Source organism: Myotis daubentonii, chromosome 16 (genome assembly GCF_963259705.1).
Source record: "Myotis daubentonii chromosome 16, mMyoDau2.1, whole genome shotgun sequence".
NCBI classification, from domain to species: Eukaryota; Metazoa; Chordata; class Mammalia; order Chiroptera; family Vespertilionidae; genus Myotis; species Myotis daubentonii.
Window position 1 is genome coordinate 16,237,918 of NC_081855.1, and position 70,508 is coordinate 16,308,425.

General features: G+C 51.6%; 2 protein-coding genes across 2 annotated transcripts; both read left to right on the plus strand.

The window, feature by feature from the left end:
• The first annotated feature begins 3,480 nt into the window (after positions 1–3,480).
• Positions 3,481–53,123, plus strand: PIK3R6 (phosphoinositide-3-kinase regulatory subunit 6). Its single transcript, XM_059668647.1, has 20 exons — positions 3,481–3,659; positions 24,023–24,123; positions 28,622–28,705; positions 29,330–29,421; positions 30,149–30,217; positions 30,887–31,019; positions 32,993–33,062; positions 34,644–34,827; positions 36,141–36,306; positions 37,648–37,734; positions 39,128–39,542; positions 39,651–39,729; positions 40,708–40,830; positions 44,388–44,498; positions 46,008–46,098; positions 46,305–46,375; positions 46,795–46,885; positions 49,361–49,431; positions 51,852–51,964; positions 52,479–53,123. Exons 2-20 carry the CDS (start codon positions 24,111–24,113, stop codon positions 52,633–52,635), a joined length of 2,220 nt encoding a protein of 739 aa, XP_059524630.1. The 5' UTR covers positions 3,481–3,659; positions 24,023–24,110; the 3' UTR covers positions 52,636–53,123.
• A 1,362-nt stretch (positions 53,124–54,485) lies between these two features.
• On the plus strand, positions 54,486–57,359 carry MFSD6L (major facilitator superfamily domain containing 6 like). The gene has a single exon (XM_059668648.1). It carries the CDS (start codon positions 54,640–54,642, stop codon positions 56,401–56,403), a length of 1,764 nt encoding a protein of 587 aa, XP_059524631.1. The 5' UTR covers positions 54,486–54,639; the 3' UTR covers positions 56,404–57,359.
• Positions 57,360–70,508: the final 13,149 nt, after the last annotated feature.

Genomic DNA, 70,508 nt, shown 5'->3' on the forward strand with positions numbered 1-70,508 from the left:
AATAGCCAAGCTATGGAAGCAATCCCGGTGCCCATCAATAGATGAGTGGGTATAAAAGTTGTGATACATATATGCAATGGAACAGTTCTTGCCTATTAAAAAAAAAAAAGAAATCTTACCATTTGCAACAGCATGGATGGACCTAGAGGGCATTATGTTAAGTGAAATCAATCAGTCAGAGAAAGACAAATACCCTATGATGTCACTTATATGTGGAATCTAAAGAACAAAATAAATGACAAACAAAACAGAAACAGACTCATAGATACAAAGAACAGACTGATGGCTGCCAGAGAGGAGGGGATTTGGGGACTGGGTGAAAAAGGTGAAGGAATTAAGTACAAATTGGTAGTTACAGAATAGTCAAGTGAATGTAAAGTACAGCACAGGGAATATAGTCCACAACCCTATCTAATAAAAGAGTAATATGCAAATTGACCGTCACTCCAACACACAAGATGGTCACCCCATGTGGTCAAAGATGGTCGCCACAAGATGGCTGGCAGGGGAGGGCAATTGGGAGGGAACAGGCCTGCAGGGGAGGGAAGTTAGGAGCTGAGGGACACACACACCTCCATGCACAAATTTTGTGCACCGGGCCTCTAGTATTATAATAACTATGCCTGAGGCCAGGTGGGTACTTGAAATATTGGGGGGAGGAGGGGACCACATTGTGAAGTGTATGATTGTCTAACCACAATACTGTACTCCTGACACTCATGCAGAATAATATTGAATGTAAACTGTAACTGGAAAAAAAAAAGAAGTCCAGAAAACAGATGAGACTCATTTGCCTGAATAGGTGGGACCGGACAGGGCTCTCTAGGAAAGAGGGTTGAGGATGGGCCAGGAAAGATCAGTAACTTCACAGCCCCAGGCCAAGTTGCAGGAGCAGCTCCCAGTGCCCAGGAGAGACAGCTCTGGAGTGTGGACAGGCACCAAGCCCCCCTCTGTGGCTGCCACACCCAGTGCAGTTACAGACCCAGCCGCTGATAAGAGGAGCAGGGTGGCCACAGAGGCATCATCAGCTTGTGACTTCCGATTCAGTTAGGCCGGCGCTGATAAGAATGGCTGCACTGCCTGGCCTCTGCTCAGTCCTGAACCTGCAGGGGCTGAGTTCTCAGTCCGTATTCACTTCACCCTTCCCTCCTCCCTCCACCCCTCTCTCTCCTTCCCTCTCTTCCTCCATTCACCCATTTATCCACTTACTTTATCTAAAGAGCCAAGCATTCTCTTAACATTCTCTTACCCTACGATGGGTAGAGTAATGAAGACTTCCTCTCTGCTTTCCCAGAAGTTACAGTGACGGCCAGAGAGGCGAGGCAGACATGTGACCTAAGAACCCCAATACAAAGATGCAAAATAGAATGTGATTCCAGTCACACAAAAAGGGGATAGAACAGTACATGTGGGAGGGAAGCAGAGCCATAGAGCAAATTATTTAAATTTCAGGCCTCTTTTTGTTGTTGTTAATCCTCATCCAAGGATATTTTCCCATTGACTTTTAGAGAGAGTGTGGCATGGAGGGAGGAGAGACACCGAGAGAGAAATATCAATGTGAAAGAGACACAGCGACTGGTTGCAGGCAACCGAGGTACATGCCCTTGATCATAACCAAACCTGGGACCCTTCAGTCCTCGGGCTGAGGCTCTATGCATAGAATCAAACTGGCTGGGGCTGGACTCTCTCTCTCTCTCTCTTTTCAAATGTCCTCTTCTAGGAAATGAGGGGATGCAACAAAATGCATGCAAGCCTTTGCAGAAAAAGTGACTTCTCCTTTGGTTGCAAGTGACAGAAACCTAGCTCAAAGAGGCCTAATAAAAAAAAAGGGGGGGTATGTCTTGGATCACACAGTTGAACAATTGAAGAATGGATCTAGGCTTCAGGGTCAGGCAGAGCTGCATCTAGCCATTCAGACAACGCCGCCAGCAATCCGTCACTCTCCATGTACCCATTAGGCCAAACCGATGAGAGCATAGAAATCTGCGAGCTTTACCAACGTCTGGAAATGTGTTGGCGATTCCCCGAAAGGCTGCTTGGCTTCAAAATGTGAGAGAAAGAACGAACGTGACCAGCTAGCAGACGTGTCACCGTGGAGGCCAGCTGCTCCCCAGCCCGGGCCTCCCCTCATCGCCAAGGCCGGCAGGTACCTGTCACCCTCATCCGTGTCCTCTTTGCCGTCCTTGACAGTGTTGACCGTCATCTCCTTGACGCTCTCTCCCCAGCTTCCTGGCCCCCCACTCTTCCTCCTGCCACTCCGACGTCTTCCTTTTGGCTCTGCTCTGCTGAACGGAGGATGACTTAAAGGGAGCCGGGAGGAGGGCTGGGAAGTGAATGCGCACACAAGCGAAGCACAGGTCACTGAGGAGCTGCAGTCGGTCACGACTTCTGGGAGGAGACAGGGTGATGGGGTAGAGCCCGAGGTTGGGGATGGAAGAAGGACCAGATCGAGAAGGTCTTTACAAGTCGCGCCAGGAGCTTGGCTGGTCTCTTGAAGGCAACAGGGGGCCACTGGAGGGGTCAGATGATCAGCATGTGTTTTGCTGTCAGAAGGAGACCTCCTGCTGTGAGGTGGAGGGAGCATTCCAGGGGGGCATCAGGCTGTTGCCAGAACAGAGGAGAAAGCATGGGACTGGGTTGGAAGGTCTGTGAGGAGGATTCTCCGAAAGGTCGGGGCCTCTGAGGGGACTTTGCTGAAGGCCGCAGCCCCTACCTTGACTTTTCCAAACAAGTCCGATCTTCCCGGGTGTTTTGCTAGAATCTCTCTGTTTAGTCTTTAAAGACCTGACCTTGTAGAAGCATGTGCTTTCTCAAGGATACTTGCCCCGCTGATTGTATCTAGAGGTTAATTTGAGGTCAAGCCGTTGTGACGATAAAAGCCAAAGGAGGCAGGCGAACAGGGCGACTGGGCGGCGATAGCCAAGTAGTGCCTCAGCCCCGTCCCTCACAGAAACGTGTGTTAAAGTCATCATTCATCCGTCATTCCGGGTCTGCCCGTCAGTCCCGGCAAAAGATGCTGGTGCCTGATGAAGCAGTGATGGTGGGAAAAAGCGGTGGGTTCGTGAGGCATTGACAGGACTTGGTGCTGCTTAGATGTTCGAGATGAGGGAGCCAGAGGTGTTAGGAACGAGTCTCGGGTTTCTGCTTCTAAGGTGAGGAGCAGAGCAGTGGGTTTGGAGGGGAAGTGATGAGCTAGGTTCGTTCACACTTTGGAGGTGCCTGAGGTCTCTGGCTGAGTGTCCGGAGGCAGGTGCTCGGTGGGTCTGGAGCTGGGGAGCGAGGTCAGCGTCCCCGGGTCACTGCCCAGTCAGCAGCAGGACTTCTGGGAGGAGACAGAGGTGCCGACCTCCTGCCTGATGAGAATAAAGAACCTCCGTGACCATGGCTGACCACAGAGCAACCTCGCAGCAGGATGCGCCCTGGGAGGAGCTCTGAGGCCTGAGGGGAAGGGGAAGGGGAAGGAAGAGGAGGGGACAGAGCTGGCCTGTTCAGCCCTCGGCTTTTCTCTGCAGACCTGGAGGCTGCGGCTGAGGCTGAAAGCACCAGCCTGGCTCCTCTAGGGCATCGGCTTCTCTGGGGCTGGCAGCCTCCCGGGCAGGACTGTGGGGAGCTCATCGGCTGAAGGACTTGGGGGGCTGAGCTGCAGCACCTGAGCCGAGGTAGGTGCTGGCCGGGGCGGGGTCTGCAACGGGGGAGCGGAAGAGGCAGATCGGAGCAGAGCAGATGGGGTGTCTGGGGGAGGGATGCTGGAGGGGGGGTCCAGGGAAGGGGTGAGGCAGCCCTGTCTCTGAGGAATACCGGCCCAGCCTCTCTGCGAAGGGTTACCCAGATCTGGCGGCTACTAGGACCACGCAGCCAAATTAAGATTGTTCGGTCCATTTTCACAAGAAGAAAGGACACAGGCCTGTGTGAGCAGACCTCTTCTTTCTTCTCCAGATCTTGCAAATGCCAATAATCATAAGATTCATGTACAATAATCATCAGACTACAGCCCCATCCGTGCTGTAGAGTCCAGTCCCCATCCCGCGGGATTCTCAGAGGCAGTAGGCTGGATTCTCAGAGGCAGTAGGCTGGATACATGTTCTAACGCCCATTTTATAGGCCGGGAGACTAAAGCTTAGAGAGATGGAGCAACTTACCAAAGATTACAGGGTGATAAGCAACTCAGAACGAGCCTTCTGGGTTCCCTCTGCACCCCTTCTGGGGCGGCTCCTGCCCACCCCTCTCCCGGGGAACCTGGAGCCAGTGAGGCCAGTCTGGCCTCTCTCTCCACACACGTGGATCGAGCATCTTCTACACGTGCAGCCAGCGCGGGTCCAACCAGGGCCGGTCTCCATCCTTGAGAAGCTGGCCGGCTGGTGTGGGGGTTGAGGCCTGGCTAAAACGACTAACAGAGAAGGTCAAACGCGCCAGAGCCGTGGGCGGGAGGGGTGTGAAGGCGGAGGTTGGTGCTGGGTGTGGGATCAGGAAGGGCTCGGCGGGAGGTGCACCTGAGCCTTGAAGGAGGCAGACGGTTTGTGTGCAAACACGAGGCACGTGTGCAAACCCATGGAGCAGGAGAGTGGCTGTGAGAGGTGGCGTTAAAGGAAAGAACGGCTGGAGGTTCAATTTGGACACCAAAGTGTAGAGTTTAGAGGACTTACAGGTCTGGCCTGTCCTGTTTCTTTATTTGGGTTTAAGTGGATTTTAAATATGCCTTCACAGTAATCCTGCGAGTAGGTGCTATTATTAAGTCTCTTTTTTAAATATATATTTTTATTGATTTCAGAGAGGAAGGGCGAGGGAGAGACAGAAACATCAATGATGAGAGAGAATCATTGATCGGCTGCCTCCTGCACGCCCAACACTCGGGACTGAGCCCACAACCTGGGCATGTGCCCTGACCAGGAATCAAACTGTGACCTCCTGGTTCATAGGTCGGTGCTCAACCACTGAGCAACACTGGCCAGGCCATTAGGTCTCCTTTAAAGTTAGGGAAACTGAGGGGCAAAGGTTTTAAGCTACTAGTCCAAGTTGCCATAGCAATAGAGAGGGCTGCTCAGCACCCACGCTACCTGCACAGCCACTCGCCAGGGCCTGCGCACCCCTGTTACCTCGGGGAGGTCGTCTCCCGGACTGGCAGTGAGTGGGAAGGCCACGCTGCAGTCAGCGCCACCTCGTCCCGGCCCCAAAGCTTCCCGGCCTGCGTGCAGCTCCCGGCCCCGGGAACAATGCTCTCCCCTCACCCTCAGAACGGCCTTCTAACAGCCAGGTGTTTCCTTCCGGGCTATTGGCAGACATAGAGGAGGAAATGGGCCGCCCCATCCACAGGGAGCAGCCACAGGGGAGCAGGCAGTCCCCTCCCCGACCCCGCAGGATCTGGAAAGCCTCACGGGGTGAGGGATGAGGGGTGAGGGGTGAGGGGTAAGGGAACCCCCATTCCTACTCCCTCCCGCTGCTGTGAGTCTGCCGCCACATGCTCTAAACCAGAGAACCAGGTGTGTTGTCTGGCCAGCGTGACTGTCTCAATGGAGAAAGGGCCAGAGCACCGGAAAGAGCACCTGCCCCTGACGCCCTGAGCGTGAGGCAGCGGTGGTGGGAGGAGGGAAAGTGGATTCCTGGGGAGCAGGGCGGTCCAGGGCGGGGGCGGGGGGTGGTTCTTCTGTCTGAACAGCCTGCCCTAGGAGCCAGCAGTAAGAGCATGGGGTGCTGGGGTGGGCGGGGATGGTCAGAACCTGGGGTCTTTACTGTGAAACCCTGACCCAGGCCTCTTCACATCCTCCCCTAAGTCCTGCTTACTCCAGTCCGTCCTCTCCGGAAACCTTCCCACGGTACTTGCATCAACTACGGACAGCGGCCACTGTGAACGCACTCCCGTCGGCCTTTTTCTGCTGCATCCCAATGAGCATCTCTATGGTTCTGTGGACAGCCCTGTGGCCTACTTTTCCCTAAGGCAGTGACCAGTGTGGTCTGCACCTGCCCCAGGACTGCTCATTGTGAATGTGCTGTATTTAAGGAGATAGGCCTCTAAATCCCAATTCCTTCATTCACTTATTCATTCACTCATTCTCTTTGTCTCTGGTCTGGTCCCTCTGTCAAGAACAATGAGAGGTCTAAGATTTTACTCTACTTATAACTAACTGCCGGGGCTGACCGGCAGACCCTGAGCTACAGATGAATGATTACTCTGACACTAGTTTCTGTGAAAGAGAAGGCTAAGGGACTGCTTGGTTTGAGAAACCAAAGAGCCCTGTTCGCCTGCCTCCTCAGGCTTTTATTGTAACAGCAGCTTGAACTAAAATTAACTATTAGATACTATCAGGAGGGTAAGCAGCCTGGAGAAGACACATGCATCTGCAATGTCCTTTAAGCAAGGACGTCTAGAGACTAAACATAAAGATTCCAGTAAAACACCCGGGAGCTCAGACTTGTTTGGAAAAGTCAAGGCAGGGGCTGCTACCTTCGGCAAGGTCCCCCTAGAGGCCCCTGACCTTTCAGAGATTCCTCCTTACAAACTTTCCAACCAAGTCCCATGCTTTCCCACATCTCCCCCTTTTTGTTTTGCTGGCTGCAGAAGACAGAGGGGCACAGTGAACTTTCTGCTTTGGAATGTCAGGGTCCGCAAAGCACGTTTACTGCTTGATTTCTGATTTTGTAGACTATAAGAAAAACAAAGAGAATTACAATGACAGCAATGATTAGTCCAATCAGGTACTAATTGATTCAAGGAAACCATGTGGTGGGGTCTAGCCACTCCAAATGCTCCCTTACCGTATTCCAAGGAGTAGCCTGGTTTTCATGTTCATTGATAGCAAGAAAGGACTCTTTAATTTGCCTTTGCAACATGTTTACTTCTTCAGTAAGGTTATCATGAAAGACTCTCTATAGATGCTTTTTAATATCAATCTACTGCTGGTGACCACTGTTCCGTTTTAAGGGGTGACACATATGTGCTTATGCTCCTAATTGCAATTGAGCACTTGCCTGTATGCTACGGTGTCCTGTCTTTCCCCCAGATATTCAATGGCTGCCTCGATTGCCTGTAGTCTAGCTAATATTCTTTTTTATCTATGTGCTATTATATAGTGAATTCCCTAGTTACATTATAAGCCATATTGTCTACAAATGTGGCAATCTGCACAGACTCAGAAAGGGCCTCCACGGCGATGCTGGCAGTAGTAAGAATAACAACAGCGGAGATGATGGCTGCAAGGAGCATCCCCAAAAATCTTTTGGGCAGTGATTGGCTCAATGCTCTTTCTAAGACTTCAATAGCTGATGAGCTTTGCCATTTCCTGGTGAGATTAACAGGTATTAGGATTTCTGCTTGTCTCCTAAGTACCATAATAGTGCTGATGTTCAATGAGGTAATATTCTGGGTGGTAATACAGGATGCAAAATAAGTTTCTTCTCCAACCTGTACTAGAAAAGATGAGCTACGGTTTATTAGTAGATTGGGGCCCATAACAAAGACATAGGGGTGAGTGGTGTAAGTCAGGCTATTGTCAGTAATATTATCAGTGAAAGTCGTACTATTATGGCTGGAGGAGTTCTGGCAGTCACCGTGCCATGCCATGATAGGGTTTAATCCGATGAGCTGGAATCCACAGCAGCCCTGTGGGGGTGAAACACACCCATATCCTCTCCCCCATGTTAGTAATTAATTGGGTCCTTGAGTCCTATATTCCCCCTTTTTTGTTTTACTAGTATGCTCTTTAATGTCAAATGGGTGTGCTCGACAATGGCCTGCCCCTGTGGATTGTAAGGGATTCCCGTGGAATGCTGGATGGACCAAGTCCTATAAAAGATAGCAAAGGCATGGCTGCTATAAGCAGACCTATTGTCAGTTTTTATCTTGGTTACTGTGGCTATAATTGGAAACAGTTCTTATTGAATCTATGTAAAGAAATGTATTGCTACTTATTAAGAATTCTGGAGGGACAAGTAGAAAGAGAAATATATAATTTACCAAATTGCTTTAAAAATGCTTCCTTATATCTGAAAAACAAAAAGTGTAAGAATTAGTAATACTTTTAACAAAAGTTATAAAAGCGATATAATTATTTTCTATGCATTTAGCCCCATAATAAAATGTTTGTTTCTCCTGATTTTTCCTGCTAGTACTTCTATGAATCCAGATACTTTATGGAGTAGTGGAATGACATGGAATCTTGTTCTTTCTGTGAAACACAATATTCCACAATAACAATTAGAGCTATAAATGAAAGCATAACATAGTTATTATTATTTGACAAAGCTTCCCATGCACTTTGGGCAGGAAACTTTCCTTTGTGAGAGAGAAAACAAACATTTGAGGCATTCCAGAGCCTATTGGAATTACCTACAGCTAATTCTAGGTCAAGGAAAAGTTTCCTAAAATTTAAACCCTGAAAGGATTGTCAAATACATTAGACTAAAATATTGTATATTATTATTATTATTACTAGAGGTCTGGTGCACAAATTCATACACGGGTGGGGTCCCTCCCAGCTGATCGGGGCCAGGGGGGCAGGGGGGCTGAGACTACAGGAGGTTGGCTGTGGGAGCGCACTGACCACCAGGGGGCAGCTCCTGCATTGAGCGTATGCCCCCTGGTGGTCAGTGTGTGTCATAGCTACTGGCCGGTCTTCCAGTCATCTGGTCGTCCAGTTGTAACAGTCACTTAGGTTTTTATATATATAGATTATTAAATAGTACCAAGTAATTTATTCATTTAAAATAATCAAGTTCCTGATTAACATAAGCATTTTAATAATCCTATATAGTAAAAGCCTAATATGCTAAGTGTCCGATCGTTCATTCGGTCATTTGACCGGTCGCTATGATGTGGACCGACCACCAGGGGACAGATGCTCCGACTGGTAGGTTAGCTTGTTGCTGAGGTCTGGCCCATCAGGACTGGGCAAGATGGGCCAGACACACCCTGGAGCCCTCCCGCAGTCCCTCTTAGGCCCTGATCATGCACTGGAGGGGTCCCTTGGCCTGGCCTGTGCTCTCTCACAATCCAGGACCCCTCAGGGGATGTTGGAGAGCCAGTTTCAGCCCAATCCCCACAGGCCAGGACAGGGGACTCCACCAGTGCACAAATCTGTGCACTGGGCCTCCAGTCCTATATAATAAAAGCCTAATATGCTAAGTGTTCAGTTGTCCAGTCATCTGTTCAACTAATCAAAGCATAATCCTATCTAATAAAGAAGGAATATGCTAATTGATCCTCATGCCATTGCAAAGATGGCAGTGCCCACAGCCAATAAGGAGGGAGTATGCTAATTGACTGCCCTGCCCTCAAAGATGGCAGCGCCTAGTCCCCTCAGCCCCACCGGGGTGGCAGGCACACACAACAAGGCTGGGCCAGCCCCCAGGCAGGCTTAGGCTTGCCTTGCACCTGCCTCCGGAGTCCCCCAGTCCCCTGAGCCCCCCAGCCGCCCAGGGCCCGCCCGAGGTGCAGGCAAGCCTCAGATGGTGGCTGCCCAGTTGCCCAGGGTCGGCCCAAAGGCGGGTAAACAGGGCTGGCTGAGGTTTGCACTGCCGGCAGTGGCAGCAGCAGAGGTGTGATGGGGGCACCGCCTTCCCCTGATCGCCAGGTCACCTCCTGCCCCTGAGGGCTCCGGACTGTGAGAGGGTGCAGGCCAGGCTGAGGGGCCTCCAGTGCATGAATTTTCATGCACTAGGCCTCTAGTATGCTAATGATATGCTAAGGCAGTTCAACTGCTCGCTATGATGTGCACTGACCACCGGGGGCAGACGCTCTAACTGGTAGGTTAGCTTGCTGCTGCGGTCCTGCCCATTGGGACTGAGTGAGATGGACCGGACATGCCCTGGAGCCCTCCTGTGGCCCCTCCCCAGCTGGCCAACCTCCCGTGTCCCTTCCTGGCCCCTATCATGCACCGGTGGGGTCTCTCGGCCTGGCCTGTGCCCTCTCTCAATCCTGGCTGAAGGACCCCCGCCCCCAAGGGCACAAATTTCGTGCACTGGGCTTCTAGTATACATATAAAACCTTTGCTTCCTAGGCAAATACAGGAAAAACCTTTTTTTCCCTGTACTTTTAGAAATAGGTTTATTTTTCCAATGGAAAATATACTTACATTCTTAAGAAGCATAACAGAGATAACATGACCACATAGTTACTGATGATAAGGGCACTTGTTTTCCCTGGGCCTGATTTCTCTTTAAATTCCTGCCCACTTGTTCCCAGAGATTAAGGTCTAGCATTCCAGCATCAGGGAGCCAAGGATTATAAATTATAACAGTTTTTAAGAGGCATTTTAGTTGTTCTTCTGTAACAGAGGCACCACCTGCTTTTACTAACTGCTTCAGCACTGCGATATATTGCTGCTGTTCTGTGGATAAGTGTTGTCCCATTATGAAAGCTTAGCTGAGAAACAATCCCCTCGAACTTGGAAATCCCCAGTGGGCTCCAATGACTTACTGTGCAGTTACTTTCCTTTTCTTCCTCTTTGTTTTTGAGGTTTCCCTTGAGTCTTGTTCAGTTCCTCAGTCCTCACATGGGAAACCATCTGCCGGGGTTGACCAGCAGACCCTGAGCTACAGATGAATGATTACTCTGACACTAGTTTCTGTGAAAGAGAAAGCTAAGGGACTGCTTGGTTTGAGGAACCAAACAGCCCCATTCGCCTGCCTCCTCCGGCTTTTATTGTAACAGCAGCTTGAATTAAAATTAACTATTAGACATTATCAGTAGGGTAAGCATCCTTGAGAAGACACATGCGTCGGCAGTGTCCTTTAAGCAAGGACGTGTCTAGAGACTAGACATAAAGATTCCAATAAAACACCCGGGGGTTCAGACTTGTTTGGAAAAGTCAAGGCAGGGGTTGCCGCCTTTGGCAAGGCCCCCCTCAAGGCCCCACGAACTTTTGGAGATTCCTCCTTACAGACTTTCCAACCAAGTCCCGTGCTTCCCCACAACTAACAAGTTCGCTTGCCACAGTGTTAAGGACATTGGCAGAAAACACGCGACTCCAGGGTCAGAGACGAAGGACTTTATTACTCACAGCACAATCAGAGCATGAGTGTCATGCCCTTCGGTTCCCCTGGCCCGCCAAGCCCCTGGGGACAGCACGGAGTGGAGCCAGTGAATGCTGTCCCAACCAAGGAACCTGAGCTTGGGAAGCCCAGGTTTCACAATGAGCTGCCAGCAGATCTTTGCCCTGGAAGGAAACATGGTCTCTATTATACTGAATGGTGCTCTGCCCTGGGGAGACACTCTCTCTTTTCCAAAGCTATTCATGACACAAACTTCCTTGAAGACGTGACCTGAAACGAAAGCTCACAGGCCTGCATAAACCATGGAGAGCTATCTGCCAGCACCCTCCGTTAGCGCCTGGCTGGCTCCTCCCTCCCTTCACCTGGGGCATGATTCCTGCAGCTGTCACCTAGCTTGCTCTCTTCCTTCTACAGGTTTCTACTCAGATGCCACCTCTTCAATGAGAACTCCCTGATCACCCTTTTAAAAACCACACCCCCAACCCCGGAACCCCTCATTCTCCTTCCCAGTCTCATTCTTATAGCACTGCCATCATCTAACATGCAGTTTAATCACTGACTTTGTCTATACCGTCCATACTCACTACATACCCACTAGGCTGGAGCACAACCTTTAGGAGGGCAGGTGTCTTGGTCTATGATAAGGTATTGCCATATCCCAGGACCGAACACAGTGTCTGCCATACAGAAGATGCTCAGTAAATGTTGAATGAATGAATGAATAAATCCATTCATGCATGGATCTGGTCTTCAACTGAAGACACGTTTTCCAACCTTGTGTCTGCAACACAGTGTCCATCACACAGTGAGGCTCAATAACTGTTGAATAAATGAAACGATGCACGGACAGTGCAGGGTGAGAGGCCACAGTGCAGTGACCGTGGCACTGCTCCCGGCTCACTGGGATCCACCCGGGGCCGCGCGCCCTGCTGCCTGTGCCGGGTGCTGGAGACAGAGGTCATGTGCTTCTTTCTTGTGATACCACGTTCTTGCTGTGACTAGAGGAACAGGGAAACCACAGGGCACGTGAGCGGAGCTCTGAGGTGCCATGTGCTTGGTCAGAGGCACAAAAGGAGCAGCCTGGTGTTGCAGCCAGGTTGCCTGAGATGGGGCCCAAGACAGATCCCCAAGCACAGGGGGCAGGGGGGCCCTTGATGGGAGTGTGGCAGAGCACAGTGTCCTCGCTACTGTGTCTGCGTCCGCGTCCCCTCCCCGTGGGATGACTGGCTCCTCTGCCAGTACTCTGAGCATCAAGATGATGTCTGTTTCCTGTGCCATGTATCCTACCAGCCATGCCCCCCAGACTGGCTTCTGCTCCCGGCCTGAGAGCAGCTTGGGGACAGTGACACTGTCTCGTCTCTGAGTGCCTGGCAGCTGTTCATTCAACGATATTTACCGAGGGCCTTCCGGCGGGTGTAAACCCTGTGGGGTAATGGGGACACAGCAGTGGACGTGACAGAGTCCTGCCCGTGGAGCTTACATTCTAGCGGGGCAACCGGACAACTAACACACAGGACCCCATGCGGCAGGTGCTCGGAGAAGCAGCGAGTGCCCCATGGATGCTTGTCAGACGGTTCACATGGCACCACGGGCACCACGGGCCGCCCGAGCCCGGCTGACCTTATTTTTATTCCTTTTTCCTTTTTTACATTTATCTTTATTGTTGGAAGTATTACAAATGTCCCTTTCCCCCTCCACTGACCCCCTCCACCCCGGACCTCCCCCTTTCCCCGGCCGACCGCACTGCTGTCTGTGTCCACGGTTGTGCACATACTTTTAAATGTTGGCCACAGACTAAGACTTTTTAACACGACGGCTCCTTCTGGGGAAGGGCACAGCGTCCAGAGGAGAGCTGAGGACACTTGCTTTTCACTGTACAGCCACGTGTGCCTTTTATGTTTACCGCAGGCCTGGTTTTGTATGTGACGGGTGAGTTTTAACACTACACTAGGCAGAGCGCGCCTCTGGCTCCCCGTGAAGCGGGTATGTTATCAGCAGGCTGTGGACCTCGGGTCTGTGAGCTGTCAGTGTGCGTGGCTCGGCCGGGAGTGTGACTGTGCTCACTAAGAAGTCGCAGGCTGGTTAGACCTCCGGCTCCTAAGGGCAAGGGCCCTGTCGTTTCTTTTTCTTTTCTTTTTTTTTTTTTTAAGGTATAATTCAGTGGTTTTTAGTATGTTCACAGATATGTGCAATTATCACTACAGTAAGTTTTAGAACATTTTCATCATCCGAAAAGAAACCCCACCCCCTGTCATTTCTTGATCTCTGTGCTCTCCGCCCTGCACAACGTCTGCCACAGGGACGGTGTCCCCTAGATGCTCTTTCATTTCCTCGGCAACCTCTGACCCTCAAAGCTCTGTCCGGCGCTAGGAAGCCACCCCCAGGGCCTCTGAGCAGCCCAAATACATGTTCCAAGTCTGTGGGTGGAAGTGTCATGCTCTTTGCAGAGAGCAGTTTCTCAGGCTTTGTTTCATACAAGACAAGCCCGGGGGCTCCTCTGGCTTCCCAGCCTCCTGCACGCACGCTGGCGGCTGGAGGGGAAACAGAGAGGCTCAGGCAGGGCTGCGGCCAGCACCGGGGCCTGTGTGCACATCAGAAAGAAGCATCCCTTCCCCCTCCAAGCAGACAAGTTACAGCAAGTGCTGCTTTGGACAGATAGGTGACAAAACCCCGCCCCCCCTCCCCCCCCCCCCCCGGGCTGGGTAAATTACCGAGAGGCCAGTGGCCTGGACAGCAGCCCCATCCTAGTGAGGAATCTCCCCCGAGAAGCAGAAAGTCGGAGCCACGCAGCGCAGGATGGAGGTCCCTTCACCTGCCAGCAGCCCTGAGATCGTCCTCGGGTTTCGACGTGGCACGTGCAGTCAGCTCCTCTGGGATTCACAGACGGGGCGGTCTGGGTGCTTAAATGGGCAGCTTTACTCCCTGAGAAACCCGTGTCATCCTGGAGTGAAGACGAATGAGAGATGCATTTTGAGAATGACCTGGGTTCTGCTTGTTGCCATTTCCTGTCTCCTTGCAAGCAAGCTTGTCCCCTGAGGGTGTCACACCCTCCTCCCCGCCCCCCCTCCCCCTGCACTGGTGTGGTCAGCAGCCCCAAAGGACAGGAAATAGACAGAGGTGCCCTGCAGAGGACAGGGGGGCTGGACAAAATATCCCCAGCAGCTGCACAGATATATGTAAACACCGGATAAAGGTTTGACGAATGCATGAGTGAGCGACGGAATGACTAGAAGAGTGACTTAGGAGGCTTTCTGACAGAGAGTGTTTAAGCTTCTTAAAATTTCACTTTCAATGAAAAATCAGCCCAGACACCCCCACATTAACACAGTAAAGGGACACCCCTCTTTCAATCTGTATGTGTGTGACTTGTTTTCCGTAGAGGCTGCTTGACGTCCATGATTAGCTGATTCTATCCAGGCAGAAGTTCGTCGGTGTGTTCACTTTATTTTACTGGGGCAGAGGGTGACCAGAGAGGTTGAGGGGGGTGCTGGGAGGACGGCCGGGGAAGTGGCCGTGATGGCACACTCCAGGGTGGGCTTTAGCCCGGGTGTCCTCATGCATTGGCCATGTGACTTTGGCAAGACACTTCATCTTCATTCATCCATCACATGTTTCTCTGAAATGTGTATTTATTGTCTACTGGGCGCCAACAGTGCCCTCGGTGCCCGACACGCTGCATGAAGACACGCCAGGACCCAGTGTTTGTGGAGCTCACGTTCTAATGGGCAGCCAAGACACTAAAGCACAGGAACATTTCCGCTACCGAGAAACGCTGAGTAAACTTCAAGCGTGCGCTAGAGCATGACTGGGAGGGCCGCTTTAGATAGGCTGGTCCGGAAAGTCCTCTCTGAAAAGTGACACTAAAAATAAGCCATGAGACCTGACCGGTTTGGCTCAGTGGATAGAGTGTCGGCCTGCAGACTGAAGGGTCCCAGGTTTGATTCCGGTCAAGGGCATGTACCTTGGTTGTGGGCATATCCCCAGTAGGGAGTGTGCAGGAGGCAGCTGATTGATGTTTCTCTCTCATCAGTGTTTCTAACTCTCTATCCTTCTCCCTTCCTCTCTGTAAAAAATCAATAAAATATATATTTTTTAAAAAAAGAAGAGAAACCACAGGTGCTTTCATATTAAAATAAATAAATAAATAAATAAATAAATAAGCCATGAGGTGAGACCCTGATGAGCCACAGGGGGAGGGGATGAGGCTGGAGAGGTGCGCTGGTGAGGCAAGATGTAGGCAGGATGAGGAGTGCGGCGTTCACGGTAAGATCTAAGGGAACCATGGGAGGGCTTCAATCAGGGCTGGATTGCAGGGGGAGAGTGGCAGCTGGGAGGCGCAGTGGGGAGGCTGCTGTTAACTGAGCAAGAGATGCCGGTGGCCTGGACTCCTGGAGGTAGAGAGGGGGGAGCAGAAGTTATCACGATCTTCCTTCACAACCACACAGCTAGTGGGGGGACCTGGGAACGGACTTCCGGGCCACTGGGTCCACCATTAGATTTGGGACCAGGACCCCGATCTGTGCTGTCCCCACTGCCTGTCCCCCCGTGTGCTGGCTCCGTCCACACCACACAGCCTTTCCCCAGCTCCTCTCCCTGGACTGGGAACCCCCAAGGCCAACCACAGTCTTTCACTCACAGTTGAATTTTCATGTTTGAATTGTCGTAGTTCATTCAGTTGTGGTGTCTATTCTTACCACGAGAACGTGCCACAGCATCTTTAGAGACAGAAACGTCATGAGTGCGCGTTCCTCTTTTCAGCAGGGATGTGGGCCCCTGATCTCCACGCCAAGCCCGTGATCACAACGGTGTCCTGAAATAGTCTGCCCCTCGCTCTGGTGCTGGTGGGTGTCCAGCTCCCAGGCAAAGGCGGAGGCTGCAGCTCAGAGAGGCGAGTGCTGGGCCCGCAGGTGCGGGCGGGGAGCGGGACTTCTTTAGGCTCCAGGAGGCCATGGCCAGCCTCACAGCTCAGCAGCCCCGGGTGCCCAGGGAGGGAGAGAAGAGCAGTTATTTTCATAGTTTATCAGCTTTTCACCCTGATTTTGTCACACACAGTGCAAAGCGATAGCTGCGTTCTTAGGTTGGATGGTGGCTCACAGATGTCCGTGTTATTGCTGTTTCACAGCTTACATGTAGGCTAGCTCTCCCTTCTCTGTGCCGCCTGCTACATAAGAAAAATAAAGTCAAACATGCTTAATATTAAGAAATCAGAAGATGTAAAAATGCGTTAAAATAAAATTTTACTGCCCTGGCTGGTTTGGCTCAGTGGATAGAGCGTCGGCCTGTAGACTGAAGGGTCCCAGGTTTGATTCAGGTCAAGGGCATGTACCTTGGTTGCGGGCACATCCTCAGTAGGGGGTGTGCAGGAGGCAGCTGATCGATGTTTCTCTCCCATCGATGTTTCTAACTCTCTATCTCTCTCCCTTCCTCTCTATAAAAGATCAATAAAATATATTTAAAAATAATAATAATAAAATAAAATTTACCTATAACCCCACTGGCTACAGGTGAGTGATGTCGCTCCTTTTTTTGTTGTTTTTTGTTTTGTTTTCTGGTTTGGTGTGTATCATTAAAAAATAAGGCACTCGTCCACACACATACAAATAAGTAGACGTAACACTGATGTCTGCCCACTGGTGTCCTGTGTGTGAATGGTTTGGTTTCATAAAGCTGCGAGAGCACCATTGAACAAGCAGTCCTTTTTTTGTTGTAAATTCTAGAATCTGGTAAAAACTATTTGAGCATATAAGCATGTGATGCCATTTGCAAAGTAAGATGTGGGCTTCTCTTTTTAAAAAATACTTTACTGCCCTGGCCGGTTTGGCTCAGTGGACAGAGCGTCAGCCTGCGGACTGAAGGGTCCCCGGTTTGATTCCAGTCAAGGGCACATGCCCAGGTTTTGGGCTCAGTCCCCAGTAGGGGGCGTGCGGGAGGCAGCCAATCAATGATTCTCTCTCATCATTGATGTTTCTCTCTCCCTCTCCCTTCCTCTCTGAAAGCAATAAAGATATCTTTTTTAAAAAAATACTGTACTTTTTTATTTTGTAAACCAGAGGCCCGATGCACGAAATTCGTGCAAGAGTAGGCCTTCCTTCCCCCGGCTGCCGGCACCAGCTTCCCTCTGGCACCCAGAACCCAGGCTTCCCTCCGGCTCCGGCTTTGTCCGGAAGGACGTCCGGAATGATGCCCAGTCTAATTAACATATTACCCTTTTATTAGTATAGATTATTATAGATTTTCATACAGTAAAATTGACTACTTTTGCTCTACAGCCCGTGAGTTTTAACACAGGTGCAGATTTCACCACAAGCTGGATCCAGGGCAGTTCCATCCCCCACAAGTTCCCTCCTGCCCGGCTGCAGTCAACGCCTCTCCTTCCCCAGCCTCTCACAGCACTGCTCTAGTTTCTGGCCCTGTAATTCTCCCTTTTCTAAAATGCCATGTAAATGGAAGCAGACAGCTGGTCGCCTTCTGAGTCTGGCTTTTTCTTACTCAGCACAACATCTTTGAGGTTCATTTGCACGCCATTGCCTGTGTCCATAGTTCATCTCTCTTTTTTTATATATAAATATTTATTGTTGAAAGTACTACATGTGTCCCTTTTTCCCCCCGATTGCCCTCTCCTCCCCCGCCCCCAAGCTTCACCACCCTATTGTGTGTGTCTACGGGTTATGCATATACGCATATGAGTTCACTGGCTTATCCCTTCCTTCCTCCACCCACCCCTGCCTTCGCTCTGAGGTTTGACCGTCTGTTGGAAGTTTCTAGTTCACCTCTTGTTATCGCTAGTTTTCCACTGTGTGGATGCATCATTGTCTGCTTACCCATTCCCCATTGACGACACGGGGTTGTTTCCAGTGAGGGACAACTATAACTAGAGCTGCTAGTAAACTAGAGCATACAGTAAATGCTGCTTAACTTCAGGAGAAATTGCCAGACTGCTTCCCCGAATGGCTATGCCATTTTACATTTCCACCAGTAGTGTGTGAGAGTCCCAGTTCCTCCACCTCCTCCCCACACGTTGTATTGTCCACTTTCCGATCTTAGTCATTCTAATAGGTATGTGGTGGCATCTCGTGGTTTTAATCTGCTCTTCTCCCTAATGGCCATTAACATGCGTTTTTTTCTTGTTTTGCCATCCACATATTTTTTGATGAGCTGTTTAAATATTTTGCCATTTGGGATATTATTTGCTTTTTTATTATTAAATTCATATATATATATATATTTCTTGTTATTAAATATATATATGTATATATATCTATATCTATATAGATATAGATATAGATAGATACATTTTTACATAGATACAAGTTCTTTGTCAGCTAGGTGATTTGAAAATATATTTTCCAAGTCTGTACCTTGTCTTTTCATTTTCTTAAAGTTGTATTTCACAGAGCCCAAGTTCTTAATTTTGGTTAAGTCCAATTTATCAAATTTCCTTCTCTGGGTCATGCTTTTGGTATTATATCTGAGAACTCTTTCCCTCACCCAGGGTCACAAGGATGTTTCCCTATGTTTTCTTCTTTGAGTTTATGGTTTTACATTGGTTTTGTTTTGGTTGTTTGTTTATTTTGTTTGATTTACATTTTAACAATCATATCTTTGATACATTCAGAGTTCATTTTGATTTCAAGTGTGGGTTTGAAGTTGAGATATTTTTATCTTTTTCTTTTTGTATATTGATGATGAGTTGTTCCATACCATTTGTCGAAAAGATGATTCTTTCTCCACTGTATTGTCTTTGCAACTTTGTAAAAAATCAATTGGCCATATCTCCATGTGTCTTTTTTGGGACACTCTGCTCTGTTCCACTGACCTGTGTCTTGGTCTGGGTCCAGGTTTTCACTAAAAACTTTATAGTAATTCTGAAAATGGGGGGGAGGAGGGGTGGCAGGAATCCTCAAATGATTTTGTGGGTTTTTTCCAAAATTGTTTGGCTATTCCAGTTCTTTACAAATGTTAGAATTTGCTTATCTGTATCTACAAAAATAATACTGCTGGTATTTTTATTGGAATTGCATTAAGTCTATAAACAAATTTGCTGATGTATAAAATTCTGATGAGATAAATCAAAGGGGACCTAAGTAAATGGAGACACGCTCATGATTTGGAAAAACCAGGATAGTTAAGATGTCAATTCTTAGATTTAGACCTAAGTATTTCTTTCTTTTCCTTTGGAGCTATTTTAAGTGGCATTGTGTTTTAAATCTTGATTTTCAGTTTTTTGCTTTTAGAAAATATAAACATGACTACTGCTGTATGCTGACATCTGTTCTTTCACCCGCCACGGCTTCCAATATTGTGCTGAATCGCTGACTAGGGGTGGCCTCTTCCTAATGGTTGAGGGGAAGCAGCCAGTCTTTGACTATTAATGTGAGCTGTAGCTGTCCAAAAAGTTCCCTTATATTCCTAATTGGCCAAGTGTTTAAAATCATGAATGAGTGTTAAAAATTGTCAAATGCCTTTACTGCATCAGTTGATAGGATCACACGGGTGTTCTCTTTTAGACTCTAGTGTGGTGGACTATATAGATTGACATCTGACTACTGAGCCGGCCTTGCATCCCTGGGATAAACTCCTTCAGGTTGTTACGCATTATTCTTTTTCTATTTTGATGAGCATTTTTTCATACGTGTCTGTAAGGGATATTGGTCTTTTTTGGGGTCCCATCTCTGCCTGGTTTGTGTATCAGGACAATTCTGGGCTCATCCAGTGATGTGCAAAATGTTTCCTCCTCTTTCATTTTCTGGGCCCGCAGGTTATTTTAAAATGTATTGTTCAATATCCAAGTATTTGGAGGTTTTCTCGTTACCTTTATGTTACTGATTTCAAGTTTAATTTCATTGTAATCAGCAAGCCTACTTTGCATAATCTCAATTATTTTAAATTTGTTAAAGTTTGTTTGATGGTCTATGTCCTCGCTGATTTTCTACCTGCTTATTCTATCAATTATGAAGAGAATACTGTGAAAATCAGCCTTCAGTTTGACTAGTTTTACCATCACATATTTTGAATCCCTGTCGGTAGGTGCATACCTACTTAGGATTGTTATATTGTCTTCATTAATTGACCCTTCCATCATTATGTGATTTCCCTGCTTATTCCTGGTAGTTTCCCTTGCTCTGGAATCAACTTTGTCTCATTTGCATCTGTAACCATTTCAGCTTTCTTTTGACTCGTGTTTGCCAACATATGTTTTCTGTTCTTTTGATCTGAACTTACCTATAACATTTCAAAGTGAATTTATTGTAAGCAGCATAGAGTTGGCTCAGGGTTTATCTTTTAATCGATGTTGACAATCTCTGTCTTTTCATTGGTGTTTAGACATTTAATGTAATTATTGGTATTTAGGTGTACCATTTCATTATTATTTTTCTTTGTTTTGTTCCACAGATAGAGGGGAAAAGCAATAAGGATTCTCCCAGGGCCCTTGGGACACGGTTCCTCTAGTCTTGTGGTCGGCAAACTGCGGCTCGCGAGCCACATGTGGCTCTTTGGCCCCTTGAGTGTGGCTCTTCCTAAGCCTTAGGAGGACCCTAATTAAGTTAGTAACAATGTACCTACCTATATAGTTTAAGTTTAAAAAAATTGGCTCTCAAAAGTAATTTCAATCGTTGTACTGTTGATATTTGGCTCTGTTGACTAATGAGTTTGCCGACCACTGCTCTAGTCCATAACGTAGGGACCTGTGTGGACTCCACAGCCATCACTGCTGCGGCTGCTACTGGGCAGGACGCCTGGGGGCGATAGCAGGAGGAAAGGCAAAAAGAAAGAAGGAATCCCCCCATTTCTCCAATCCTTAGGGGACCCTTTTCTGTTTGTCGGGCCAGAAAGAGAAAGCTTTTCTTCTAGATCTTTCCGTCTGCCCTCGGCGTACACCTCTGAGGTCCAGGCTGCCTTTGTGTCCAGGCCAAGGTGTAACGGGAGGGGAGAGCAGAGAGCTCACTGCCGGGCTGTTCTCCCTCCCAGGACCGCTCCTTCCCCTGCTGCTTGCCGCGTTCGCCTTGCAGAGTCCTCAGGGCGCTGTTCACACACAGTGTCCAGAGCTTTCGGCTCACTCAGTGGGGGCGCCACGGGGGAGTGTTCTTGCTCCATCTTCACCAGGTCTAGAACCTCCGACGTCACATTTTGATGTTGAGCTTTTCCTGACTTTTTAAATGCATATGTGCAGATTTAGAAATATACTTTCAAAAGCTGATGTGTTCGAAACGTGTCCATTGTTTCGTTACCGGCTACTTAAAATGAACATTTACAGCCCTAACCGGTTTGGCTCAGTGGAGAGAGCATCGGCCTGCAGACTCAAGGGTCCTGGGTTCGATTCCAGTCAAGGGCATGTACCTTGGTTGCGGCCACATACCCAGTAGGGAGTGTGCAGGAGGCAGCTGATCGATGTTTCTCTCTCATCGATGTTTCTAACTCTCTATCCCTCTCCCTTCCTTTCTGTAAAAAATCAATAAAATATATTTAAAAAATAAAAAATAAAACGAACACTTACAAATCTTTTCAATGCAATAAATATAGACGCACATACTCAGTTTTATGCCCAGGCAGTATTCCAGAGCACAGATTACTCTAATCTGCTTAATCGATATCCTCTAGTTGGGCCTTTAAGTTTCTTGTGGTTCTCACTCACCATAAACAACGTTTTCATGCACATTGCTGCACACACTCCTGATTCCCTTGTCCGATAAGTTCCTTAGTATACATTTCTAAAAATGGAATTTCTTGGACAAAAAGTAAGCACATTTTGAAACTTGATACTCATTGCCCACCTACCTCCAGAAAAGCGATACCAATTTCCTTCTCACCTGCTGGGTATCTTCACCAGCAGTTGTTGTGACTGTCTTTTCTAATCTTCGCCAAAGTTATATCACATTTTAGTATTCATCCCTATGGTTATATCAACAGGCTAAAGTTATTACGAGTCCATTGTCATGTTAATACATTAAATTCAATTAGTTGATATTTAGTTAGAATGTGTACATATCTACACTAATAAAAGAGAAACATAGAAATTGGTGTCACTCTGCTATGCCCACCAGCCAATCAGGATGAGTATGCAAATTAACCCAACAAAGATGGCGGTTAATTTGCATATGCAGGCACGGAGTGAAGACTGAAGGCTCCGCCTGAATGAAGACTGAAGAGGCTTGGCTTCTCCACTGCAGCCAGAGCGAAGGCCTGGGTCCCGGGTGCCAGAGGAAAACTGGTGCCAGCAGCCAGGGGAAGGAAGGCCTATTGCACGAATCTCTTCGTGCAACGGGCCTCTAGTATATTTATAAGTGAGCCTAATCTACTTTTCACTGTAGTAAAACATACAGACCATAAAATTTACTGTTTGAACCATTCTAAAGTGTACAGTTCAGTGGCATTAAGTACAGACCCGATGTTGCGTACTCCACACCACTACCCATTTCTAGAACTTTTTCATCATCCCCAAAAGAAACTCATTCCACACTAACTCCCCACTCCTCCCTCCCCCAAACCCCTAGACACCCCCGTTACACTTTCTGTCTCTATAAATTCACCTTTTCTGGGTGCCTCATGAAAGTGCAATCACATAATATTTGTCATTTTGACTTATTTCAATTGGCGTGATGTCTTCGAGGTTGACTTAAATAGTAGCATGTTATCATAGTTTCATTCTTTTTAAAGGCTGAATAGTTTTTCACTGTGTGTATGTGTACACCCATTTTGTTTATTCATTCATCTGTTGAAGGGCATTTGTAGTGTTCCCATCTTTGGGCCCCTTTGAATGATGCTGCTGTGAACACTGGTGTGCAGGTTCCGGTTGGAGTCCCCATTTTCCATTCTTTTGGGGATTTACCCAGGAGTGGAATGGCTGGGTCATATGGTGACTCTGTTCAACTCTTTGAGGAGCTGCAGACCGCTGTCCACAGCAGCTGCACATTCTAAATTCCAGCCACCAGTGCCCCAGGGCTCTGATCTCCCCACGTCCTCGCCGACACTTGTTGCTTCCCATTGCTTTTCTTTTTGAAATAGCTGTCCCGCTGGGTGTGAAGGGCTTCATCTATTTTTAGAACTGTCTTTATGAGATTTTGGTGTCCAGGATAAGCTGGCTTTTTCTCAGAGAACCTTTCTTTCGCTGCTTTTGGGGACAGTTTAAATAACGTAGAAAATGACTTTACTTTGCAGCTTTGAGAGAATTTATCACAGGAACCCTCTGAGCCAGACAGCAAATTTTAGGAGCTGGTTCCTTGACACCTTTCTCTGTTTCCTCGGTGGTTACTCATATAAGCAGATTTACCAGCTCTCCTAGAGACTTTCGAGTCATTTTTATTTTCCTAGAAAACTATGTATGATGTAGAGGATTCAGATTTTCTTTTTTTTTTTTTTTTTTTTTTTTGCTACAAATATATATGTCTAGTGCGGCCGGCGTGGTTCAGTGGTTGAGCGTCGACCTATAAACCAGGAGGTCATGGTTCAATTCTCGGTCAAGGCACATGCCCAGGTTGCAAGCTCGATCCCCAGTGTAGGGCGTGCAGGAGGCAGCTGATCAATGATTCTCTCTTATCATTGATGTTCCTTTCTCCCTCTCCCTTTCTCTCTGAAGTCAATAAAAATATATTTTAAAAGACACAAATATATATGCAAATTTGTCATTCCTAATATTGTCTCTTTGTTTTCTCTCTCTGTGGAAGTCCCTGCCCTCCAGTGGAGCAGCCTGGGCTCATGAGGGCCGGCATGGGCTCTGAAGCCAGACGCTCCAAGTCCAGTGCTCATCCTGTTACTTGCTGGCTGTTTGACCTTGAAGAGCTATTTGAGCTCTCTGTGCTTCAATTTTCCCACTTGTACTTTGGGAGAAAATAGCATCTACAACATAAGGTTAATATTAACATTGAAGAGCTGACCATTATTTAAGTGCTTAGAGGAGCGCCTGCCACATGGCACGCACCATAGCATAAACCTGGGCTTCCCTGCCGTGTGCTGGAAGCCCAGGTCCCTGGCAGCCCCTCCACCCCCCAGTGCACTTTCTGCACCTTCCTACCCCTTACACTCACTGCCTCTTATTTTGCAGAACCATCTCTGTGCAGAAAAAAACCAAACCACTTTACTTTCCATTCTGCTGCCCGAGACAACCACATCCTCCTCACACACGCGCTCCCATGGAGAGCTCAGGTCAGTATGGTCGGGGAGAGGGGTCTAGTGCGCCCGGTGCATCATGGGAAGGACCCTCTTGCAGGTGAGGCTGCCCTGGGCTGGCAGGACCTCCCCCCAGCTGGCTGTGAGAGCCAACCCAGCCACCCGAATGTGAGAACATCCACATCTGACATCCACACACTGTTATTGGCCTCAGCTGTGTATAGGTCACTGAGCTGGACACTGGGAAGAAGGACAGTAATAGGCAAGAGAGATTTATTACCAAAGCCTTGCATTTATTGAACAAAACCCTTTATAGAGCTTATACTATATCAGGTACTAGTGAAAGCACGACAAATGTGAACTCATTTAGTCATTAGAAAGGCAGATATTATTCTTACTCCCATTTTACAGACAGGGAAAGCGAGGCACAGGGAGGACGGGCATTGTTCCCGCAGTCACACAGATGCTGTGTGGTTAAATTGGGATTGGCCCAGTGACCTGGCTCCAGCATCCTGCTCTTAGCGATTTCACTATGGATGGCCTCATGCAACGTCAGGTATTTCTGTGAGGTAGGAATATCAGTGTGATTTTCCTTATTTTACTGAAAAGGAAACCAAGACTCAGAGAGGTTAGGTAATTTGCTCAAGGTCACAGAGCTAGTTAAGTGGCAGAGTCAGGATTGGAACCCAGATCTGGCTGATTCCAAAACCTAGGTTCTTTTCCTTCTATGAACCTGTGAGAGCAAGGAGAGATGAGCCCTCCCCTAAGGTGTGTGTTGGCCAGTGGCCCCCCAGCAAGTCAGAGCACTCCACAGGCCTCCAGGCGCGTACTCCAGGGCCCTGGAGGATGCCTGTCCTGGGGAAGGAGAGGGGACACCCAAGCACGGCAAGCACAGCGACCAGGTTGTTATCATTCCTAAGACATGCACACTGGCCACACCCCGCTCACCGCCAGGGGGCAGCGCCCAGTCAGAAGATCCAGCTGAGCCCTAGCCGGTTTGACTCAGTGGACAGAGCGTCGGTCTGCTGACCGAAGGGTCCCAGGTTCGATTCCAGTCAAGGGCACATGCCTGGGTTGCAGGCTCGATCCCTAGAGTGGGGCATGCAGGAGGCAGCCAGTCAATGATTCCCTCTTATCATGGATGTCTCTGTCTCTCTCTTCCTCTCCCTTCTTCTCTCTGAAATCAATAAAAATATATTTAAAAAATAAAATAAGTTCATCAGTAGGCCCCGCCCTCAGAGAAGTGATTTGGATTTGGGGTGGGCTGTGCATGGGTGTTTTCTTGGAAAGCTTTCCAGGTGATTCTACTGTGCACCCAGGTTGGGGGCTAGGAGAAAGCAAATAACCTTAGGGAGGGTGTGGTAAGAGACAGGAGGCTTGACTCGTCTGGGATCGAAGGGCAATGGAGAGCTGGCCTGGCCAAGTCCTAGGACAGCTTTGAATGGTCTCAGATTGAGAACCAGACCTTGAACTATGGGGATCCTACCATGGTCAGGACCCTCTCAGCCTTGCTTCTCCGTCTCTCCCTGTTGCCTCTTTAGCTATAGTAACACCTACCTCGGTCTGAGAGTCCGGTTGGTGGGAAAGTATGTGCTCTCTGTTCCACGGGGATGCAGGCTCCTTGGCCAGGCTACCACGGTCCATCGGGAGATAGGGGGTTCCCGTGGGGACATTCCTGTGCTCTGGCAAAGGTGGCACAGGAGAACATGGCAATGGCATTCAAGGGCACAGAGTTTAGTGCCTCAGAGATCCTTGCTGCCACCAGTGAGCTATGTCCCAGGGAGCCCAGGCCTCCCTCATTCCCTGGGTCCCATAACCCCTGGGCCCTGTAACCCTTGGGGAATCCAACCACACACTCTTGGGTTGCCACTTTCCTCTTTAACTAAAGGCTGCAGGCTTCCTCCCACGCCTTGAAGTCAATCTGATTGATTGTCTCAGCCACATGGCCAGGGTCCCAAACTCCTGGGCTCGGGGAGGATGTAGATGAGTGAAAGGAGAGCGGGAACTGGGAAGAACCAGAGAGCCTGTGCCTCACCTCACGGGGCAGCTGCCCAGCCCGTGGATGGTCGCATGTGAAAGGAACGCCTGCCGGCGCCAGCAGACGTGCAGGAGATGCCCAAGCCCCCGACTGTAACGCAAAGTCTCCCGATTGTACATGTTGGCGGCTCATTCAATTTTTTTGAGACTCTACAGCCCAAACAAAACGCGTCTGCAGCCAGATGTGGACCGAAGCCTGAGTGTGTTCCGGCCGCCCAGACTTTTGAAAACAAAGTCTGTTTGGGGCTGTCTCCCGGGGCTACGGGCAACTTCTCTATTTTTCTCTGAAAATGAAAACGTAACTCCCTTTGCAAAGCAGGGGAAACTAAAGGTCCGGAGGTGAGGGCGCCTCTGCCCTCTAGTGAGGGGGCCAGGAGGAAGTCACCGATCAGCTGTAAGTCTGTGTGTGCAGGGGGGGGGGGGGGGGAGGGAGGGAGGGAGGGAGGAAGGAAGGAAGGAAGGAAGGAAGGAAGGAAGGAAGGAAGGAAGGAAGGAAGGAAGGGGAGGAGACTTAACATTGATTATTTTTTAATAACTCACCCTGCAACCAATCTTCATGCAAGGTGGAGAAGGGTAGATGAAAATTGCTTCCTGGCCAGCGGCCGGGTGGGCAAACATGGGCTGGAACAGCTCGCTGCCCGCCCTCAGCCTGAAGCAGGCTTAGAATTGGGCCTTGGCCTGATCTGGGGGACACGTGAGAGGTTTCGGAGTGGCCAGTGGCCCCGGCAGACTTCGCACAAGCCCGTGCCAGAGCCACGCCCGGGGGAGCCAGTCTGTGAGCCCAGGGCAGGGGGTGCCTTGGCCTAAACACACTTGGATGCCTGGACGGCCGCCTGCTGACTTTTAAAGCTTGCCATCTCCATCCCATGTGCTTCCGAGGCAGCCGAGGCAACGCCTAGACGTGCAAAGAGGACCTAAAGCAGAAGCACCAAAGAGGAACAGAGCAGAGTCCCCATCGCTGGAGATGAGCTGATGTTTGAGGCTGGGCCGCAGGTTGGCTGCACGCTTCCTGACGGCTGAGGAGAAAGGGGAACCCCTGAGGCCTGTGGCTTGTATTGTCTGACGGCCAGAGAAAGCACGCTTGCCTGCAAAGACAAACTCTCGGCTGGCATTCATCATAAAGGGGGATTTATGCAGGGAGCGTCTCCCACCCTTCCTGTGCTAGTCGGATCCTCCAAGAAGCAGATGCCAAGACAGGAGTAGCTACGCAAGGGTTTACGCGGGGAAACACCTGTGGGCAGAACATGGAGAGGGAGCTGGGCACGGCTGAGGAGCAAGGTGTCAGGGATGATGCAAATCTGACACTGGATGCAGGAGAAAGGACGGAGGGGTGGGTGGAAGTGTCTCAGACGGACAGGTCATGGAGGAAAGCTCCGCAGGGCGGCTGGGGAATCCCTGAGCCAAAGTCAGCCGCCAGAGAAGGCTTGCATCTCCAGGACCAGCCCGCCTTGGCATCCCTGCTGCCCTCAGCGTGGGCCGGGTGGCACGGCCTCGGCACAAAGCCACGGAGTTCCCAGCCCAGCCACACAGAGCTCCCCGCCCTGGTCAGGGGAACGTCGCATAGCTGGACCCCCAAAGCGCATGCTCACGGCTACCACGCTCCCCAAACGTTACTTATTTTTGTGCCGCCTTCATGGTTTTGCCATGTCAACGTACCACGATGAAAGAAAAAACTATTCTGGCACTTGTTAAAGCGCTAAGGAACACTTTATGCGAGACCACTGCAATAGGAGAGAGACATCAGCTCAACTCTGAATAAGGCAGAGCTAGCTGGGCATTCACAGCCCACGCACAAGGGGCGGCCAGGGGACGGAAAATGACTAAGAAGAGACCTCAGGGCTGGGGGGATTCTTATTCAACTGACCTGACAGGATTCTCGCGAGAGGCAGGTCAAGGACTTATACACCAGACATGGGGTGGCGAACTTGATCAGATATCAAGTGGGGGATTCTCTATACACTGACAGCGGGATTCGTGCTGACACTGCGAGGCAGGCCAAGGGCAGGCCAGGGGCCAGGGCCAGGCCCCGTGAAGAGGAGGGCTCAGAAGAGCCCGGGTGACGTTTGGTCAGGGAGAGAGTCTTTGCCTCTTCCTGTTATTACCCGATATGTTTCTTTAAACTGGCTTTCATTTTGGCTCCATGCATTTGTTGAGGAACTGGTCATCTCTTTTTCCACTACGCATTAAAATGAGCGCATCGTTATCAGATATTAGGCTCATTTGTGTACCATCTTACATGTCTGTGTGCCACCGGTGGGACACATGCCGCACGCTTGGAAATGCTGGTTTTACAGGAATCACAGACACGCTGTGTGAGGCTGTATCCCTGCCCGGGCCGGATGCTGCCTGCCCGCTCTCGTGGATACTTTCAGGGACCTCCTGAGGCTCAGAGAAGGGGCTACAGACATTCCCATGGGAATGGGCGTGGGGCGAGGGTAGGACCAGGGGCTGAGCTCCAAAGCTCCTGGCCTCTAAGCTCCCCGCTCTCCGCCCCCAGATGTGGAGCTGGACCTGCAGCGGAGCGTGCAGGCTGTGCTCCGGGAGCTCAGCGCCCAGGCCCCCGCCCTGCGGAGCAACCGAGGTAGGAGCCAGCAGGTCCCCCCACCTCCCCCCACCCCCACCCCCACCCCATCCACACCTTCTCAATGAAGTACCTGCCTGCAGCTCACAGGGAGGGGCTTCCAGCAGAACCCTCATCCTGCTGGGGATCCCCGGGGCCTGAAGAACCCAGAAGCCTTCCCAGCCCCCTGCTCACCCTCACCCTGCCAGGGGCTGTGGCAGAGTGCCCCCGGGGCCTGCAGCCTCTTCCCTAACCACCCGCCCCAACTCTCCTTCCCATGACACCCCCGGGCCCTCCAGGCCCCCGTGACTTCCAGAACCGCCGTGGAGGCCTGAGCTATAAAGGATGCTGCTCCCTCAGCCACGTGCACACGCCCCTCTCCCTGTGTCCCACCTCCCCCTGCCCCCCACTTCCCCCACCCCCTCCCCCGTCTGCACTGGGCATTCTCTGCCCACCAGGGGCAGCAGGTGAGGGCTCCCCGCGTGGGAGAAGCCCACCTACGTGTCCCTGGAGCCAGTGCCCCGCCCAGGTCAGCCCGTGGCTGCGCAAAGGCGTGGTCTGGGGCTCCGGGACGGGGGTCCCGCTCAGAGGCGTCTCCTCTGAGAGCTGCCCCCGCCGCGCTCGGCGGCCCCTTTCCCGGCCCAGGCATGTGGAGGTGGTCCCTGCACAAGAAGGTGGAGCGGGATCCTGGAAAGAGCCCGGTGCTGGTCCGCATTCTGCTCCGAGAACTGGAAAAGGTGGGTCCCAGCCCGGGGCCAAAGGGGTGAGAGGAGAGGCCCCTGCGCGCTGCGCCCCCGGACTGGTCACTGGTGAACCGCTGCGTTCCCACCACGTGCCTCCCTCCTGTGCTTTCCTACGAGCAACATTGCCTTTCAGTGACGCCCACTGTTTCACATGAGTTGGCATATTTCTAAAAGAAACCATAACGCGAGCACCAATGGACAATCACGTCACTTGGCAGAGAGAATGCACCATAAACATACATGCACAGCTACTAGAATGCCCACAGTTACCGCACCTCTCCCAGCTCCCCGCACCCCGCCCCCGTTCCCCACACCCCTCAGATCCCCGCACACCGCTCCCAGCCCCCCACACCCCTCAGCTCCCCACACCCCCCAGCTCCCCGCACACCCCTCCCAGCTTCCTGCACGTACTCCCAGCTCCCCGCACACACCACCAGGGCTGCACTCAAGGGGCCTCCCAGTTGGGGACTTTCTTGTCGCCTTGCTCCCAGCCCCTGCCCTGGGTCGCCGCCGCCCCTCCCCCACGAAGTTGCCCTCACCCCACACCCCCCCCCACGCCCGCCCCCTCACACTGGGACCGCCACCGCTGTGCTCTCCCCACCCGACTCCACAGGGCAGACTGTGGCCCTTTTCCATCACGTCCCTGACCATCCCCAACCCCTTCCACAGCCTCCTGCTAGGGCGTGAGCCCCTCAGCCCCAGCCCAATGCGTGTTTTGCAGGCAGAACGCGAGGACACCCGGCGCGTCATCATCCCTTTGCTGCACACGCTAATGTACGTGCTCACCAAGGTGAGCCGCGCTGAGGGTCGGGGGAGGGGGGACCCATGACACAGGGTGGGGCTGGACACGTCCTCTCCCCCTGACTGGGCGATTCGGGAAGAACTCTTGGGTTGCCCGCCTGGATCGGCTTCTTTTCTTTCTTTCTCTTTTTCTTTTTCTTTTTTTAAATATATTTTTATTGATTTCAGTGAGGAAGGGAGAGGGAAAGAGAAACATCAATGATGAGAGAGAATCATTGATCGGCTGCCTCCTGCACACCCCCTACTGGGGATCCAGCCACAACCCGGGCATGTGCCCTTGATGGGGAATCAAACCTGGGACCCTTCAGATCACAGGCCTAAGCTCTGACCACTGAGCCAAACCAGCCAGGGCTTCCCTCCACTGGCCGTGCCCTCTCCCTAGCAGTCCGGGATGAAACCTGGAGGCCGTGGGGTGTGGGGGACCCCCTGAGCAGAGGGCTAGGAGGGAGAGGACTTACTGGGGGAAAGACAGGTGGCTCTCCCTCCTGGGGAGCTGAGCGGAGTGTCAAACAGCCTGTCCTCCAGGCGCTGGGGGAAGAGATTGAAGGTGTAGATTTGGGGGAGAAGTGGGAGCCCAGGTCCACCTTCCTCCTCTCCCATCCACCCAGGACCCTCCTGACCTCGGGCTCCGGGCACCCACCCCCTCCCTCTGTCCCAGGCCACAGGCATCTCGCAGGAGCTCTACCGGAGGACCTACGCCCTCTGCGTGCGGCTACTGACCCTGCCCGCCCCCTACTGCACGGTGGCCCTGGACTGCGCCATCAGACTGAAAACCGAGACGGCGGCCCCAGGTAGGAGCTGCCCCAGGTGGGAGCTGCCCCAGGTGGGAGCTGCTCCAGGTGGGAGCTGCCCCAGGGAGGAGCTGCCCCAGGTGGGAGCTGCCCCAGGTGGGAGCTGCCCCAGGGAGGAGCTGCCCCAGGTGGGAGCTGCCCCAGGGAGGAGCTGCTCCAGGTGGGAGCTGCTCCAGGTGGGAGCTGCCCCAGGTGGGAGCTGCCCCAGGGAGGAGCTGCTCCAGGTGGGAGCTGCCCCAGGTGGGAGCTGCCCCAGGTGGGAGCTGCCCCAGGGAGGAGCTGCCCCAGGTGGGAGCTGCTCCAGGTGGGAGCTGCCCCAGGGAGGAGCTGCCCCAGGTGGGAGCTGCCCCAGGGGGGAGCTGCCCCAGGTGGGAGCTGCCCCAGGTGGGAGCTGCCCCAGGGGGGAGCTGCCCCAGGGAGGAGCTGCCCCAGGTGGGAGCTGCCCCAGGTGGGAGCTGCCCCAGGTGGGAGCTGCCCCAGGGGGGAGCTGCCCCAGGTGGGAGCTGCTCCAGGTGGGAGCTGCCCCAGGGAGGAGCTGCCCCAGGTGGGAGCTGCCCCAGGTGGGAGCTGCTCCAGGTGGGAGCTGCCCCAGGTGGGAGCTGCTCCAGGTGGGAGCTGCCCCAGGGAGGAGCTGCCCCAGGGAGGAGCAGCCCCAGGGAGGAGCTGCCCCAGGGGGGAGCTGCCCCAGGTGGGAGCTGCCCCAGGGAGGAGCTGCCCCAGGTGGGAGCTGCCCCAGGTGGGAGCTGCTCCAGGTGGGAGCTGCCCCAGGGAGGAGCTGCCCCAGGTGGGAGCTGCCCCAGGGGGGAGCTGCCCCAGGTGGGAGCTGCTCCAGGTGGGAGCTGCCCCAGGTGGGAGCTGCCCCAGGTGGGAGCTGCCCCAGGGGGGAGCTGCCCCAGGTGGGAGCTGCCCCAGGGAGGAGCAGCCCCAGGGAGGAGCTGCCCCAGGTGGGAGCTGCCCCAGGTGGGAGCTGCCCCAGGGAGGAGCTGCCCTAGGTGGGAGCTGCCCCAGGTGGGAGCTGCCCCAGGTGGGAGCTGCCCCAGGGAGGAGCAGCCCCAGGTGGGAGCTGCCTCAGGTGGGAGCTGCTCCAGGGAGGAGCTGCCCCAGGGAGGAGCTGCCCCAGGTGGGAGCTGCTCCAGGTGGGAGCTGCTCCAGGTGGGAGCTGCCCCAGGTGGGAGCTGCCCCAGGGAGGAGCAGCCCCAGGTGGGAGCTGCCCCAGGTGGGAGCTGCTCCAGGTGGGAGCTGCCCCAGGGAGGAGCTGCCCCAGGTGGGAGCTGCTCCAGGTGGGAGCTGCCCCAGGGAGGAGCTGCCCCAGGTGGGAGCTGCCCCAGGTGGGAGCTGCTCCAGGTGGGAGCTGCTCCAGGGAGGAGCAGCCCCAGGGAGGAGCTGCTCCAGGTGGGAGCTGCCCCAGGGAGGAGCAGCCCCAGGTGGGAGCTGCCCCAGGTGGGAGCTGCTCCAGGGAGGAGCTGCCCCAGGTGGGAGCTGCCCCAGGGAGGAGCAGCCCCAGGGAGGAGCTGCTCCAGGTGGGAGCTGCCCCATGGAGGAGCAGCCCCAGGTGGGAGCTGTCCCAGGTGGGAGCTGCCCCAGGGAGGAGCTGCCCCAGGTGGGAGCTGCTCCAGGTGGGAGCTGCCCCAGGGAGGAGCTGCCCCAGGTGGGAGCTGCCCCAGGGAGGAGCAGCCCCAGGTGGGAGCTGCCCCAGGTGGGTGCTGCCCCAGGTGGGAGCTGCCCCAGGTGGGTGCTGCCCCAGGTGGAGCTGCCCCAGGGAGGAGCTGCCCCAGGGAGGAGCAGCCCCAGGGAGGAGCTGCCCCAGGTGGGAGCTGCCCCAGGGAGGAGCTGAGTCTCCCACGCAGCAGTCCCGCTCCACCCAAGGCCTCGAGCTGGTCTCAGGATTCTGGGAGCTCAAAAATCCCAGCACCTGCTGTGGGGAGGGGCCTGGGGTCAGGCCGGGCAGCTTGCTGAAGTGCTCTGCTTGGCAGGGACGCTGTACCAAAGGCTGGTCATTGCAGAGCAGAACTTGAGGAGCGAGCTGTACCCCTACCAGGAGAGGTGAGTGGCTCCGAAGGGCGCTGCCCACCGCCCTCCGGTGTTGGGCCTGTGTGACTGCTCACTGACAGGAGGACAGGGAGGGGGCTGGACAGAGGGGAGCCCAGCAGAGCTCCCGTCCATGACATGTGTCCAGCGGTGGGTGCGTCTCCGGTGCAGGCCCTTCCCTGGAGCTCACTGAGAGTAGGATAGGTCTCCTTCTTGGACAGGACACTGGCCACCCAGGAGCTCTGTTGTTTCACCTCCATCCTTCCCGTGGCCGTGAGGCAGCGTCAACTAGGCTGGCAACCGAGGCAGCTCCAGAATGCCCAGAGCAGAGGAGCTCAGGCCACGGTCACAGAGGTCTGCGGGCTGTCGTCAGCGTGCCTGGCCCTGTAGCTAAGGTTGAGGAAGTGCCCACTGTTACAGCTGAGAAGAGGGACAGATGGCGCTGGGTGCATAGCTTCCTCCCCTGCAGGGACTTCTGCTGGAAGGCATGGCTTGAGGCTCTGTGTTCAGGGAGGTGCAGGGAGGGGAAGGGCTTGGAGGAATAAGCCTTGGAGAAGTGGGAGGCACAGCTGGCTGAGGTGTCTCCTGGTGTGACAGGGATGATGAGAGCAGATGGGACTGCTCAGAGCGCCAGTTTCAGCAAGAAGGGTTTAGGGTCCCTCCCAGAGGGCCATGTGGTCGATGGGCCATGACGCCAAAGGAGGAAGCAGATTAGAACCTACCTGGACACCAGACACTGGACCAAGCATGTCAAACTCGCGGCCCACAACGAATATTTTTGCAGCCCAGCCAATATAACAGTATGTAAGAACCGTTTTAATAAAAATTTCACAACTTAACTTTTACAATATCCCGTGATACATAATTATTAATAACGAACTACAATGTTCGCTAATGACTGATTACTATCATCGTGTTGCATTCATTTCCCTTATGTGCCTTACGTGCAAGCGCACCATTTCTCTCCACTAATCCTAGCAGCGAATATTTTAGCTGCCGCCGATGGCCACGTCATTAGTCTTGTACTGGCTTGTTTGGTGTGCGCAACAGGAAATACTTCACTTTCGGAGAACAAGAAAAATAGGGGGTTTTTGCATTACGCGTATTCATTTGCACAGTTATTCAGTGTCTGGTAAGTTAAAGTTCAAGAAAAAAATATTAATTTTATTAAAATGTTCTATTATTTTATGTTAACGATGACTCATTTATTTCAGCCTTTTGTATTCAGCATGTCTCTATCGAAATACACCTACGTTTCTATGAAAATTGAAGCTTTTGTGTTTTTGCGGCCACATACACTTGAACCTTGTTTATTTGGCCCGTGTTAGCCTTTGAGTTTGACATGCTTGGGCTCAACGGAGCAGCCGCCTCTCTAGCCTCTCTAGAAGGGCTGTGCACGCTCTTCCTTGCCACAGTCCTCACCATTCCCTATCGTTGCTCCCCTCCCCCATAGAGGTTTGAATTTGAGGTTCCTGTTTTGGGAGGAGCTAAATAACTTGGGGGGGGGGGGCCGCAAGACTCTGAGGGTGCCCCTCCCGTGGCTCTGCACCTAGTAGTCATTCTCATCAGCACACTCCCTCCCCGTTGTGCCCCCAGAGTGTTCCTCTTCGTGGATCCCGAGCTGGTGCCTCCCTCCGTGTGCAGTGCCCTGCTGCTGGAGATCCAGGCCGCCCAGACACAGCAGACTCCCGAGGCCTGCATGCGCCACGTGGTCTCCCACGCCCTGCAGGCAGCTCTGGGCGGGGCCTGCCGGGCGGAAGTTCTGCAAAGGAAGCTGCAGGTGACTCCCTGCCCAGCCCTGCGGGGTCCAGCCCTGGGCCCTACATGCCCACACCAAGTGCTTACTCTACCCGTCTGCCCCCTCTCCTATTGCCATGTTACCTTTCGTAAGTCAGCACGAATACACATGTGCTAAGGAAAGCCTGAGAAATGCAGGTAAGTCACAGGGGAAAATAAAAATCACTCACACCCCTCCACCCAGACATAGTAGCAATGAACAGTCTGGTTTATTGCCTTAATGACAATGATAATCCCAATAGCTACTGTTTATTGGGTGTTTGTTGCGTTCCAGGCACTGTGTTAAGCACTTCACATGTATCACGTTCTAAAATTCTCACCACAACACTGTGAAATGGATGCCATTTTCCAAAACTCAGGGACAGAGAAGATGCTAACCTACTCCTGGTCACACATGCAAAGGGACCGAGTCAGAATGTCACCCAGATCTGACTTCAAGCCCATGTTCAGTCGCCTCCCCCACCACTCCTTTCTAGCAAACTGGGAGATCACCCCCTATATGCAGTTTTATTTTTAAAAATATACTTTTATTGATATCAGAGAGGAAGGGAGAGGGAGAGAGAGAGAGAAACATCAATGATGAGAGAGCATCACTGACCGGCTGCCTCCATCATGGGAATCAAGCCAGCCACCCGCCCATGTGCCCTGACTGGGAACCGAACCCGTGACCTCCTGGTTCATAGGTCAATGCTCAACTCTGAGCCAACCTTTTTATGTAGGGTAGCAATATAAAATTTCTTCTTAAAATATTTTTGAACCAAAAGACTGAGCTGACTTAAATAAAAATATTGAGTAGTTAACAGTATAGGTGCTATGTCAAGGCAGTATAAAAATGAGAGAAGTTCAGGAAATATTCAATACATGTATGGACAGGGTGCTGGCGATGCAGCTCTAAATAAAACAGACAACATCGCTGCCTTCCTGGAGTTCACATCCTGGTGGGGGCAGGACGTTGACACAAGTGCCTGGTGACCCTCAGGGAGGTGGGTGCCAGCAGCCATCCTGCCCACTGGGTTCCCCACACTGCCAGGCACCAGCTGTCTTCCCCCCCTCCCCCACCCAGGGTCGCAGGCAGCATCTGGTAGCAGCTGTGGCGGGACAGGGGCGGAGCCTTGGATGTGGGGGCGCAGGCACTTTGGCTGGGAAGCTCCGTCTGCTCCTCCTCGCCCCCCCCCTTCGCCCCAGGCAGAGAGGAGGCGCCAGGTGGCGTTGTCCATGCACCTGCGGACTTGGCGTCGGAGCTGGGGTGGGCGGGTGCGGGGCCGGGATCCAGGCTCTGACACCGCTCCTCGGCAGGCCAGCCCCCGCCGCGCCCTGGAGCGCCATTTCCACGAGGTGGTGGCCGCGGTGGAGCAGACGGCCAGCGAGCCCAGCGCCACCCGGGAGGGGCACCTGGAGAGGCTGGAGGAGATTTACTGCTCGCTGCTGGGGCCGACGGCGGCCGCCAGGGGGCGCTGCGGCGGTAAGCGGCGGGTGCTCTCCTGGGGTACCACTTGCTAACTCTGCAGTAACTGCATGGACAGGATGAGACCAGGTCTGGCCACCCCCACCAGCCAGCCACACCCAGCACCTGCCTCCTGCCTTGACTTGTCCTGCACATCTTACTGACCAGCCTGTTGAGCCCCTGCATGGGACGGTGGTTTTGAGCACAGTGTCCTGGGTAAGAGCATGCCCTCTGAAGGGGGCATACCTGGCCTCAAGTTCTGACTCTGCGACTTACTGTGTGGCCTGGGGCCAGTTACTTAACCTCTCTGTGCCGCTGGCTCCTCCTCTGTAAAGTGAGGATAAGAATACTGTCTGTGGCCCATGCAGGATCTGGTGAGGTGATGGCAAGGTGTGCCAGGTGCGGAGAACAGCGCCTGGCAGGAGTAGGTGTTCTGTGGGCATCAGTTGCTCTCCACTAAGGAAGCTTGCAGCCTTGATAGGGAGGGAGCCATGCTTTGTAGAAATTAAATCCTAAGTCTACATGTTAGGATTTGGTTGTTAAGCGCAGCCAGTAAGGTCTGCTGGGAGGGAATGACCACAGGGGTGGAGTGGTCAGGAAGGCTTTCAGAAGGAGAAGAAGAGGGGGGGCCTGGCCCCATCTCTCCCCTGGACTGCAGGGGTCCTGCTGATCTTAGTACTTGGCTCCTGAGCTCTCTTTAGCGTCACCCCCCAGAGCAAACATTAATTGAGTGCCTTCTGTGTGCAAGCTACTGGGAGACACACTGAGAAACACAGCAGCCTTTCCCCTTCCTCTGGGTCAGTGGTTGGCAAACTGGATCGCGAGCCACATGCGGCTCTTTGGCTCCTTGAGTGTGGCTCTTCCACAAAATACCACGTGCGGTCGCGCACGTACAGTGCGATTGAAACTTCGTGGCCCATGCGCAGAAGTCGGTATTTTGTGGAAGAGCCACACTCGAGGGGCCAAAGAGCCACATGTGGCTCGCGAGCCGCAGTTTGCCGACCACTGTTCTGGGTGAAGGCAGCGTGGCTGCATGTGGGGTCAGCGGAGGGACCAGCCATAGGAGAAACAGGTGGGAAAGACCCTGTGAGCTGGGTTGTGAAGGGACCTACAAGCGGAGCTAGGAAGCTCGCAGGAGACGGAGCTTCTGAGCACGGAGGGCAGGAGGCACGGCTGCAGTGTGAGGCCTGGGTGAGCTGCCGTGGCAGAGAGGGAGAGGCCGGAACCGGAGCGGGCGTGGGAGGGCGAGGGTCTGCCAACCCCTTTGAGGCCCCATGCAGGAGCTGCGGGTGGGGTGGGAGGGCAGAGGAGAATCCCACAATCTTCTCCGTGGTCTCCACAGCCTGCTCCTTCCTTCAGGTGACCCCGTCCCAGAGCGGCCCCCAAGCATCCCGCTGCCCAGCCCGCACATCACATTCCAGCTGTGGACGGATGAGGAGCAGCTCTGTAAGTCACGCCTTTGACCTCCTCCGTAGCAGCTGGCTGGGAACAGTGGCATGTGTGTGTCTGTGTGTGTCTCTGCATCTGTGTAAGTGTGCCTGGGTCTGTGTGTGCTCATGTGTCTGTGTGAACATGTGTTTGTGTGTCATTGTGTCCATGTGTCTCTGTGTGTGTCTGTGTATGTATCTGCATGTGCTTGTATGTGTATCTATTGTGTCTGTGTGTGTTCTGTGTGACTGTAACTTTGTATCTATTATGTGTGTCTGTGTCTGTCTGTGTGTGCATCTGTCTAGGTGTATCTGCATGTATCTGTATGTGTCTGCGTGTCCATGTGTACATCTGTTGTGTGTCTGGGTGTGCATGAGTTGCTCTGCACATCTGAAGGAAGCAGGCATTTTCCTGATGTCAGAACAGCTGAGCACATTAGCCACCGGCCTCGCATTGTCTAGAACAGCGGTTCTCAACCTGTGGGTCGCGCCCCCTTTGGGGGTCGAACGACCCTTTCACAGGGGTCGCCTAAGACCATCGGAAAACACATATATAATTACACACTGTTTTTGTGATTAATCACTATGCTTTCATAATGTTCAATTTGTAACAATGAAATTGGGGGTCACCACAACGTGAGGAACTGTATTAAAGGGTCGCGGCATTAGGAAGGTTGAGAACCACTGGTCTAGAAGGTGCCACATGCTCATGATGATGCCAACAGACAATGCAGGTCCCCAAGAAGGAGGCAGTCACAAGAGAAGTCATGGCTCCCGGAGCTGCAGGGCCCTGCCAGAAAGACCCGCTCGCCCCCCACTTCCCCTCCCACTGGCGTCCCCTCCCAGTGCCCGTGGCCCTTGTCAAGGGAGCAGGGAAGACAGGCACAGGCTGCAGGGAGCAGAGCGGGACTAGCGAGCTGGGTCAGGTCCTGGCACTTCCGTTGACGTGCCGGGTCAGACAGACTCGGTTTTCTCTCTGGGCCCGTTTCCTCGTGGGAAATCAAATGAACATACTCAGCCCCAGGGCTGAGTCTGGAGGTCGGGAAGCCTGGAGGTCTTCCCGGAGCCGGTCCGTTCTCGGTGTCCCAGGGGAAGCTGCAGGAAGTGGGAGGGCGGGAGGATGCGAATGAGCGAGGGTGAGAAAGAGGCTCCAAGTCGGGAGGTACCGCTGACCTGATTCCTGACGGCAGGCTTCCCGGAGCCTTTAGATGCTGAGGAATGGACTCAGCAAGAGGGGGCCGCGAGGGGGGCGCTTGGCCTGTTGGCCACGGAACCTCTGCGCCTTCGGGAGCATCTTGTGGGGCTGCTGCTCAGTGAAGCAGCGTTTGGGAAACATGAACCCCGACCTGCGGGGGAGGCCCTGGCAGCCCACACGCCCTCCGCCCACGGCGCCCTTGTTCCCCACGTCGCAGGGAGGGAACTGGTGCTCTTCCTGCGCCCGCGCTCCCAGCGGCGCCTCAGCGCGGACATGGAGGCCTTGGACCTGCAGGGCCTCCTGCCCGACCGGGCGCTGGCCCGCGTGTCCGTGCTGTCCACCGACAGCGGCATCGAGCGGGACCTTCCTGCGGGCGCTGACGAGCTGCCCGCACCCAGCAGCCCCGAGACGGAGCGCGCGGGGCTGCAGCGCAAAGGGGGCGTGAAGAAGCGGATGTGGCCCCCCGACATCAGCCACTGGGACGGCCCCCCCGGGCTTCACCGGAGGACGGGCAGGCCCAGTGGGGACGGAGAGCTGCTGCCCGGCGTCGCCCGGCTGCACACGGCCCGCGTGCTGGTGCTGGGGGACGACAGGATGCTGGGGCGCCTGGCCAGGGCCTACCACAGCCTCAGGTGGGGCCCGGGGCCGGGGGGCGGGGGCGGGGGAGGTGCTGGGGCGGGGGTCCTGGGGGCACCGGTCGGCATGTGCTGACACCCCTGTGCTCTGTGGCCCTTTGCCAGGAAGCGAGAGACCCAGACGTTCTGCTTGTCGCCCAGACTCAGCCTGCAGCTCTACTACATCCCTGTGCTGACTCCTGAGGTGATGGGGGGCGGGGGGCTGTCAGGAGCAGGGGTCTGGGTGAGGGGCTGGCAGGACACACTGCAGCCTGCCGCCCCGGCTCCAGGAACTGGGGTCACCTTCCTCGGGATGCGGGGCTGGGAGACACCCTAGAGCAGTGGTGGCGAACCTTCTGAGCTCGGCGTGTCAGCATTTTGAAAAACCCTAACTTAACTCGGGTGCCGTGTCACATAGAGAAATTTTTTGATATTTGCAACCATAGTAAAACAAAGACTTATATTTTTGATATTTATTGGATATACTTAAATGCCATTTAACAAAGAAAAATCAACCCAAAAAATGAGTTCGTGTGTCACCTCTGACACGTGTGTCATAGTTCGCCATCACTGGCCTAGAGGTCTTCTTCCCAGACGCCACGGACATGGCCCTGGGGCTGAGTGTGGCCGGAGGGATGTTCCCCCACAGGGGCAGGCAACCTGCCCAACGCCGGTTTTCATTTTGCTTTCCTAATGGAATTAATGGCAAGCTTCTCCTCAGACAGGGGCACACATGCACATGTACACACATGCACGTGCACACACGCACACACACATGAACATGCATGCGCGTGCACGCACACACACACACACTTCCTGGGAACCTCGGGCAGCGGAAGCCATTGGTCTGCTGGGGGAGAGGAAGCCCCACTCGAGGGTTCTCATTCCTGTTGCCCACTCTGCTGCCAATGAGAAGATTAAGTTCAATGCAACACCCGCCTCCTCCTTTTAAGGCTGATGGTCATTTCGCAACGTCCCTGACAAGTGGCCCTCAGAGAGGCTATTCCCGCTCCATCCGAGATAGAACAGCACAGTCTATGGTGCAGAAACGGCCCCACGAGGTTAAGCGATTGGACCACATTCCCAAAGCTGGTTTGCCCAGGCCTGGCACCTGGGAACCCTGCGGCCAGGACGAGCGGCCCGAGACAAGGCCTGATGGTCCGCCTCCTCCCTTTGTCCTCAGAAGCGCGCGTCATCCCGGCACTTGGAGCTCGGAGAGCTGGCGGCCTTCCTGGGCCGGGCGGACCCCTGGTACGAGAGCACCGTCAACACCCTGTGCCCGGCCATCCAGAAGCTGGCGGAGATGGTAGGGGCGGCGAGGGCAGCAGGGTGGAGGGAGGCGGGAGGGGGCCATTTCCGATGTGACTCTTGACCCTTGACTTAAAGAGTCAGTCCAGGGGACCCTCCCGGGGGATCCGTGGTTGGAGGAGGCAGGAGAGCAATACAGGAGCGAACCCTAACCAGCGAGTGGAGCGAACCCTAACCACAGTCCTTATCCACGGGTTCTGCATCTGCCGATTCAACCAACCCGGATGGAAAACACTCAGGAATACAGGTTACACTGTTGCTCATGTGTACTCAGCCCACAGTTGCCTCTGTACTAAACACATACGGACTCTTTTTTCTTGTCATTGTTCCCTAGGTAATACAGTATGACAGCGATGTACATAGCATTCGCATTGTATTAGGTGTTAGAAGCAATCTAGAGCTGACTTAAAGCACACGGGAGGTTGTGGGTAGGTGACTTTCTATAGGGGGTGTATGAGCATCCGCAGATGCTGGTACCCACAGGGGTCCCGGAAGCCATCCCCGTGGTTACTGACTGCACTTTGGACAAAACCACAGGGGAAAAGATGAAGGAAAGCATCCTTGCGTGAGTGTGTAGGCCAATGACACTCCTTCTCTTGTGAGTTTCCTGCGATGCTTTGTCTGTGGTTATCATAGCGAATGCTTCCAGGGCCCACCCATGTGCCAGGCACTGCTCTGAGCACTTCACACAGGGCATCCTTACCAAGTAGATACTGCTGTTGGCGGGTGCTATTGTCTCCACAGCCCCATTTTACAGCTCAAGCAGCGGAGGCACAGAGAGATTAGGTAACCTGCCCAAAGTGACCGAATGAGTGGTAGAGTCCCTCATGGAATCAAGAGCACATTCTCTTACACAGCGCCACCCCCACCCCTGGCGGCCGACAGTGGGAAGAAGCTAGACTCTTGCTGACTTGAAAAGGCCTTGACATATTAAGAGAATCTTATCCTTTTGCAATCATATGTGTTGCAGACATTTTATTCCACTTTATTATTTGCCTATCAATTATGTAAACAGAGCTTTTGATCTTCAAAAGTTCAATACATTTGTGTAGACATACATAGCACTTTTATGTGTTGAAAGGATTTCTCTACTGATTAAATTGTACCCAAGATTAAATACATTTTCACTGATAATTTACCCTAATACTTTGAGCATCTCCACTTTTACATTTAAATGACCTACCTGCCATTAATTTCAGTGTTTAGTGTGGAGTGTGTAAATTTTTTTAAAATATATTTTATTGATTTTTTACAGAGAGGAAGGGAGAGAGAGAGAGAGAGTTAGAAACATCGATGGGAGAGAAACATCGATCAGCCGCCTCCTGCACACTCCTACTGGGGATGTGCCCGCAACCCAGGTACATGCCCTTGACCGGAATCGAACCTGGGACCTTTCAGTCCGCAGGCCGACGCTCTATCCACTGAGCCAAACCGGTTTCAGCTGGAGTATGTAATTTTATTTTTTCCAAATGGTTAGCCAGTTTTCCTAAGCTATTAATTGCATAAACCATCTTGCTCCATCCATCTGAAATGCCACTTTCATCATTTACTAAATTCTAACATATGCTTGAGTTTATTTCTGGATACCTGTTCTTTCTCATTGGTCTATTCAGTACTGTACCAATTAGCACTTTGATATTTTAATAGCTGTCAGGGTAAGCTTACCCCCTTACTTCCCTTTTTCAAGACTTTTCAGAACGTGCTTATTTAGGTTTGTTTACAGAAAAGTTTCAGAATTCTTTCATTTTTCTAAAAATTTATTGATTTATTTTTTTAGTGGGAGAGGGACACAGAGAGAGAAATATTGATGTGAGAGCAAAACATCACTTGGCTGCCTCCTGCAAGTTCCCTCCCAGGGATCAACCTGGGCATGTGCCCTGGCTGGGAACCCAACCTGCTACCTTTGGGTGCACGGGGCCGACAACCAACCAACTGAGCCACACTGGCTGGGGCTTCGTTTTATGTTTAATTCCCTTGGGATTTTGATTGGACTTTGGAGGAGAATTAGCATCTTTAGCATATTAAGTCACCGTCTCTGAGACCGAAGTGTAACTCCATTTATTAAGGTCTTCATGTATATCCCTCATGATAGTTGTGCAGTTCTCAGCATATAGATTTGACCCATTTCTTGCTTAATTTATCCTCATGTTTAATAGTTTTTTCTTGCAATTGTGGATAGTATCTTTCTCCCATTGTTTTTGGATGGTGTTACTGCTAGTATAAAAGGGACTTATTGATTTTTACGTATTTATTTTCAAACTTGCCACTTTACTGAGATCTCCATTTTGCTTTAGTGCCTGATTGATTGGGGTGCCTTCTTATATCTTTTATTTGAATAAAGATGTTGGGGGGCATGTTTTCTTTTTTTAAATATATTTTATTGATTTTTTTACAGAGAGGAAGGGAGAGGGATAGAGACCTAGAAACATCGATGAGAGAGAAACATCGATCAGCTGCCTCCTGCACACTCCCTACTGGGTATGTGCCCGCAACCAAGGTACATGCCCTTGACTAGAATCGAACCTGGGACCCTTGAGTCCGCAGGCCGACGCTCTATCCACTGAGCCAAAGCGGCTAGGGCAGCATGTTTTCTGAATTATTGCTTATCTGAAAATGTCTGCATATACATGAAAGACTATTCAGCTGGGTATTAAAATACCTTTTCCTCAAAACTATGTGCCTTTATTGGTAGTTTTCCCCCCTGCCAGGACACATATAAGATTTTGGTTTTCTCCTGCTCTCCGTCTCCTTATAATTAACAATTTGTATGACCCTTACACTTACTCCAAAAGCAGTTTCCACACGAGGAGACTGGAAACAGTGTGCGTGACGCAGCATGACTAGAATAAGTTCCTACTTCTTCAGCATGACCTTTTTGAAGGGAACAGTATTCAGTAGATCAGATGTGAGAATCAGAGGAGATCTCGTAGGGCCATACACAGATGGGTTAGATAAACTCTGAGCTTCTTTCCAACACTGATACTCTCAGATTCTATGTAGACATTCTGCTCTATTTACCTAGAATACCAAATTATTATGCTTTAGAATTATATGGGGCTTTTGGGGGGGGGGGGCTGTAGGACATTGCACTAGTCCCTTCCCAATAATATGTAAGAAATAGTTAGTTTATTAATATATTCAGATACCACCAGAACTGAAGGAAACATCACCTTCTGGTTCAACTTCTCATGCCCAAGGTTAGTGATGTGAGAGCAAACCTAGAACCCAGTCCAGACTCTTACGTGACTAGTTATATCCTCAAGCATCTTGTCTACCCCAAGCACCCAGCACAATGCTTTGCACATCGAGGTACCAAGTATGTCTTGGTGCAATTACAATGACCCTGAGTCCCTGGGGAAATGGGGTTCTGCACAGGCATATTTTGACTAGAGTGGAAGTTGGGTCGTAGGAAAGGCTTGGACTGTGCTGAAGGGCCAGCTGGGTTAGTACATCCCAGGGGATAGGTGGGGGTTATGGGGTTTCTCTATTAAGAAAGTGGCACCTCCCACTGTAGCATGGAAGGAGGTCCTTGAAAATAGTCTGTCTCCCTCACAGCCTCCCTCCCTGGACACATCCCAGACTGTAGACCCCTTCATCCTGGATGTCATCACCTACTATGTCCGCATGGGCACCCAACCCATCTATTTCCAGCTCTACACAGTCAAGGTAAGCTTTCCACCTGGGGCAGCCTGCTGGGCCCCAGGACCCCACCCCTGAGTACCTGGCTCTGGGGAAACACAGGTTACCAGGGTGAACGTCATAAACCCACCCAGAGACCCCGGGCTGTGAATGTTATCTTCTTACTGGGATTCGTCCTGGATTTCTGTGAGCGCCTGCAGGCTCGTTTCCAATGGCCACCTCCGCCTCTAGTCTAGCTCCTTGTGGAAGTCCTTCTAGCTTACGGGATTCTTGTTTTCACTCTGCTTCCCGGGGGAGATCTCTTCTTCATTGCCTCCTTGATTTTGACCTAAATAAAGGATTCAGGACTTTTCCTTGGTTTTCAAACTGCAAACCAAAACCACACAAAAGAGACAAAAGGGGGGAAAAACTCTCAGAGGTCCCTGGTACGGGGAGTAAACATCGCAGCTGCCAGTGCCCTCAGCCAAAGGCCCCCAGGAGCACACCTAACGCAGGACAGAGAGGGGCTTCCCGACTTGCTGAGTGAGGGGGGCCACACACCTGGAGAACCACAGAGCATCTCAGGAGGAGACTGTTAGAACTCACAGCGTCTGGCCTCCTGCCCGGAGACTTTGGAGAGGGCTCCGAAACATGTGACTTGGCTCTGGGTCGCACGCTGTCAGGAATGATTCTACGATTGGGCATCTCAGTGGCTTTAACTGCTATTCTTTGGCGCAAAGAAACAGCAGCCGCTCACTGTTTGCTGGGAGGGGAGGGGAGGGCTGTGGCCTGCACAGTCTTCCCATCTTTCCTGTGTTCAGACGTGACAGTGGTGGGTCGGCTTTCTGTCTTGGCCCATCACAGTCACAGAGTGGCCTTGCCTAACAGTGCCAGTGTCTGTGAACTTGTTTATGGTCAACAGAACACGGAGACCGCGCCCTGAGTGCCAGGCCAGCCCCTGGCTGCTGGTGGACACGTTTTTCCTCTCTCCATCCTGTTCTTTTGAGGATCCTGTGGCTACTCTTCCCTGTTGTTCCAACATCCTCCCTCCCCTCTGCTCTGTCCCTCTTCCCTCAGGAGCCACTCCCACCCCAAAATTTCCTGGGGGTCTCCCTAGCCCTTGGCTCCCACAGCCCGGGCTTCCCTGTGCACAGGGAGGACTGCCGGGTCCTCCGGTCTGGCCCTCACCCTTTCATCCTCCCCTACCAGGGTCTACAAGAGACTGTCACCCTCCCTCCTGTGAACGGTGTCCCCGCTCCTGCCGTCCACATTAGTGCTGGTTCCAGTAGTTTGGGTTTCAATCATACTTTCCTCCACTGATGATAAATCTGTGATTTGCTGGCATATGATATAGGTGTAGGTGATGGACAGTCAGATCCGGGTCATCACTGGGTGCCACTCGGAACCCCGCACCGGCAGGAGGGGCAGGGGGACTCTGGCAGCTTCTGGACACTCTCCCAGCACCCACATCCTCGGGCTGTGGGGCTGCAGGGGGAGCTCCTCTGGCAGGGAGCAGCCTTCTCCACCTCCTCCCCCCCCACACCTCCGTCTCTCCAGATCTTCTTCGGTGACCTGAGCCAGGACTCCGCGGAGGACATTTTCCTCACTGAGCTGAAGGTGAAGATCCAAGACTCCAAACTCCCCAAAGGTGAGCATCTGCTCCCGTTTCCAAAGCTCGCCCTGACAGCCTCCCCAAGCCCCGTGGCCCCACCTGTCTTGGCTGAATACTGAGGTGACCTGGGTCCCTCCAAGCTCACCCGGATGAAAGGGCAGCCTGGCCCCCCTGAGGCTCAGGGCGGTGGGGAACTGGGCTGGGGGAGGACCTCCCACCTTCAGCCTCTTCTCTTCCCTCAGATGCTTTCTCCCCCAGGAGGAGAGGAGCGGCTGAGGCCCCCGGGGCTGAGCTCTCCCTGTGCTACCGGAAGGTCAGTGCTGGGTGTGGTCAGGAGGTGCCCCTGGATGGAAGCAGGTGTCAGGAGCACATGGAGGGGAAACAGAGCCAGCGGAGCCTTCTGCCCTTTTCCGCACCCCCCACACACACACACACACCGGTGCCCCAGCCTTCAGAGAGTTTTGTAGGAATGTGAGGGCTACCAGCGGCCCCCATGTAGACAGGAGGGGACCTGATTTCAGGAACAAGGGGCTGGCCCCTTCCTCATTAGAGACAGCGTCCTCTAGATCTAGAAGGCTGCACATGCCCCCTGGGCTGAGAGTGCTCCAAGCCCTTTCCCGGGTCCCCTTACTGGGCAGTGATGACTCAGGTAAAACTCGAGGCAGGGGCTGGGAGTGAGACTGCTGACGTGAGGATGTGAGGCCGCCATCTATCCCTGACCTCCCTCCCCAGGCCCTGCTCAGCCACCGGACCCGAGAGGTTACCATTTCCCTGAGGGCCACCGGGCTGGTCCTGAAGGCCCTTCCAGCCAGTGACACTGAAGGTGAGGAGCAGGGACGCAGAGCCGAGAGAGGGCGGAGGGACAGAGGGCGGAGGATAGAGGGGCCAGTGACAGGAGGGGAGGTGACCCGGGGAGGCCTCCCACCCAGCCCTGGGGTCATTGAACAGGTTGAGCTCCTACTCAGGCTGCCCGAGTGAAGCACAGCACCCGCCCTCAGATGCTGAGCAGTGAGCGCTGGCTGCGCTCTAGCACTGGGTTGCACGTCTGAGGCCTGATGAAGGCGGAGCTCCTCCTCTGCACCCGGGCTGCAGGGCTAGAGTTTTATTTGGGAATTTTTATTTGAATGCTGTTCCATTGGGCAGGGACCCTCCAGGTCACACAGGGCACTACCAATCCAAAGTATCTACTAACTAATTATAGAATGACAGAGATCTATTGATACTAAGATCGTTATCTCATTATCTAAATCTAAAATTGAGATCCTAGAAGACACCAGGTTATGTGCATATAATTATATGCATAGATTATAGATGGGAGCTGTTCCTGTGAGCGCCCTGGCCTCTGGAATAATGAAAGGGTGGTGATGTGGATTCCTAACCACCACACACGTTGCTCAGAGGCCATGTTATGTTCTACGTCAAACATATCCACTCCTGTAAGCATATCAACCCGATGACATGGGCATTATTTGTATTAGCAACTTTTTACAGGAGAGGAAACTGAAGAAAATGAAATAACTTGCCCAAGGTCATATCTCACACAAGAGCCAGTATTCCTCACCTCGGCTTCTCACTCTTCCTCTGCAACCTCCAAACCTCAGCAGGCCAGACGTACAGGCTGTGAGCCACAGATGCTTGTGGAAGATTGTTCCAGAGCAAACAGTTTACCAGGCAGAACTGTATCTGGCTCACTGCCTAGCACACATCCTGGCACATAGTAGGTACTCAGTAAACATTTAGTGAATAAAGGAAGTGCTACTTTACACCCGAAAATTTATTTTAAAACGAATGAATGAGCCCTAGCTGGTTTGGCTCAGCGGATAGAGCATCAGCCTGCGGACTGAGGGGTCCTGGGTTCAATTCCGATCAAGGGCACATGCCTGGGTTTCAGGTTCAATCCCCAGTAGGGGGTGTGCAGGAGGCAGCCGATCAATGATTCTCTCTTGATGTTTCTATCTCTCTCTTCCTCTCTGAAATCAATAAAATATATATTTTTAAAAAAAGAATGAATGAATCTGGAATGTTCCAGAAGAAACACAGACTGAAAGTACACATTAGCCAGCCTGGACGCCTCTGAGGAGTATGCCTCGGCTCCCTCCCTCCTCTCCTGTCCAACGATGAGCGATGAGGGCGGCTTTGCTAGCTCTCCAGTTAACGACATCTGTCCTGTACAGCATTTGCATTTATTTAAGGGCATCATCACTCCAAAATTGTCTTAGCATCTGTCACAAAGAGGACACTCAAGAAATAATCTGTTGATTTGATCATTTCCTGATAAAATGGCTTTCAGGCGGGTTGAACTTGTGGATGACATGAAACCCTGTCACAGCCAGACATTCTCGGTGTATCAGAGCTACAGGCCAGGGCACGTGACATCCTCTGCTTGTAGGTCTTTAACGCCCACCGTGAAGGGGATGTGTGACTTTGGCAATAGCTCTAACCGAGAGGTGAGGTAGGGCTGGTGGAGAGCACAGATTCTAGGACCGGAAGGGCAGGCTTCAAGCCAGCTTTGTCACTTACCGCCGTGTGGCCTAGGCAAGTTACTTGTGACCTCTCTCCCCGTTTTTTCCCTTCTAAAATGGAGATAAGATACTAATTTATTACATGTAGTAAGTGACAATCTTAACTTCTTGTTAACTTTGTATTTCTTCTCAAGACTCGCACTGCCCACCCCCACTCTAACTTGTGCTTCTCCAAGTCTTCCATCACAAAACCCTGTCAGAACTGAGGCCAGACCTGCCTCAGGCATAGACATCTAAGAACCCTCCTTAGCAGGGAGCCGGGGAGCCGGGGAGCAGTCACACGATGGTTTGGACACATTAGACACCATTCCGGAGCCCAGGGAATGCCCTCAGCCTGTCGGAGTGCTGCGCTCCTCCCTCTCCGTGGTGCTTTGTTGCACACACATCCTGGGCCAGGTTCCTTCCCAGGAGCTGCGAGGAAGCTCAACAGAAACCTCTCCCATTGAAAAAGGGGTGCGAGGGGATGAAGAAAGGGGTCTGGGTTGGCTGCTCTGCCTGAGGATGAGGAAACTTGTGGATTCACCAGGGGAGGGAAATAGATAATATAATCAGGAAGCAACAGAAACGTGGCTAGGACCCAGGTGGAGTCAGGAAGGGGCCAAGCAGAATGTGGGAGAAGGTTCATGTGGGGAGGGGGAGTCTTCTTAGGACCTAGGGTCTCAAACTGTCCTACTTCCCTCAGGGCCCATTCATAGCTGCCCCACCCCCCCATCTCATTCCTTCCCGTTTCAAATCCCACCCACACCCCCCCCCCCAAAATGTGTCTCCCCTTACAGACCACACGTGCCTGAGTGTTAACGTGATGGAAGTTATCAAGTCATCCAACTTGGCAGGGAGGTCCTTCTCTGTGAGTACTGGGTAGAATGGGAACTGGGGATGTTCAAAAGGGCAGGTGGCTGGGAGTGCGGGGGGATCAGTGTTCAGAGGAAGGACCTGTGAGCCTTTCTGAGCCTTTGCTATGGAAATGGGTCGTCCTATCAGAAAGAATCTGCTTTCCAATCAGTTGGTTTGAACTATTGAGCATGAACTGGCATATAAGGCATCATAAGAGTGAAGGCCTTGTCCCTCACCTGCTGGCCCTCTGAAGACCTAAGACGCACGGAGGTAACTACAAAATACACATTCTGGCATCCCCTGTACAGCACAACTGCCAGACTCCTAACACTATAGCCCGGCCTTTGACCAAATCCAACCAGCTCTTTCAACCTCATTGCCCTTGGCCCTTATTCATACTTCTTGATGTGGATTCCCCATTGATACAGACTCACCCACCTTCCCCCTGCCTGATGGCCTCTCCCAGCTTCTCCTCCCTACTTAGCTGGGCCTTGGATCCCATGACTCCCCTGACCATGTTCTTAGACACCCTCAACTACCAGGCAGATCCTCACTTTGGATCCAGCCTCCTCCTCAGTTTGTACGCTCATGTGGCTGAGTGTTTCTGGACTAAATCCTTACATCCACATAGACTAGGGCCACAGCACACTCATGACCTTCCACCTCAATGGAGCCTTGGCATCATTTAACCCATTTCTCTTCCATCTCCTCTGGGCACCTCTCCATCTGTTTCCTCCAGTGTTGACACTGCCTCCCCGCCCCCTGCTCTCTACTGCTCCTTTCTCTTAGCCTATAAACATGCTCACGTCTTTTCCATCCTAGAAAGAGAAATGCCCTGTGGCCTAGTCTATAGGGTGATGGTAGAAGGGGGCCGGGGCCAGGAGACAGGCTGAGGAGTGAAAGGACCCACAGTGGGTTTGTTCCCTTCTCCCCTGACAGCCGAGGCCATCATTTATGCCAGCTCCTTCTTGAAAAATTATCATCAATCAACAGCCAACACGAATACAGTGCTTGTCATGTCCCAGAAGCTTAACATAGGCTGTCTTTTCATCTCCACACCTACAAAGTGGCTGCTATTATTACCACATTTTTCCTACACAGGTGAGAAACAAAAGCACAGAGAGATTAAGAAATATGTGCAAGGTCACACAGCTAATGGGGCAGAGCCAGGCCCGGGTGCCTGGCGGTAGAGTCTGGGCTTTGCCCCTCCTCCCGGGAGACTCTGCCCATGGATTTCCGGCTGGCCTACCCTAGCCCCCCAAACTGTAGCAGGGATGCCAGGACATGCTTGACACCCCAGCACCCCACCCCCGTTTAGGCTACTGCTGGTGCCTCTGCTCTATGACAATGCAGAGGTAGCTTAGCTCAGCGGTTCCCAGCCATGCCTACAATGGGAGCTTATTTTAAAATGCTCGTGCCTGGCCCTGGCTGGGAGGCTCAGTTGGTTGGAGCGTCATCTGGTACACCAAAGGGTTTCAGGTTCAATCCCCAGTCAGGGCACATCTCTCTCTCTCTCTCTCTCTCTCTCTCTCTCTCTCTCTCTCTCTCTCTCTCTCTCTCTCTCTTCTCTCCCCCTAACACAAAATCACGCCTGGCTGGACTCCAGACCATTTAAGTCAGAATCTCTAATTTTATGTTTTGAAAGATGACTCTTACGAGCAGCCAGGGTTGAGAACACCTGGACAAGTGTCCCCGGCTCTAGCACTCCAGTGTTCTGTGGTGGGGAGCCACCCAAAGCTGCAGGTGGGTTGGGCCAGTGACTAGAAAGGCCTCTGAAGTCCCACCTGCAGCCCAGGCAGCTCCAATTCCCTGCCTGGGGCGGGGGAGGTCCTCTCCGAGAGGCCCCCTGAGCTTGGAGGTTAGGGAGGTGCTTTCCTTGGGCCCTGGGTATTGTCTAGAGAAGCGACGTACGGCTTTGGGGCACAGAAGGCTGGACACCTGGGCCCAGGTTCCCTGTGCAGAAGGTGGATTCTTTCTGCCCAGATCTGGCCCCCAGACAATTCCAGGGTACAAAGTGAGAAGGCCTGATCTGAGCCCTGGGGAGTAGGTGGCCTCTTTCTAGACGCCGTCTCTGTCCCAGGTGAATAATTTTGTATGTAATCCAACATGGAACTGGGGTCAGGACTTAGGAAATTCCACCCATAGCCTGCCTGTCATATGGGAGCACTTGGCCACTTGATAACCTGGCAGGCACCGGCCCCAGCAGCCCGGGCTGTGTTCTGAATTACGGATGGCAGGTTGGGAGAAGGACTGCAGAAACCCCGAGGCCCGTAGGGACCAGAGCAGCCTGCAGGACTGCCCCTGCCAGGTCACTTGCAGGAAGAGAGCCGGGGCCGTGTGCTGGACGGAAGAAACACGCCCGCGTTCAGGGGAGGAGACGTTGGCAGGGCCACCTGCCACAGAGGCGATGCCGGAGCTGTCTCTTTGTTGCAGACAGTGACGAACACCTTCCGTGCAGCCAACGTCCAGATCCAGAGCCAGGACCAGAGGCTGCTGACCCTGTGGCTGGACAAGGACCATCGGCGCACTTTCAGGGATGTGGTCAGGTGAGGCTGGGCCGCCACCTCTTGGGCTGCGTGCCCCATTGGGCAAACCTAGCAGAAGCCAACCCCTCCCATCCCCCGCCTCCAGCCTCGCCAGAGGCAGATCCTGAGGCCGGGCAGGTGTTCCTGGTGGGTGTGAACTTGGGCCGCTGCCCTGTGACTTGAATCCTGGAAGAGGGGCAAGTGCACAGCTGACCCCGAGTAGCCGAGATTGCCATGAACCGGCAGCTGCAGCCCTCCCGATCCAATGCCCGGTACTGGCACTGCCCCCTGCAACACAAGCTGCCCTACGGTGGCAGCTGTGCCCAGTTCCTGTGACCCTTGTTGGGTAAGGGCGTCAGACACAGTGACCCATCCAGCCATGTTCTCCTCTCCCAGTGTTCGCCCTCGGCTAGGGGGCTCTTTCTTCTCCTGATGCTTCCTCCTCCCTCTATGGGGCCCCCTCCTCTATACCCTTTAACCCCTGAGATTTGAACCCTGAGATGGGTCTCCTGAGCTGGTCTCTCTCCACTCACAGGTTCGAGGTTGTCCCCTGCCCAGAGCCATGTTCCGGGGTCCAGAAGTCCAAGGCGCTATGGCTCAGTTCACACCACCAGAAGGAGGTGGAAGGGACCAGAGCCAAGCCCAAGCCCCTTCTCATGCCCATCAACACGTTCTCCGGCATCGTCCAGTGAGCCTGAAGGGGTAGTGGACGCGCTGAGTCCAAGAGCTGCTGGCCCACGAGGAAGGACACACTACCCACCAGTCCAAATACTCACACCGATGGCCGGAGCAAGGCCAGGCTGCCCTGGACTGGCCCCAACGAGGAGCCAGTGAGTGCCTGGAGCACAAGGAGGCTGGCCGTGAGGTTGACGGAGCCCACGCGAAGGCCCCAGGATGCCCGGGCAAAGCTGCGCACACACACAAGCCCAGCTCCTGGCACAGCTGTCCGCTCCTTCCAATTCCCACCTCTCCCACTCATGCTCCCCCCAGCCCTTAAGACCACAGTGACAGCTGCTGTTCTGGTCAGGGCCCGCGTCCTGGGGGGAAATGGGAAGTAAACAAAGGCAACTACACCTCCTCTGCCTCCCACGTCTGCTCCCTTCCCTCACTCGAGCCTCTGCCCACCTCACCCACCCCCGGGCGTCTCTCTCGGTTGAGAGGAAAGTGTCAGATTCAATAAATGCACACTAAAGTGTTTCTGTTTTTATCTAACACCGGCAATATTCCTATTTTAATAGGGGCTGGGGGCAGGACTACCCTGTGAATCCACTTGGGCCAGGTAGTGTCTGCCTGACCACACGTTGACGTAGGGACTCCCAAAACAGAGGAGGGAATGCAGGCTAGTTTCAGAGAAACCAGAGATTAGAGACAGTAAAATGCTTGGCTCTTGAGTTCAAAAACTCACACGCAAGTTAAAATAGGGAAGATCAGTGGCCCAGAACCAGTTCCCTCGCCCCCAGTACTAGCTGTGGGTGGGGGAGAAAGGAATACAGAGAACATAAAGGCTAGGCTTGAGCCCATCCCGTCAGCTTGCAATGAAAGCAAGCTGTAGACCAAATCCTGCCACGCATACACCCCCACCCGACTCCCTCCCACCCCAACCAAATCCGGCGCTGTGAGCAAACCTGTCTCTGGATGTGGCTGGTTAAGTAAATGTTGGCTAACGTCCGAGTTGGACGTCCTAGGTGTAGATTAAAACTAACCCCTTCTGGGTCTAGATGGACCCCGGATGGGGTGTGGAGTGCCACTCCAACACAGCCCTCAGCTGCCAGCCCTCTCTGGGGGTGGTCCCAACTGAAGAGGATGGTGTCACCCAGCCATGCCCCTTCCAGGGGGCACCCACGTCCCAAGAAGCAGCTCTGAGCCCTGGGGACAAAAATAGCTGCCTTCTGGGGCTCTGATTGGAGGGAGGCGGGTGATGAACAACATAACAAGTGACAAAGAGCCCCGATCTTGTGCGGGACAGTAGCTGCTGGGGAGAAAACTAAAGCGGGACGCGAGGGTGGAGTCTGGGAGGGAGTGGGTGGTATTTCAGTGAGGGTGGCCTCGGGCGGCCCCTGACAGTAACCGGGTGGTCCTGGCCTTTGAGTAAATCCTGAAGATGAGGAAGGAATTCGACTTCTATACTCACTCTCCGCTCCCCAATAGTTTCACTCGCCTGAAGCAGTTCAGGGGTCAAACTCAGTTCAGCGGGGGTCGCGGGGCTCAGCTTGGAGCGCAGCACCTGTACACACGGCAGGTGGCAGGTGCGGGGGAGAGCCAGCAGTGCCTGGCCCAGGAGGACAGGACCCGGCAGGTGGCAGGTGTGGGGGCAGCCAGCAGTGTCCGGCCAGGAGGACAGGACCTGGCAGGTGGCAGGTGCGGGGGGAGCCAGCAATGCCAGGCCCAGGAGGACAGGAGGCGGCAGGTGGCAGGTGTGGGGGCAGCCAGCAGTGTCCGGCCAGGAGGACGGGAGGCGGCAGGTGCAGCTACAGGTGCGCGCGCCCCGCCCCCAGGTGCACGTCCCTCAGGGCGGGGCCACTTCCGGGAGGGAGGCCGGACACAGGGGCGGGGGCGGCCGTTGACCAGGTGACGGGGCTCAGAGCGAAGCCAGAGGCGGGGTCCGCTCACCTCGGCGCGAGCCTCCCTCCGGGTCCCGCCTCCGCCCGCGCAGCTCCCCCTCCCTCCGCGGCCTGGGTCCCCGGCGCCGGGCAGCCATGAGCGCCAACCCCCAGTGGGACATCCGCCGGGCGCTGGGAGTGGCCGGGCTCTTCCGCGTGGTGTGCGGGGTCCGGGAGGCCGCCGTGAGCCCGTTCCTGACCCTCTACCTGAGGCAGCTGGGTCTGGCCGCGCCCTGGGTGGGCGTCCTGATGGGGACCAGGCACCTGGTCGCCGCCTTCTGGGCGCCCTTCTGCGCCTTCCTGGCCCGGAGCCACCCGAGGAGGAGGGCGCTGCTCGTCGGCTCGCTGCTGGGCTCGGCGGGAGCCAGCCTGCTGGTGCTGCTGGTGCCGCCACTGGACGCAGACCTGGGGCCCCGCTCCTGCCACGCCGGCCCCAGCGTGACCCCCGCACTGGCGGTGAACGTCACCCTGACCCAGGAGCGCGGCTGGAGCCTCCCAGCCGAGAGCGGTGCTGGGATCAGCCACGCCTCCAGCTTCAGGAAAGGACTCGTGGAAAGTGCCCAAGAACCTTCCGGGCATCTGCCCAGAAGCTTGGTGGGCTCCGGGGAAGGAGCCTGGACCGCATCCGAAGTCCGCCATCCTGTCGCTGCAGGGAGGGAAGAGGCGCCCTGGGAAGAAGGTGCCTCGAAGGTGGTCAGCACCGCCCGCCCTTCGCTGGCCGGGGGTACAGCGCTGGCGAGTCCAGCCAACGTGTCCGTGACCCAGGGGGACTCGGGGACCCTGGGCCTGTCCCCGGAAGGGTTGCTGCGGACTTTCCTTCCCTGCGTGGTGTCCTTGGTGTTCTGGGAGCTGCTGGCGGCCCCTCTGGAGCAGGTGGCGGACGACAGCCTGTTTGAGTACCTGGATGCTGTGGATGCCACTGACCGGCACCGAACCCTTTGGGCCTGGAAGCCGCTGGGCACGGCGGCGGGCGTGTGCGGCATCGCGGCCTTGGTGGAGCAGCTGGACTGCTCCCTGAAGGCCAGCGGCCCCCGGGGGGTGGTGTACTTCTACGGCTACGCCCTGGTCAGCGTCCTGGCTCTGCCGGTCAGCACTGTTTTCCCCGTCCCCCTGTGCAGGCGGCGGGAGCCCAGCTGCAAAACCAGCAAAGCGCTGTCTCTGGTGGAGGGCGACCCCCGCCTCCTCCTCCTGGCCATCACTGTCTTTCTGGTCGGAGCCGTCACCAGCACCACCCAGAACTTTCTGTTCTGGCACATGCAGGACCACGGCAGCAGCGAGCTGGTGATGGGCTTCTCCGTGGCCCTGGGCTTGCTGGGGGAGGTTCTCCTCCACCCGTTCAGGGCCACGTTGCTTAGGAAACTGTCCAGACTGGGAACCCTAGGGCTGGGGCTGGGCTGCCTCTCGGGGCAGCTGCTGTACTACTCCTTCCTCTGGAGCTGGTGGTCCGTCCTCCCTGCGCAGGTCTTGAGTGCCATCAGCCACGGGGCTCTGTGGTGGGCGGTGGGCGCCTCCCTAGAGGACCTGGCCACCCCCGGAATGGAGAGACCTCTGAGTGCCATGTTCCGAGGCCACTTCTATGGGGGCGGGGCCAGCCTGGGCAGCTTCGTGGGCGGCTTCGTGGCGAGGCACTTCAGCCTGGCGGTGCTCTACCAGGCCGGCTGCGCCGTCCTGGGGCTCTGGCTGGTCCTCTTCCTGTCCGTCCAGCCCAGGCTGCCCCAGGAGCCGCGGGTCAGCTACTCGAAGCTGCTGGTCGTGGAGGCGAGTGACACGAGCGACTCGGAGCAGGGGACCGAACGGGACTGTCTTGTGAAGGCCAGTCTGGGAAGGAGCCACAGGACTGGACAGAACTCGGCCTGCTGAGGACAGAGTCCCCGAGTCCTGCCCGGGGCTCCACGGCCTCGGGAGAGAGAGGGCACGTCGATGCGGAAGCCCCCCAGGTTCCTCTCCTTGTCGGATTGCAGCTCAATTTTGTAAAAAGCCATGGAGGAAAGAAAGCATTTGCTACAAAAACAAAGTTCCCTCTGTGGTCACTGCCTTTTGGTCTATGAGGTTTGCCAGAGCTTTCCTAGCACGGATCCGGTGCTGCTGAATCCGGCCCTGGCGGGAGCGCTCGGGTCAAACAGGCTGCGCCAGGGTGACCATGGGGCCTGCAGGGTTCCAGCAGCCGAGGGAGCAGCTGTGCATTCCTGTGGGTCCTAATGGGCCTGCGCCTGATCCTATTAAAGCCACGCCTGGGCAGGTAAGAGTTGTCATGAAAATTAGAACTCCCCCCCCACCACCCGACCCGATACACAGGTGCCCACACTCAGACCCAGGTACTTAAGTTTCCAATTAGAGAAGATGATGGAGATGTAATATGTCCAGGGGAGAGGAGGTGGGAGTTCATGAGTTTTCATTCTTACTCTCAAATGTGTCACCGGGGATAGAATCCTTAGGACTGCCTTCCATTCTTATGTCAGAGCAAAGGCAATGTCATGTCCTTTGGACTCGCATTGTACACACTCCCCTCACCTCTGCTTTGATTAGTGTGCGGCGGCCTCTGTAGGGTTCAGGTGCCACGGGTAGTCCACACGGCACCTGTGCCTAATCACTCGGTTGGGCACTTTTGCAAACCCTCCCCACATCCCAGAAAACGGTTTTTTATTCCAGGGACCAGCCCCCAGAGCCTTCTATTTTATAATCAGGTGGGTGTAGGATATTGGGTTTAGAAGGGGCCTCAACCGCAGAAAATGTCTCATAGCTGGGGAAAGGAACACACCCAGAATGTCCAATGGGTTAGTCATGGTTCTAGCAACTTTGTTCTTTTAAAAGTTCCTAAGAGTCTACGGCCATACCACCCTGAACGCGCCCGATCTCGTCTAAAAGTTCCTAAGGGTTCAAATAACCAACAAAAAATAACCTCTACCTTCAATACTAGTAATTAGGGATTCATTTGTCTTACATAAGAAGTCTAGGGGTAGGCAGTCCAGAGCTAGTATAGCTGTTTCACGATGCCACCGGGGACCCAAATCTTTTCATCTCTTTGCTTCATCATCCTCAGCTTATAGACCTCTCTCCCATATTGTTCACTCATTACACGGTGGCTCTGCAACTGCAGGCCTCTCATCCATGCTCCAGGGAGCGAGAGGATTGAATGCCTAGGTCAGGAAAACAAGAAGCTTCCCTGAAATTCATAGCCCCCGTCTGCTCACGTGGCCACCCTGAACTGCAGAGGCGTCTGGGAGGTGGAGTGTTTTCCAGTGGGCACATTTACACCCCAAGCAAAATCAGGGTCCTGTGAGGGAGAAGCGGGGCTGGCACTGCCTAGCCCAGCGCCAGAAGCGGAGCTCACATTCAGGCCTGTCTCGTTCCAAAGCCTGCGTTCTTTCTGCACAGCAAGCCTGCTTCCCACAGAAATGCCCTGAGCAACTAGACCTCACCGCAACCCTAGGAATAACGCAAATTTGTTCGCTGCATTTTACAAACAAGAAAATGGAGTCTTGGAAAAGTCACACAGTGGGTCGCGGGCAAGAACACCACCAGAGCCCTGATCTCCTTTACCCCAAATTTAGTGCGTTTTCTGCTGCGCCAGCAGGTCCACGCCTGCCTGGCCACCCAAGTCACCTGAGGAGCGTATCCAAAAAGACAGGTTCCTGGGAGCCATCGGAATCTCTCAGGTGGGGCCCAGAACCCCCCAGCGATGCAAACACCAAGCGAGTCTGTGGCTAACCACGCCCTCCGCGTCTCCCACTCCTTTGCTGAATGCTTCTTAGCCCGAAGTGAAAAGAACAGTAGCTACTGAGTGTTACTCTATGTAGACAATGTTCTAAACACTTCACAGGTGTCGCTCCTTTAGTCCTAAAGCACCTTAGCTGGAAGCCATTATTACCATATCCAATTTCCAGATGACAAAGCTGACCGCTAAGTAACTGGCTTGAGGACACAGAGCTAGTAGGTGGCAGAGCGGGGCTCCTGAGCCGGCCTGGGGCCGAAGCCTGAAACTGTCATCTCTGCTCTGTGGCCACGAAATGGGACAAAAGATGGAACATTACATATTAAGGTTTAAGGCGGCTATCACTTGAAATCTACTGGGTAGAGATAGCATTCACTCTGTAGACAGAACATACAGTAATACCAAAATGCAAGCACATGTGTGTTCCTAACATAAGCAAGAGGGTGCGGAACAAGCGCTGGCTTAAGGAAAGAGCTGAGAAGGTGAGTGTGGTTCCGCAGGAAGAAAAGGAAGAGGAGGAGAAAGGAGCACGAGGTGGAGGAGGAGGAGGAAGAGTTGAAAGGAAACTGAGTGATATCATGGTTTAAGGATCTAAACATGCTGAGAAATTTGTGTTTCTGGCTATTTATTATTTGGCTAGCCTCTGTTTGTAAAGAATTATGCTACTTGTCATGGAAAATACAAGAAGGAATAAAACACATAACCTCCTACCCTCCAGATTTTCTAGGAGATTTACTTCTTTTTTAAAAAATATTTCTTGCTATTCTCCAAGAAGACTCCATATTTGCTACCTTGTTTTTATTGATTTCAGAGAGAGAAAGAGATAGAAACATCAATGATGAGAGAGAATCATTGATGGGCTGCCTCCTGCACGCCCCCTCCTGGGGATCGAGTCCGAAGCCCTAGCACCCCTGACCTGGAATCGAACCGTGACCTCCTGGTTCATAGGTCAATGCTCAACCACTGAGCCACACCGGCCGGGTGGGAGATTTACTTCTATACGTACACACATACAAAGGAAGCACAAGACACTGAAAAATGCCACACACACACACACACACACACACAGAGCAGTACAGGAGTTTAGGGAAGAGACAGATCATTTCTGACTCAAGAAGTGAAGGAAGGTTTTGTGGCATTACATTTCAGCTAAGCTTCAAGGACAGGAAAGCTAATCGGTAGAGAGAGGGTGGTAACTCGGGGAAGGGCATTCCAGGCAGAGGGCAGAGCGTGAGCAATGTTACAAAGGTGGCAAATACGGGGTCTTCTTGGAGAATAGCAAGAAATATCAAGACGGGAAAGATGGCTTAGGACCAGATCAAGGAAGGTTTTGATTCGGTAGACTTCAGGTAAACCATGGAAGGTTCTGGACAGGGTCATGATAGATGAGGACTGTGCTGAGCTTTCATTAAAAAAAAACAAAACAAACAAAAAAATACAGCACTAGCTTTATTGATGTATTAATTGACATGTAATAAACTGCACACATTTAAATTGTACAATTTGATAAGTTTTTAATATATATACACCTCCCAAATCAACACCATGATCAACATAGTGAACATATAGACCCCCCCAAAATTTCCTCCTGCCCCTTTGCAATCCCTCCTTTCTCCCTCACTCTACCTGGTCTTAGGCAGCACTGCTTTCTAAGGTCTACTTTCTGTCACTATGCAGGGGTGGGCACAAGTAGATTTACAGTTGTGATCATCAGAGCCTGCACGTCTTTTTCCATATGAACAACTGTAAACCTCCTTTTGCCGACGGTGTCCGCATTTTTAGAGACTATCATATGTACTCCTCTATGTCCGACTTCTTTCACTCGGCATGATTGCAGTGACTTCTGGCACCAACTACCCGGAGTTAGGCCATACTCTACAGGTTAAGGGCACACAACTGCCCTCAATTCAGACACCCTCACTTCTGACTAACTGGCTACAGATTTGAAGGGGCCCACTCCCCACTCGGGTTCAATAATTCATTAGAACCAGTCACATGGTTCAGGAACGCTCTGTACTTGGGATTACGGTTTCATGATAACCAAAGGACACAAATCAGAACCGGCTGAAAGAAGAGACGCAGAGGGGGCGCGGTCTGGGAGGTCCCAGGTGTGAGGTGTCCCGTCCTCTCCCTGTGGAGTCAGAACGCATCCTGCGGTCAGCACACTGATGCACCAATGGATGGAGTATTACCAACAGGGAGCCTCACCAAGCTTTGGAGTCCGTGGCTTTTAGTGAGGCTTCATTATATAAGCCTGATTCGTTGAATCATTGGCCTGTGACTCAATTTCCAGTCCCTTTCTCCTCCCCAGGAATCAGACTGCCAGGATATTATGTGGCTCGAAGTCTCAAATGTCTAACATGTGATTGATCTTTCTTGCATGGACAATCTGTATTCAGAGTCACCTCGTTCGCACAAACACAGGTGTGGTCTGAGAGGCCCATCGTGAATAACCAAAATCATGTACACAAACAGAACAAGACAGGACGAACCGGACAAGCTAACTGTCACAGGAGAAGTTCAAACAGTGAGTTCTTCATGAAGTCTGGGGCAGGTATGCTGGCTGAGGGCTGGGTGCTCAGAGACACCCTAAGGAGATGATGAAGGGTAGGCTTGCGCATGGAAGAAAGAACTGGGAGTTGCATGCTTCGACTTCGAGCTGTGACTTTTACTCTGTTGACTAGCCAGCGGGTCAGTTAAACTTCATAAAATCAAAACTAAATAAATGTTTAGCTCCCAGCCTCATGGCTGTCAGAAATGTCAAGTTCTAACATATGTTGGTTCCAGCTAAAAGGAAAGCAAATATTGAATGAGCTATTAACTTTTATTCTCAGGTTTACTTAAACTATTATTTCCCAAATGACTTTTGTACAACACTTAATCCTAGTGGGGTGGGGTGGGGGCAATTAAAAAAAAAATTCTGGCCTGGCCACAGTGGCTCAGTAGTTGAGCGTCAACCTATGAACCAGGAGGTCACAGTTCGATTCCCAGTCAGGGCATATGTCCGGGTTGCAGACTCAATCCCAGATCATGCAGGAGGCAGCCAATCAACAATTCTCTCTCATCACTGACATTTCTATCTTTCTCTCCCTCTCCTTTCCTCTCTGAAATCAATAAAGATATATTTGTTTGAGAAAGGATTCTGTGGCCGGGGAGAGGTCAATGGGGAAAAAGGAGACATGTGTAATACTTTAAACAATAAAGAATTTAAAAAAAAATAAAAGGATTCTGTGGCTAACCGGTTTGGAAAATGACGTAAATTATTGTCACTTCTGAGAAAATTACAATAAACATTGGCAATTAAAGACTTGTAAAAGCCCTGTAGTCAATAAACTTGTTAGCTCTGTTGGACCTGTAATTCCCCTTTTATATCCAGTACCACAACCTTCTTCCGGGTCACACCGACCATGATCTTGCAGAAGTAATGCTCTCTACAAGAGACTGGAAAACACCACCGTTGGCATTTTCTGTGTGAACTTGGCAACCCAGCAGTCAGTGCTCAGGGACAAACCTGGGCTCCCACACCCTGCTGAGAACTTGACAAAGCTGCTCTCATTGCGCCAGAGCATCCGCCTTCTTCACAAGCGGAGCAACTGCGGTTCAGACAGGTTACAATTCCAAACCAGGTGTGTCTGAGCCAGTCCTCTCCACCTCGATGTCAATAATGATTCCGATTAGTGGAGAGGCTATTCCTCGCAGGGGAGCGAGCGATAATCAGAGGCAGGGACAAGGCGGGGACGACTCATTGAGTTGGTTTTTGGATTTCACATGCCGAGTGGTGGAAAATAGGCTGGAGACATGGGTTGGAATCAGATGTGGACACCCTAAATGTCACCCTAAAGGAAAGGGAACTCACACAGGTTGACTATGCCCACCCTCTCTGTGCCTAACATCCGTATATAGTACTGCCTGTCATGCTCATTTTGCAGCAGGGGAAGTGGAGGTGCAGGAGATTAACTGACTTAGTTGCTCAGGGTCATGACTATTAGGGGGTGGAGCATGGTTGAGCCCAGATATGACCATTGCAAATCCCATGCCCCCAGGAAGGGAAGGTGTCACAGCCAGGGAAGAGGCCCTGAAGCTTTCTGACTCTCTTTTGCCAGTTGCGTTGTGAGCAATGGGTCTGAGTTAGGGAGCTTCCGGGGCTGCTGGGATGTCTGCTTTGGACAGACCATTGTGACCGTCCAGGTAGGAAGGGACTGCATCTCAATAGCCCATGAGGATCTAATGACAAGGTCATGTATGGGCTATGGACTGAATTGTGTCCCCTCCAAATTCATAAACTGAAGCCCAAACATCCAATATTTGGTAGGGCCTTTAGTTAATGATTAGGGTTAAATGAAGTCATAAGGGTGAGGCCCAAATCCGTGAAGATTGGTGTGTTTATGAGACACCAGAGAACGCTCACACTCCACCACTCCCTCTCTCTCTCTCTCTCTCTCTCTCTCTCTCTCTCTCTCTCTCTCTCTCTCTCATTCTCTCCACACACACACTCCCCACCTGAAGTGCACAGAGGAGAGGCTACATGAGGACCAGTGAGAAGGCACATGTCCATAAGCCAGGAAGAGAGGCCTCACCAGAAACTGCATTTGCCAGCACCTTGATCATGAACTTCTCGCCTCTAGAACTGGGAGAAAATAAATGTCTGTTGTGTTCAGCTCGAGAAGACTAAGGCAGTATGCGAAGGAGTTTTCAAGGTGGGATCAATAACATAGCCCTTGGATTTGATTGGATAATGAGGTGGAGAGTTAAGGAAGGAAGTATCAAAGGTCATAGACAATTTTACCATTTTGAATCCATATGAGGGAGAAAGTCTGTAGAAATGGCAGAATTCGGAATGATGGAAAATGGATGCATAGATCATAAACGTTAAAGACAATACAGCAAAAAAAAAAAAAAAATCACTCCTAATCCTGCTCGCTCCCTTCCTGCAATCGCTGACTGTCGCCGAGACCACGGACATCACTGTTTGGTGACACCTGTGACATGGAGAAGAGCAGAAGGCATTCCCAATAGCCAGAGGCTTTCCATAGCCATGTCACCCTCTTGTCAAGCCCGGTTGGGGAGTAGCTTGGAGCCAGGAGGTTGGACTGGACTGGAGTTCTCCATCCTGGGAGCCTGCGGTCTGAGACAGGGACGCGGCTCGGTGCGGTGTCTTCTGCTGCAGAGTCAGGTTGAGATGTGACCCCGTGACCAAATCACTCACCCCACTGGGTCTCAGCTTCCGAGTCTGAAAATCAGGGGCCTTGGCCTCCGTGACCTTCCAAATTTGTGCCGCTCGACGGTGACATGATGCCTTCCTTTGAGGAGCTGGGCGTTTCCTCCCGAGGAGACGGGTTACCCTAAGGCGGCCAGGGCCCTGCCCCGGCCCCTCTCACCTGGCAGAGTCGCACAGCATCCATTGAATGACTGTCCGCTTCCTTCCCCGAACCTGGCACAAAGCCCTGGGTGTGCTGTGCAGTGTGACCACATTGAGCCCCCAGCTCCAACCCTAGGGGAGAGAGCCCCTAGACCCGCCTGCCCGCAAAGTCAGGGCCGGGGTGGGGAGGGTGGGAGGAGGGCGAGCGGGGAGGGCATGGACCAGAGGGTCCATCTGTGGGAGCTGAATTGCATGCCTGTGCGTGACGGCGGCAGCGTGGGGTCTGTGATGGAAGGGGCACCACCTGTGTGGGGAACTCATTCCTGGTGGCATCCAACTTCCCACTCCTCTCCACTCCCTCCCTCCCCCACTCCCCAGCTGAGCTCCTGTCAATCATCACAGGCGCAGCCTGGGATTCCTGTATCCCCTCTGCCCTTTGCAAGAAGTGGGGGTATCCTCTTGGCCCAAACAGCCATTGTCTGCCTCCACGTGGGGTGGAAGGGCAGTAAGATGGGGCTGGAGAGGGTTTCTGAGAGCAAACGGAGACAAGAAGGGAGGGAAGGAGGAGGGGGTTCCACCAGCAGTTCAGCATCGTTCCACCAGGAGGCACCAAACACATTGGGAAACTCCCCAGTGGCTGGCTTCCTTGGGCAAACAGGGTCTGGTCCCTTCCCAAAGCTCCTGCTCCGGCTGAGGTGGGCTCCCTGAAGACCCTGTAGCTCTAGGAGCCGGGCACGTACAGAAAAGCCCGAGGATCAGGTGCCACCTGCTGGGCCGGCTTTGGGTGAGAGACAGGAGGTGTGTCCAGGAGGGGCCTGGGGAAAGGGGCCAGCTGCAAGGGCCTGCATTGGACTTGGCCTGTGATAAACACAGGTACCAACAGCGGGCCCAGCCCAGAGCAGCCCCAGGCATTGCTTCCTGAGGAGACAGGCCAGCCTAATGCCGCCTTAGTCTTGGTCAGGCTGGGGAGGAGTTGGCGTGAGTGTGGAAGAAACGGGACAAGTGTTCCACTTGAGTTTCCTAGAACTGGTAACGGGCCCCATGGGGTCAGAGCCCCACTAATAGCTTCAGCTCCATAGATCTGCACCCCCTGCTCTTCGGCCTCCCTCCCCGTCCAACACTGGCTGCACCTGTTTATTTCTGGGAGCCTACCGCGAGGGCCTCTGGGTGTTTACAAATGAGTCTGACCTCACCAGGCATCCACCGGCCCCCATTACCAACGGGAAAAGCTGAGAGGGTTTGTCACGGGAGACGTGCAGGGAATCCCGACACCCTCTGACGTCACCGTGTTACACTGTCTTCCTTTTCTCCGGTAGCAGATGGCGTCAACAAAGAGTCCTTCTATTTCTCTTGGCAAGTTCCATCGAAATCTGGGCGTCCTTTTCCCAGACAAAAAGAGCATACTTCCAGGAAGGAAAGAATCAAACGCATGCTTTTGCTTAGAGGGGGTGTGACTGGCTTTCTAGGTTTCTGCTGGAGGATAGTGAGAAGCTTGCCCTCAGTGCGACAGATTCGCTGAGAGAGACATGAACCTGCGGTGACTGAGGTCAGAGGGCTGTGAACGGATGCCGCCAGGGGCCGCCCTTTCTAAGGAAAGTTCATTGTAACCGAAAGGATCTAAGTAAGAATAGCCTGGGAGAGAAGAGCCACCAGATGTCACTAGTCCGTTCCAACTGGGGCCCACCACCCCGTTCGCGGCCACCACCAATGGCCATGCGTGCTGGAGGCTAGTAGAACAAGTTTTCTTGTATAAAGGGAACTTAGGGTATGAGTGTTTATACTGTTTCTATTCATTCATTTGACATTTTTTCTGAAAATGTATGCTTTTTACCCAAGTTTTCCAATGCATTGCGTGTATAATTGTGGAGGCAAAAACTGCTGCATGCCTCCCCAATATTCATTCTTCTCTCTTTACTCAAATTGTGTTCCTAAACCATTGTATTTCAACTAAAACGGTCACCTTCCCAGATTCCCTTGCATGTGGAAATGTGCATTTTTACCACTACCGTTACCACTATTCATCAAAGCAGAACTTTCCCAGGTGTAGGCTCCACCCCCTCCTGCTCCACTTTCCTTAGAGGAGAAGCAATCATCTTGAAACCAGACGTTGGCCAGCCTGAGCAAGGAAAGCCTACAGTCGGTTGAACACAGTTTGTTTTTGGTTTTGCTTAGTTACGCTTATCAGAGGTTTGTGTTTCGTATTTTCAAAAGACCTGTTTTTAGTTTGGGTCATTTTATTCTTGTTTGTCTCCTTTTCACCTCTGCCATTATGTGTTATTTACTTCCTTCTAATTTTTGTGACTTCCCTCCATTGCTCTTTTTCTTTTCTTTTTTTTACTTCTTGAGTTACACACTTAACTCTTCTGTTCTCAGGACTTCTAATTTGCCCATAAATGTAATCAAAAGTTTTCATTTCCCTCATTTATTGCTTTAGTGCACCTCTTGACATTGTAACTCAGCACAAACTTTGGCAATGTGACTCAGTTCTAAATATTTCATAATTTCCCTCGTCATTTCTTTTTTAGCCCAAAGGTAACTTAATTTTCCCCCCAGGAATATGGGATTTTTAAGTGTTCTCTTTTTATTGAATTCTAACTTTATTTCGTTATGGTTTTGAAATTGTTCTTTGTGACTTGCAAGAGATTTCCGTTGTTAATTAAAAAGAAGTATGTCTGTGTAGACATATTTTAGTTCAAGATTATTTAATTGTATTAGTCAAATATTCTATTCTGCTATTTTTGGTCTGCTTGATGTATCATATTCTGGAAGAGTTGAATAGCCCGGCTGGTGTGGCTCAGTGGTTGAACCAGGAGGTCACAGTTTGAGATTCCTGCTCAGGGCACGTGCCCAAGGTGTAGGCTCAGCCTCCAGTGGGGGGCAGGCAGGATGCAGCCAATCAGTGATTCTCTCTGAACTTTGATGTTTCCATCTCCCTCGCCCTTCCTCTCTCTGACATCAATTAAAAATAAAACACATTTTTAAAAAAAATCTCCAAATATAATTTGGATATATCCATTTCCCCCATTTTAGCTGTTTGTTGCTTTATATATTTTGAGGCCACATTGCTGAGTGCATATATGTTTATGATTGTCTTTTTTATTTATTATTTATTATTAATATATAACATTTCTATTTGTTACCTGTTATTTTTCACCCAAAATTCATTTTTTTCTTCTGATGCTAAAATTATTACCCTAAAGTTCTTTCTTTTATAATGTGGTTAATAAAATACTATTAAATATTAAATAAAATATTAAATAAATATTACTTGATATTAAATATTTCATATTAAAATATTAAATGAAATAATATTAAATGTTAAATAATAAAATGTTTTTAACCTTTTATTTTCCAATTTTGCTCCAATGATCTCTTGCTAACAATATTTTATTGCATCTTGTTTTTTTTTAGCCAATCAGAGATTGGCTAAAAATTTTGATTTGTGAGTTTAATTCATCTCATTTATGTTTATTAATGTTATTTCAGGACTTCTTTCTGCTACCTCACTTTGTGTTTTCTATTTACCATACTTCCTTTCTACTCTTTGACATCTTTGGGATAGTTCAAAATTTCTTCTCTTCAAATGACAAGTTTAGATTTTCTACTTTCCATTGACAAGATCAAATTATTCTGTCAAAAATAATACATTCCATTTATACACTTCTCATGGTTAACCTAACTTATTATGACCTTTATTTATGTTTATTCGTCCCCCGTTGATATCTTAAGCTTAACAAATCTATACTTAAACAGGGCAAGTACCCTAGCATACTTCCATAACCCTCCAGTCTTCCCTCCCCTCATCAGATCCCCATTCTCCTTCCCCAGCCATGCTTCTACTCTGACTTTATTTCTGAATTATCTGTGAGATATATATATTTTTACAGGAGAGAAGCATTGCTAATTAAGGTAACATTACACTTTTCTAGACTGTGTTCTCCCCTTTACTTTGCTTGCTTCATTGCTTCTTCCTGGATTCATTTCCCATCTTACTGAGGCACTGCTCCTTTTACAATGCTTTCAAGGGAGATCAACTTTTGGAATGGTGAAGTGAGGATCTTGGTGAACCACTCTCCCATAAAAACAACAAAAATACCGACAGAACAACTTAAATCAGCCATTTCAGAACTTTGGAAATGTACCAAAGCCACTGAGAGAACTGAAAATCCTCTCTCCAAGAGAAACTACTGAACTTGAATAAAAGAGTGGTGTCTGTGGAATTGTAACTAGGGCCCATTCCTGTCCTCTCCCCCCGCCGCCATATCCGTGGCCTAGAAGCCATGGAAGGCCAGCAGGCTCACCGAGAACACTGACCTCTTTGGTGCTATGTTCAAAGCCCCATCCCTAGACCACAGACAAGATTTGTCCAAATTAGCAGCTACCAGGAAAACATCCATTCCCAAGGTGTTGTGGCTATGTGATGTGACTTGGGACAGTGGATAAACCTTCCCAAGGGCATTACCCCCAAAAAAGAAAAACAAATAGGAAAAAAAAATAGCAATCTGCTGGAAATACCTCAACTGCCTACGGCTGTGATTTGGGTTGAAACAAACAAGGGCAAAGGTTTAAAAGTAAGCCCTGGGGAATTAGAAAGCCACAGGGAACTCTGAAAAGCTCCAACATATTCTTGAGGTTCTAGAAGGCTGCACACATGTGCATTCTTGGGAAAGACCTTGGAAAGGAGGCTCCAGTCACTCACCTCTGGCTGACCTTCAGGCCCTGTGCACTTAGAAAGCGAAAGCTAAGGCTGTTCAGGCATTCAAGCTGCCTCAAGTTTGAATGTGTACCTTCAGACATTGTTCCCCTTGTCAAAGGGTAAAGACACACAAACAAGGCATTAAAAAAAATCTTCAGACCAATCATTGACTCACCACTAAATTATACTGAACCAGGAGTGAACCTTAGAAAACAGACTTAAAAATAAGATCTTAAAAAAAAGGGGGCCTAGCAGAGAACTCAAGGGCTTCACACTGCAGGGAATGTAGAATCTATATAATTAATTCAGGAAAGTCATTTAACAAATAATCAGCAACAAGAACAAAAACAACAACAATGACAAATCTGAGGAAAGAGAATCTGATTTCAAGTTGTTACAATATATTATGTTAAATGTGTAATTTTGACAAAATTTAAAAGATATGGAAAGAAACAGAAAAGTTTGTGAGATACCCTGTAAAATGAATAACCAACAGAAAATATTTCTGAGGAGACAAGGATGTTTAAGTTAATAGACAAAGACTTTAAATTAGCTAGTAGAAATTTTTTAAAAACTAAAGGATACCATGTCTAAAAAATAAAAGGAAATTATGATAATAGTATCTCACCAAGTAGAAAACATTAACAAACAATAGAAATTACAAAAAGCAATCAAATAGAAATTCTAGAATTGAAGAGTACAACTGCTAAAATGAAAACCTTACTCAATAACAAATTTAGACTATCAGAAGAAAGAATCAACAAACTTGAAGATAGGTTAATAGAGATTATCAACTCTCAGGAAAAGAATTTTAAAAAAAGAACAGGCCCTAACCGGTTTGGCTCAGTGGACAGCGCGTCGGCCTGCGGACTGAAGGGTCCCAGGTTCGATTCCGGTCAAGGGCATGTACCTTGGTTGTGGGCACATCCCCAGTGGGGGGGGGGGGGGTGCGGGAGGCAGTTGATCGATGTTTCTCTCTCATCAATGTTTCAAACTCTCTATCCCTCTCCCTTCCTCTCTGTAAAAAAATCAATAAAATATATATTTAAAATAAAAAGAAGAACAGAGCCTCAGAGACCTATAGAATAATTTAAAGCATACCAATATTCACCTAATAGGAGCCTCAGAAGGAAAAGAAAAAATTAGAGAGAACAAATAATATTGGAAGAAATTTTGACTAAAAACATCCCAAATTTGATGAAAACAGTATATTCATCCAGGAAACTTAACAAACTCCAAATAGAATAATTCAAAATAACATCATAGTCCAAGTGGTAAAAGTCAAAGACAGAGAGAGAAAATCTTGAAAGCTACAGGAGGAAACCCATTTATCATGTTCCAGGTGCCTCAGTAAGATTAACAGCTGACTTCTTAGCAGAAATGATAAAGACAGAAGACAGTGAAATGACACCTTCAAAGTGTTGAAAGACACAGACTATCAATCAAGAACTCTATACCTAGCAAAACTCTCCTTCAAAAATGAAGGTGAAATTAAGATATGTCTAGATAAACAAAAACAGAGAACTGGCCACTAGCAGACCTGCCCAGAAATACTAAAGGGAGTTCTTCAGGCTGAAATACAAAGAATTAGACAGTAACTAGAATTCACATGAAGAAATAAAGAACACTAGTATAGATAACTATATAAGTAAATATAAAAGACAGTATAAATATATTTTCGTTATAATTCTTTTTTCTCCTATCTGATTTAATAACAACTGCATAAAGCAATAATTATAAAACTGTATTATAATAAGAACTTTTAAAAAGGCTAGCAGAGGGCTTATACTATATCAAGATATAATTTGTATGACAATAATAGCACAAAGGAGGAGGAAGAGAATGGAGGTGTATTGGAGCAAAGTTTTGTGGACTATTGAAATTGAGTTAATATCTACCCAAACCAGATTGTTTTAAATTAAAGTGCTAATTGTAATGCCAAAGGTCAACCACTAAAAAAATAATTTGTTAAATGGTTTCAAAGAAGATCCAGATATGATAAACTTTTTGAGAATTTATGTGCCTAACAATATTTTTAATTCATGATCACAATTTAATAGTAGTTAAGATGCATTAAAAGTTCTAGAATTTGAAAAGTCTTTGCCCTTAAGTCTTTTGAAAATACTATTCCATTGTTATATTGCATCCAGTTTCATGTTGAGAAGTCTGATATCAACATATTTCTTGTTACTTGTAGG

Coding starts and splice junctions, on each gene's coding strand:
- MFSD6L (XM_059668648.1), top strand. CDS start 54,640: ATGAGCGCCAACCCCCAGTGGGACATCCGCCGGGCGCTGGGAGTGGCC.
- PIK3R6 (XM_059668647.1), top strand. Junction 28,706..29,329: donor CGCCCTGCGGAGCAACCGAG/GTAGGAGCCAGC, acceptor TTCCCGGCCCAG/GCATGTGGAGGTGGTCCCTG. Junction 46,099..46,304: donor AGACTCCAAACTCCCCAAAG/GTGAGCATCTGC, acceptor CTCTTCCCTCAG/ATGCTTTCTCCCCCAGGAGG.